This window comes from Dermacentor albipictus, chromosome 2, assembly GCF_038994185.2.
Source record: "Dermacentor albipictus isolate Rhodes 1998 colony chromosome 2, USDA_Dalb.pri_finalv2, whole genome shotgun sequence".
Classification (NCBI taxonomy): domain Eukaryota; kingdom Metazoa; phylum Arthropoda; class Arachnida; order Ixodida; family Ixodidae; genus Dermacentor; species Dermacentor albipictus.
Window position 1 is genome coordinate 207,587,345 of NC_091822.1, and position 72,089 is coordinate 207,659,433.

At 45.5% G+C, this 72,089-nt stretch overlaps 1 protein-coding gene across 2 annotated transcripts; it reads left to right on the forward strand.

Moving 5' to 3' along the window:
• The first annotated feature begins 3,481 nt into the window (after positions 1–3,481).
• aay (phosphoserine phosphatase) lies at positions 3,482–26,662 on the forward strand. 2 transcript variants are annotated; one of them, XM_065433731.1, is made up of 7 exons: positions 3,482–3,590; positions 4,100–4,182; positions 5,468–5,706; positions 7,055–7,189; positions 20,176–20,321; positions 21,229–21,377; positions 25,887–26,662. In XM_065433731.1, the coding sequence occupies exons 1-7, from the start codon at positions 3,497–3,499 to the stop codon at positions 25,995–25,997; spliced, it is 957 nt and encodes a 318-aa protein (XP_065289803.1). In that variant the 5' UTR covers positions 3,482–3,496; the 3' UTR covers positions 25,998–26,662. The 2 variants fall into 2 exon arrangements, with proteins under 2 accessions (XP_065289803.1, XP_065289804.1); XM_065433732.1 differs by lacking the exons at positions 3,482–3,590; positions 4,100–4,182 and adding an exon at positions 5,150–5,308.
• The last annotated feature ends 45,427 nt before the right edge of the window (positions 26,663–72,089 follow it).

Here is a 72,089-nt window from a genome sequence, read left to right on the forward strand (position 1 = left end):
TTTATTGTATGTATTTATTATGTATTATATTAGATATAGCTAAAGCTTATGACAGCGTTGAACATTCAATTTTACTGGATATTCTGCAGCGTCGTAATTTTCCAAATTATATTACCGCGTGGTTGGCAGAATTTTTGCGATCAAGAGAATTTTATTGCTTCAAGGACGGATGTTCATCGTCTGAATTCAGACAGACTTGCGGTGTTCCCCAAGGAGCGGTCCTATCCCCAATATTATTTAATATATTAATGAGCTCCATCCCCACTTGTCAGGATGTATGTTTACGTGTATGCAGATGACACTGCATTCTTTGCGGCCGACACTGACATTAACACTTTATACCAAAAATTACAAAGATACATGAGTATGCTAGAGGTATGGCTTCAGACAATTTGTGTCTCATTAAATGTAAGCAAAAGCGCAATTTTCGTGTTCCCGGTCATGGATCTCGCTTCAGTTTCTACAGCTTAAAGCAAGAACCCATTCCACAGGTGGAGTCTCTAAAATATTTGGGAATCACATATAATAGAACACTCAACTAGAAAGTGTAGCGGGTAAGGCACAACGTGCTTTAGGTATTCTGCGTAGAATGAGTAACCGACAATATGGACTACGTAGGCATTCACTGTTGGTGATTTATAAAATGTATATGCGCCCCATATTGGAATTTGGGTGTGGCATATTCTCAGGTGGCCCTGCTTATAAAATAAAGCCTCTGGTTCTTTTGGAGCGCGAGGCCCTAGGCCTGTGCCTGGGACTCCCCAGGTCTGTGGCTAATAATGTTATCGATCAAGAAGCGCGCCTTCCGACATTGCCCTGCAGATTTCGCATCGTAATAATTCAAGCATTTCTGAAATTTTACAGCTTGTCGCCTTTATTAATGATCCAAATTCCTTCTTCCTTTCTCATTGGCCTCGTTTTCACACTCCACAGATTATATTTGTACAAAAACAATTAGACAGCCTGAATGTGAACATTCGAGAGGTAATTCCATCAACCGAATCAAATCAGAATATTAAGATAGATTTTGATGACATTTCTCCCCCAAACTCTAAGTTTCAATCAGGCACTTTTCTAAATAACATGTTGCAAGATTACCCAGCACACGTACAAACAAATAATATAGTAGCTACAGACGCTTCAGTGAACAACGAAAAGGCGGGCGTAGGCATTTTCTCGCTTCCTCTTGGCTGGTCATTCTCCTTGAGACTGCCAGATTTCACACCCGTTTTTGAAGCCGAACTTTTAGCAGTGATTTTAGTGCTTCGGAAACTCCCTTCAAACTCTATAAGTGCGGTTATTATAACAGATTCCCTTTCGGTCTACTTCGCTTACAGCTTCATCCAATTCGGCAACTCTAAAGACGTTTCAACATTAGTTCGTCCACAGTTGAATTCTCTAAAGCTATTATGGGTACCTGGCCACTGTGGCTTACATTAAAATGAAATGGCAGACTCATTAGCGCGAGCATCCCTTAGTGGACCTATTGGCCTCGAGCTCCACCACTGGAAAAGCTGGCGCCACCGTCGGCGTGACGTGCTAGGAGGGATCACGTGGGCATAGCGGCCACGTCGTCTGCTTCGGGCGCGCCGAAGCGAGCTGAAAACGAGCTTAAATTCCCTCGTACGCTGCGGTTTTCATTTAGTGGCGAAATTTTCACGCTTCGAGTGTCTCCTCTACAACGCTTGAAAGCACTACAATAGGTAGTGGCTGCCTTTGAAGGCGCGCGACATGGTAGGCTACTGCTCGGTGCCGCAGAGCCGGACGCACGTAACGGAGGCCGGTGTCAACCTTATTCGCACGTAGCCGCAGGACAAGAAGCTGTGTGAAGCTTGGCTCGCGAAACATAAAACCGGCAAACAGACATCGGCTACAACTCGGGTATGCAGCAAGCATAGACGCAAGGAAGATTTCTGCTACGGCGCCGGGCCTGCGATGTTCTGGAAACGCGCACTGAGACGCTCGCCCGAGTCCGCTGCCCGACTAATGTCATGACGGTTTAGTCTATGAACTTGTCGATACTATAGATACTGGCAAGTTCAGTGGAGTGGAAAGGCAGCGGTAAGAAGCACATTTAAAGAAAGCATGGCATATGGTCATGTTTGTGTTATGAATTAATGCGCTGGATTACAAAAAAAGGAGCAGCGGGAAATTGCACGCTGAGAACGCCGATAAACATACAGTGCGACGCAACTAGAGAAATAGTATTGAAAGGACAAAGAATTTAGAAGAAAAAAAGATTGAATCGTCGCGACGGCACATCACAGTCCCGTAGGCGTCGAAGTCTCTACAATGAAATTATTTTTGAACAGCTCTGATAGCGCCCACGCAACAATGGTTGCTTGTATACTGTCAAATGCTCATATTCTGCGGCCTTAAGCTCATGGCACGGTGCGAAAACGCGCGCGCGCAGAAAGCGAAACAGTGCGCGGACAAGCATGCAGACGCGCAGTCGGTCGCTGCGAATTTGTGCGATCGCTGCATTGAGGCTTCATTCTATTACGCTCCATTTAGTTATACAAACACTATAAGAACATATTTCACATAGTTTGCTCTCAGCGTTTACCTACCTTTCACGCAAGAAGCCGGTTCGGGAGACTCCATCGCGGCGACCGCGCGCAGTGGCGTTCACTGTACGTATTCGGTAAAGAGATAGCGGCTGTAAACGATTGTGTGTTTTCAGTTTGCCCAAGATTATTATTTAGACAGTAAGAAACTTCTCTCGTTTCGAAAGTACTCACAGAAATGTCCGGGAGAGCTCACGCGTGGTGTTTTCAGTGAGCGCTGACAGCAAAACCTATGAGGAGCGCGCCACGTGATCCCTCATACTACGCCAGCGAGGCGCTTCCGATAGAGGGCGACTCCGTAACTCCTCGCCGCCAATAATGCCGGTTATTCCAGTAGTGGCGCACATAACAGCAATTAGATATAGAAAATATTCAATTCATAGAGATGTCAATGAATTATTAACATGGACAGAATACTAGCACCTAAAATTTCCGTGGAAAATCAAGTGGTGCCCATCAAGACGATCAGAAGTAGTGATCGCGAGATTACGCTGCCGTATCCCTCCATTAAACCTATATTTACACAGGACTGGTCTGATGCTATCGCCTCTGTGTCCATACTGCCAAGACATAGAATCATTAGATCACTACTTTTTGGTATGTCGGCGATACAAATTGTTAAGACATCTAGAACTTCCGCTTGCTAAATTAGGGTTAATGTCGTCATCAGAAATCATACTATCTTTCGGTGCGTTAATTATAGGGGTCAGCCACAGGGACGTGTTTGATGCCGTTTGCGGTTACATAAAATCAACAAAACGGATAACGTTTTTATTGTTCTCTTGTAATGTAATGTATTAGCTCTTGTAGGTTTCCTTTTCTTTCTTTCTTATTTTTTTTCATCGAATATTAAGTAACACTTCAAAAGAATAGATGGACTGTATCTTCGAAGCAAGCGCGCCCAAGTTGTTTCGCTCGCCGTCTACCAGATGGCGCAACCTGTCGGATCAGCAGCTCGGCTCCCGTTTGCAAAAGCAGCGGTCGTAGCCGAAATCAGTTTCTACTTCATTCTACAAAATGCAGGCAAGTGCCGATGTTTAAATACATCTCAAACAAGTTAGAGTACAATATCCTGCCTTGCGAGCAATGTTTGCTCTCGATTAGACGAATAGTTTGCGGACGGGAATCTTTTTAAGTCCACCGGCCAAATACGGAAGACGCTGTATATGGCTAGCAAAAGATGAGCGTTGCAACATGTGGTGGCAGCTAGCCACAATGTTTAATAGCGTTGTAGATACATCACATTGGGTGATGTTTCATACTACGCAATTACGATACCAACGAGGCCAAAAGAATAGGAAGAAGATGGGAATAATGCATGCTTCCGCTGTTTTAACACTCGACCTAAAAGAGCAGCTAAAGTTATTTCTCCCATTCAGCTAAACCCAAATCACGAGACGCCTATGGCAGCACTTCAGCGCTGACAAAATGCCCTGTGTCTGCCCCCGATTAGAGTATTCTTGTCAGATAACAAATTCAGGCACTTTCTTCGTCACCTTCAGAATACAACGCGGCGTGCTTTTTTTTTCTAGGTGTCTCAAAACGATGTCGCCCCCCGCTATCGCCCACAACGGTGGCAAAACGAATCCTTGCTGTCCTTTTGAAGGAATCTTTTGTGAGTATGACCTACAACTCCCTATCATAATTATTCTTTATTGTTTTATTTTTACGAACGCGTCTTATCTTTCGTACAACGAAAACGACTTTTGTACTACACGCCGCATTTGCAGATATTCGGCGTTCTTTCTCGCCTATATAGCTGGTAGAGAGTGAAAAAGCGCGAGGAAATTTGCACACGAGTTCTCGAAAAACATCCCAGACAAAGAACCCAAGCGCTTTCTAGAAGACTGCGTACTTTGGAGGCGGTGCGCCTACGTAATGCCAACGCAAGAGCGATAGCAGCAGCCCTGAGCAATACCAAGAGAAAAGGAGCATTGTTCACGTGCTCAGCACGTGAACCGGAAGTCAGCTGGTTGTGGAACGAAGGCGAAAATTTATGTTTAGCCGAGTCTAACTGAGCTATCAATAAAGGACATTCGAAAGTCGCCGAAGGTTAGTACACCGATGAACAATGAAAACGGCGCTACCACGTTTTGTGAGAAACAAACGAACTATTCTTGAGGGAAGGACCGGCCTCTCATGCCAGCGTGAAGCAGACGCCGGCAACAGGCCAAATCGCGCTCCACACAACGAAAGACAGCGCCGATGACGAGCCGCAGGCGATGGCTCGTTACGGGGGTGCTACGTAATGAACACCTGTTCGTCGTTCCTTTCCTCAACAAGTGCCGAATAAAGAAAACGGCTGCGTCGTGCCCTTGAACCTATAAGGACGCCGTGTTACCAAGGGCGACCAGAGAGAGCCAGGCAACGTTCTACGTACATACCCTGCCATCTGCGGCGCCGCAGACGCGCCACTGTAAGAAACAAATGACCGCAAGGACCCATGACGAGGTCAAGCACAGCAAGACGATCAAGCAGGGCGAAAACGAGTAGTGGAAAGTTCCCAGCTGGGCGGCGTACATAAACTCACAGTACGGCAGGAGCAAAAAAATATATACACACATATATATATATGTATCACCTGATGAACGCTGGTCTACGCCGCCAGGGGGAACCGAGCGCGGAGAGTGGCTAGTCTGCCGCCTCCCTGCGCACGACGGGCCCTGATTGGCCGCTCGAAGTCTATTTTACGCTACCCTGTCCTCATGCTCAATCTCTTCTCGAGATTCCTGGCCATCCGTGTGAGTACTGTCATTCCCTGTCACGCATCTGCAGTCGAAACCGTAGTGTAAACACGCTGCACCAGAGGCATTGATCAGGATCGTCTGCTCGCCAGCATCGTCTGCTAGTTTCCCTCCCACGCCGCAACAGCTGAGCCGGCTGTCCTCTCCTCTGCACAGGCGGGTCAGCTTCAACAGCGGCAGCTGCGGTCTCGAGTCGTCGTCAAGCTGAACAGTGTACCAAGTATCAGCACCATGCCCGGATCGGTGACTGAGAGTAACCTAACCGAGAGCCAAACACGTGCTATGTGGAGAGCAGCCGATTGCGTCTGCTTCGACGTCGATTCTACGGTGTGTATGGACGAAGCCATCGACGAACTTGCCCGGTTTTCAGGCAGAGAGAAGGAAGTTGCTGAATTGTAAGTGCCCTTGACGTTTGCTCAGCTTTAAATATTCATTCGCTGCCTTATCGCCCCCTTGCGCCTATCCAAAACTGTATCGTATGATGGCGCACAGTTGCGGACCTTCCCGCGCGCGCACCATCTGGCTGCATGCAGCTGGCGCTGCCTTGGGATGACGTATACGCCGCCGAACAATTCGCACAGCGGCCGGGCCGTGAGTAGGCAAAAATTTTCTGATAAGTGCCTAGCTTATCGCCCGCAGACAACACGCGTGTCGAAATATGTAGGCGCCGCCATGTTTTCGACCTAGTTCTTCAATTTGCATGACGTCCAACCTGGCAGCTCGATCATACCAGGGCATAGACAGAAATTTAATTTTTTATGGTGGGTCGGAGTTTAGTCGACATGGCAGACCGAGAATTCAAAGGTGGGATAGGGAAGCGCTCACTCGTGACCATTACTTTGTTGCACTTGAACTGACTCAGCATTGGAGCTTAGAGCTTTTGCTTAGACGGAGCTGAGGGATTGAGCAGTAGCGCAGGCTATAGTGTATTGCGGCGCTTTGAAGAGATCATTGTTGAAATAATAATGCTGCGCTGTCGTCTGTGTCCTGCTGTGGTTATGTAGCGTTAAAACTAAAAGCAATATTGCCTGCGCGGGCTAGTGCTCTCTCTAGGCCGGCGAGCAGTTGAACAACTCTAGCTTTTTATTTGCTTAAAGGCCGGCATGTACCAAATGTGAATATGTTGTTCAGATGAGCAATCTGCCTAGCTAGACCAATATGCTAACGCATTAATGCTTCATCAGCCAGCTGAATATTGCATTTTGTGAATGTGGAATATACGGTATGAATGGAATCGAGAGATTGCCACGAAAAGAGTGAATGCCCTCAGTCCTTCGGCCTCTTTAGCACCACAATTTGTTGTCAGTAATACTACATCAAGCAGCAAGGAATGTAATTGCTTAGCTGTGTTTGCATAAGTAAAATACCAGCGTAATCAGCAACAGTGCAGTGCAGAAAAACACTGAATGCATGAAAATTAGCTGACATAGTAGTGAACATGTACAGTGCAAGAAGTAAAATTTCTTTGGGTGCTGTCAACTGCACCTTCTCTAGTAGCAAGAAAGTACACAATTGTGGAAAAGTAAGTACAAGTATGCTTCCAACTCTCCTTGCGTGTGCTGTAAGCGCTGTCACATACGTGGCAGTCAAGCAGATATGTCGAAGCATATTGCACAAGTGTTGTACGGGCCACAGCAACTCGGGTGGCACATAAATCTGCACATGGAGCCAGTATGACTGTACACTGAAGGATGGTGGTCCATGCCTGACATCTATTTTCTGGATGTTTCCCTTTGTGCACAGAACAAACAAGGCTATGCGGGGGGGCATGACATTCAAGGAGGCACTGGAACTGCGCCTAGAACTCATCCAACCGACAGCACGCATGCTTCAAGAATACATCGAGCAAAACCCACCACGGCTGTCTGTTGGCATTGAGTGAGTAGCTTTGCGCACCTTGAGACGACATATGTGCACTTTCAGTATAGCCTACATTGCTGCACTTAGAGGCTCCCTAATTTTCGTCTTATTTGTATTCTGCATTCAGAATTCCGCTGTTCTTACTTGATTGAGCAGCAGCCAAAGTGTGGAAAGTATACTATCCTGCAGTGGCTATGTAGTGTTGCCAATATGGTCAGCATAACATATTCCACGCCAAGTGATCCAGCGTATTCTGGATGTTGCTGAAAAAAATTGTATATAAGCATATAACTGCTTATTTCTGTTAAATCAAAATTGCCTTCCTTTAGTGGAGCACTAAAGCAGTGCCTCCTCTATTTCTTTCAATGCCAGTCAGATGCGGCCAATCCAACCATTCACCACCCTCTTCTGTGGTCCTTTCCTACTCTCCCCCGTCGGCTAGCGTTCTCGCTTGCGGTCATGGGGGAAGTTGGAGGAAGACTGATAGGTGCGTAGCAACCTGAGGGACGGAGCGTCCACCACTTATCCCCTGGAACGGCAGCAGCGCCCGCTCGGGCGCACGCATGACGCAAGCAGTCTGGGTAGCGGTGCATTGCGGCATCTTGCTGAACTATGGTGCACCAACGGCTCCCAATGGGGAACGAGTGATTTCACTGGCATTGACAAAATAGAGGAGGCAATGGTTAAAGATATCCCCACTTCCAAGTAAATTTTTTGTTTTGCAAAACTAAATGTCACAGTTTTGATCTTTAAAGATCTTTCTAGCATCTCAAGTAGTTGATCTGACTATAAGTGTAAATTGTGTTTCAAATATTCAGCTATATTAGATTTTTCTAGCACAGAAACAATGCGTAAAATAAGCTTCAAAATGATTTTTTCCATGACAGCACATGGAAAAGATTACACGCACCAGAAACCCAATAAACAAGGTGCATTTAAAAAATAATTCCGGCCAAACATTCTTAGCCTAGCTTCCAGGAAAGACCTCTAAAAACAGTACTTTTTTTTCGAAATCCACTCTTTTTAGGGTCGGAAAAATCACTATAGCAGTCGGCCTAAAAACCCTAAATAAGTACTGGTGCATGGATTCGCACCTCCAGCTGAATGCTGGCGAAATGCTGGTGAAATTATGAAAATGTGCTACTTTCTAAACAGGATAAATATTCTTTAATTTCCCTCTAAGCAATTTCTCACCTCAAGTGAGCAAGCTAGAGGACCAGCTAGATGGTCACTGCATAGCGGGTAAGTTGAACACTTTTAGTGGCACGAGCACGAAGTGACACTTTTGTTTCTTGTGCAGCACTTCCGGTTCACCTCCCGAGATGACCGGGGAGGAAATTCAAAATAAATCGGAAAAATATAGTACGGTATAAAGTCGATGGGTTTCATTATAGATATGGTATCGGAGCACAAGTTTAGTTACAAGTTGAGTTACTGAAGTGGCTGGGATAATTAGAATTAATTCGAAATTACTGATCACCACACGCCAAAGCACTGAATCATAGACTTTAGAGACCCGCCACATGAGCACGACTTCGGCGAAATTCCTGTAAAACCTGTAAGTAGAAAGGTGGAAGTAATGACGTCGCTCACATGAAGGTGGCTAAGCAGCTAATTAATGAAAAATGGTTGCCTCCGAGTTCGATTTGTGCGTTGCGTTCACCTAAAGTTAACCTAAAGAACACCAATGCCAAGGTGCGAGTGCCACTAAGAGACACCCAAGTAAAAGATTAGGGTTGCCTACAATGTTTTTTTCAACTGTATGGTGTTTGCCTGCACTGTTCGGTGGAATGGCCTAGCAAGATCTGCGTGTTTATCTGTCCTCACTCCATAGCATGACTCTTGAAGAGGGATATTGTACAATGGCATTTAGCAGACAGTGCTGTACTGACTGCTGTATAAATAGGAGCACAAAATATACACGACTATTCTTGCTAAGCTACTTGCTTGTTTGTGCTCAAGTTTTGCACAGAGGCAGCATTCTGCAGTGAGTTTAGTATTAGTATCACTTTTGTGGGCTATAAATTTTAAGTGGGTCTTATCTGTTTTGACACCACTATGTAGTGCTTCTATGTAGTGCTATGCTATGTAGTGCTATATGTAGTGCACTATGTAGTGCTATGCTATCTGTAGTGGCAATGGTGAAAGCGCTTACTGAAGCCATGACCGATGGTTCTGCTGCGGTGGAATTGACATGTTTTGAATGGCATCGCCACAGACGACATTCACTTTGAATTTGTTGCAGATGAAACTTGCTAGTAATGCCGACAAATGTTATACTAATACTAAACTCGCTGCAGAATGCTACTTCTGTGCAAAACTTGAGCACAAACAAGCAAGTGGTTTAGCAGGAATAGTCATGTCATGTATGTATGTGCTCCAGGGGTAATTGGGTATCGCAGGGAGAGGCCTTCGTCCTGCAGTGGACATAAAATAGGCTGGTGATGATGATTTATGCAGCAGTCAGTACAGCGCTGTCTGCTGAATGCCCTTATAAAATATCTCTCTTCAAGAGTGATGCTGTGGAGGGATGATGACAATGACAAAGAAACAGACAGATCTTGTTAGGCCGTCCGCTCAAAAACGCAGGCAAATGCCATTGGGTTGTTCCAAGCCATCAAAAAGTGTTAAACTTATTCTCTATGCAAAGACCATCTAACTGATCCTCTAGCTAGCTCACTTGTGGTGAGAAATTGTTTAGAGAGACATTTAAAAAAATATTTCTCCTGTTTAAAAAAGTAAGATTTTTGTAATTTTGCCAGCATTTTATTTAGTTAGGATTTTTAAAACTTTTTTCTGTATTTTTAGGCTGATTGCTATAGCAATCTTCCCAACCCTGAAAACGGTGAATTTCGCAAATAGACTCCTTGAGATGCTAGAAGCGTCTTTAACTCCACTGCCGTAATACTTCGTTTTGCACAAACAAAGTGACTTTTTCACTTGCAAGCAGACATAAGCCATAGAGCATCAACAAAATAATTTTTTTATGGAATTAAGCAGTTGTATGCTGTTTTACCCTGCCATAAATATGAGAATTTGTTTTTTGAGCTGAATATGAAGACTTATAGATACACTGGATCACTTAGTGTGTCATAAGCCTGCTGAGCGCGACACTTTTGGGGAAAATTGTACGAGTAGAGTTTTGAAAATTATATCGTGATAAAGGCTATCTTTTTCTGTTCTCATTGATGTGGCTCAAAATTGCTAAACATCAAGCTTACTTGATCTTTTGTATTTTGTTTAGATCCGAAGGAATTGCTAAAATTGCATTTCTGAAATAACTCCAAATGCTGAGGTACATGTGCAGTGGCATCTCTGGTATTGGTGTTAAAAATAAACTGGGCAAACATTTCACTCGCTGGAAGTGCATTTCTACGTATTGAGGCAACGTTTTGCAGCTTTTGTGCAGAACAGAAGCAAAAAAAAAGCTGCTTTTGCACATGCTTTTTAAATATGTCGGCTTGTAAATTAAATACTTCTTTGATTCAACATTCGCAAACAATTCTAAATTGCATTGTTTATGGCCAGACTGTTGCATGGAAAATCCAGACCCGCAGGGACCAATTATTTATTGATTGTTCTGTGCAGGACTTGCCTTTTGCATGTTCACAATGGCTGCATTATTGTCACCCAAATTCATTGCCACCTTATGCAAGTATGTTACTGCAACATTAAGCCACGACGACTTCTTCGTGCCTTGTTCCAATGCCTTGTTCGAAGATGTTCTTGGAACAGATGGCAACTTCGCTGTCAGTGCTAAGTCAAATGAAACGCTCGGAGAGTTGTGTCCTGCTTCAAAATGTGCTCTTTTGGTCTTGGTCACATGCCCGAAAAGGCATGGTGTGGACACTTACATTCACCATTTTTCAATTCCGTTTACTGCAGTGTAGTTAGGCTACATTTCTCATTGCATGCTCTGCAAAACTAAACATCGGACCATCACTTCATTTCAGCAGCTGTTCAATTTGACAGATTACCATTTCTCAATATTCTAGCGTGCGGACACCTTAACTCTTTCATGACAGTGCCCATTCAAATGTATTACTGGTGATTGATCATTCAAAACTCCCAATTACTGCCATGTTAAAACAGCTTGGAAGGCACAAGTGAACGTAGCTGGTTTAGTGGCTATGGCATTGCACTGCTGAGATCGAGGTCGCAGGTTCAGTCCTGGCCACAGCAGAGGTTAAGGTGTCAATGTACTTTTAGGCGCACATTTATGAGCAATGGGCTTTCACAGTTTGGTTTAATTTGTTTCCAGGGTGAAATTTGTTACACAACTTTGCATAAACATTAAAGTGCGCATAATGAACGAAATAGTTGTGATGCTCTTTGCCTTGTCTGAAAAGGAAGCATGCGGATTGTAATTACAACAGATCAACATTGAATCTTTATAATCAGAGCACCAGAAAGAGGAAATTGCCTCATCTGATTCGTGATCAGGATGTCAGGTGGTTGACATGGACAAAGGCAGGCGCATGGCACACATGACCACCGCTGCACACACTACTGACAAATATGTCCCGATGAGACAGTCGGAATGTGTTGGGATGCTTGGCATTTATAAATTGGACCTGTTGATTTCATCTGTTTAGAGAAAGTGTACGTTGTACGCACTGACAGCAGCACTGCAACTTGAGAGAAAGCCATAGTTCGTAAAGATGTTGCGGGCAACACTGAAGACATTACCTACCTGAGAAGAGGCAACACTGCTACCAGTGCTGTACGCAGTGCAAGGTCAACAGCATACAAACATATTTTGCCACAAATTCAATTTACAATTGTCTTGCAACACAGAAACTTCTTCACTGCATGACTCGGATGCTGACTCGGGCACCATTTACCTTTGAAACATATATTCTGGATTCCCTTTGGCATCAGTTGCAAGTATTTTTTATATAGCACTTATTTTTTCAACTGCTGACGAAAATGTAGGTTTTCAAGTGCATTTGTAGTATTTAGCAATAATTATTTAAGCTTTCATTACTGGCTACATAATTTTCTGTTACAATTTTTTATCCTATATACTAAAGCAATATGTGCGGGGACAAAAAGAGTTACCTTAGACTTGTGGAGAAGTCATTTTCCTTGAAAATAAGTGTTCATTTTTACAATGTTTCTTTACTTCACCCAAGCATTGCTGACCAGCTATAAAGAAGCACAAATGAGGTGCTGGATAATTAAGTGTACATGGACGCTTGTTCTAAAGCAACACCTCTTGCATGGTCAACATCATCATCATCATCATTTATTATTCCCTTAAGGGCCCCATGTGGGGTATTACATAAGGGGGAGGCAAAACAATAATACAAACATCGAATGAACAGTCATGTGCACAGCAAAAATAGGCAACAACTGAAAAGACACTAAAAAGAACAGGTTTTTGCATAATTAGCTGCAAATATGGGTGGTTAATAACTTTCGAAATTTCGAAGGGTTTCGCTCTACAACAATGGATTCCGGGAGCGAGTTCCACTGTTCTATTGCAGAGGGAAGGGAGGATTTGTTAAAAGCGTTTGTAGAACCATGAAGGCGTTGGATACATAAAGAATTGAATAAACGATGTGATGAGCGAATGGGTGGAAATAAATGTGAGGAACGAAGGTCACGAAAGTTATAGTACAATTTATGGAATAAGCAGAGTTGCGAAATTATGCGTCTTGATGCTAAAAGGGGTAGACCAATGGATAACTTTAAGTTAGTAATGCTGATAGTGTTGTCATAATTCGATAAGATAAAGCGGGAGGCACGATTTTGAGTGGCTTCTAAAGTGTCAGTCAAGTACTTTCGATGTGGATTCCAAATTGAAGACGCGTATTCTAATTTGGTACGGATGAAAATTTCATATGCTAGTTTACGAATCGACGAAGGAGACAAGGATAGGGATCTTTTAATATAGTTAAGGGATCTTGAAGCATCGGCTGTTATTTGTTGGATGTGGTTCGACCAATTTAGTTTGTTAGTGATGATAACGCCAAGGTAGCGGTAGCTGTCGACCTCTGGTTAATTCACAGAGCCCAAAGAGTATAGAAATTTGGATGTAGAGCATTTACGTGATACATGCATTAACTTGCATTTGGAGACGTTTAGTTCCATCATCCAGCGTGAGCACCACTTGTCAATCGAATTTAGGTCATTTTGCAGAATGGATTGGTCAGTGTTAGTAGTGACACGACGGTAAATAACACAGTCATCGGCGAATAGACGTATTGTGGATGATATGTCTGTTGGGAGGTCGTTAATGTATTTTAGAAAAAGGAGTGGGCCGAGGACGGATCCCTGTGGTACACCGGATATTACTTTGGTAGTATCTGAACAGCGACCACCAACACAGGTGAACTGGAGGCGACCTGTCAGGAAGCAAATGATCCATGATAGGATTAGTGGGTCGAGGTGAAGGCATGAAAGTTTGGACACTAGTCGTTGATGAGGGACGCGATCGAAAGCCTTTGAAAAATCTAAGTAAATTACGTCAGTCTGAAATGAAGAATCTAAGTTTAGGTGGAGATCTGTGGTGAATTCAAAAAGTTGTTTCGCATGATAAGCCTGGACGAAAGCCATGTTGTTTGCTAAAGAAAAAAGAATTTCTGTCGAGGTGGGAAGCTATTTGGGAATAAATGACGTGTTCTAAAAGTTTACAGGCAATACATATAAGTGAGGTCGGGCGATAGTTGGATGGGTCGGAGCGCTTACCAGATTTAAAAACGGGGGTTACCTTGCTTAGTTTCCAGTCTTTGGGAATAGTACCCTCGCTTATAGACTGGGTAAAAATGATTTGTAATATCTGGCTAGAAATGACGTTAGTGCCCTTTAGTATCTTCACCGGTATGTTGTCAGGTCCGGGGAAGCTAGATATGAAGTCTAGAAGCGTACGGTGAGGGGCTAGTTGGTATGACATTATGGGAACAAAGAAAAACTGCGCAAAAGAAGGAGAAGACAGAGAAAGAACCACACGACACAGGCGCAGACTAACAACTGGTTTAATGCTCCAACGCCTCTTTCCTACCAACAACAGAACGCATGCGCACCAACCACAAAGACCAATGCCGCTATCATGTAGTCGAGCCTAGAAACGCCAACTCCTTGCGGTACAAATGTATGGAAGCCTCACTAACACATTTATCTGGCCCTAATCTCGCGATTTCTAAAGCTTCGATTACTTCACGCTCTTTCTTATCCCTTGCACGTCCGACAATATTAGTCCCGCCGAAAAGTGGGGTACAAACATTGCCGTCATGCCTGCAGGTCTTGCAATGCTTAGGAAGATGCTGTCCTCTAGAATCATCTAGGGAATTGGCATGTTCTAATAATCTAATATTAATGCAGCGGCCTGTTTGTCCAACGTACACGTTGCCACAACTCAGCGGAATCTCATAGATGACATTCGCACTACAGGGCACAAACTTGTTCCTGTGGTTAGTGCTGCACTCGATTTTCTTTTTCCTATCAGGTCTAACTAAATTGCACAGACTGGACAGCTTGCAAGGTGCCGAAAAGAGAACCTGTATGCCGAATTTACCCGCGACCCTCTTCAGGCCGTGCGAGACCCTGTGGACATAGGGCATAACTTCATACTTCCTCCTCTCCTGTGGATCCACCCCACGAGGCTTTGAACTTGGTCGGAAGGACTTCAGCAGGGACTCAGCAACAGCCCGAAGAAGGGCCAATGGAAAACCGGCTGACCGAAGGCGATCAGCTTGGGCATCAAAACTAGACTGAACCTTATGTGGGTAGGACTTCACTAATGAAGCCCTGAGGCACGTTGACGCAATCCCCCTCTTGACCAGCTTCGAATGGCTCGAGTTGAAGGGTAGAAGTGCTTTTTTCGACCTAGGCATGTACGCCCAGCAGAGGTGGTCAGGATCGTTAAAAAATAATTTTAAGTCTAGGAATTGCAAGCAAGAATTTTCAGGAAGTTCAATAGTAAAATTAAAAGTGGCAAAAGCAGACTTAAAGGATGCTAAAACCTCCGATGCCACCTGTGTCAAGTTATCATTGTGGTCTAAATTTAAAAGAATTAAAAAATCGTCAACGTATCGGAACACACGAACGATGCGGTCGTCAGAAAGTACCCGCGATAGCGAGCCCCAGAAGCTTTTTAGTGACAAGGCCATGTCCGCTGTCTTAAAGAACTTTAGGATTGTAGATCTGAAACCGTCTAAAGTGAAGGCAAAGGCGGTTGCTCTATTAAGGGATCTGAATCTCGATCGGCTAAGAAGTGAAGTGGTGAAGAACAAGGTCACTGTGCTCTCAGTGTTCTTCAGTGCCAAGAGCCACAAGATGGAATGCCCTTTCAGAGCCATCGTTACGGAAACTGGTTCCTGGCAAGCTGCGGTCAGTCAGTACCTTCTGCGCCATCTGGGAAGTCTGACACCAGACGATCCGTACAAGGTCAGCAGCTCAGACCGTGTGGCGCAAGCACTAGGGGATAACCTTTCTGCTGTTAACTCGGGCTTCTCGGTTGACATTGAAGAGCTGTTCTATTCCCTTCCCCACGAAGACCTGTTCTGCGCAGTCCGGAACTGTATTGAACGATCCGGTGCTGTGTCTTTCCAGAATGCGTGTGGTATTTCTGTGGAAGGTTTTCTAGAGTTGCTTAAGGCATATCTTTCTTCTACCATTGTGAGTTTTCAGGATAAATTTTATGTGCAAAAACGCGGCATTTGTATCGGGTCGTGTGTAGCCCCTGTTTTGTCTGAGATCCTTTTAGCCGATCTTGACCGTTCGCTATCGCGGGTACTTCCTGACGACCGCATCGTTCGTGTGTTCCGATATGTTGATGATTTTTTAATTCTTTTAAATTTAGACCACAATGATAACTTGACACAGGTGGCATCGGAGGTTTTAGCATCCTTTAAGTCTGCTTTTGCCACTTTTAATTTTACTATTGAACTTCCTGAAAATTCTTGCTTGCAATTCCTAGACTTAAAATTATTTTTTAACGATCCTGACCACCTCTGCTGGGCGTACATGCCTAGGTCGAAAAAAGCACTTCTACCCTTCAACTCGAGCCATTCGAAGCTGGTCAAGAGGGGGATTGCGTCAACGTGCCTCAGGGCTTCATTAGTGAAGTCCTACCCACATAAGGTTCAGTCTAGTTTTGATGCCCAAGCTGATCGCCTTCGGTCAGCCGGTTTTCCATTGGCCCTTCTTCGGGCTGTTGCTGAGTCCCTGCTGAAGTCCTTCCGACCAAGTTCAAAGCCTCGTGGGGTGGATCCACAGGAGAGGAGGAAGTATGAAGTTATGCCCTATGTCCACAGGGTCTCGCACGGCCTGAAGAGGGTCGCGGGTAAATTCGGCATACAGGTTCTCTTTTCGGCACCTTGCAAGCTGTCCAGTCTGTGCAATTTAGTTAGACCTGATAGGAAAAAGAAAATCGAGTGCAGCACTAACCACAGGAACAAGTTTGTGCCCTGTAGTGCGAATGTCATCTATGAGATTCCGCTGAGTTGTGGCAACGTGTACGTTGGACAAACAGGCCGCTGCATTAATATTAGATTATTAGAACATGCCAATTCCCTAGATGATTCTAGAGGACAGCATCTTCCTAAGCATTGCAAGACCTGCAGGCATGACGGCAATGTTTGTACCCCACTTTTTGGCGGGACTAATATTGTCGGACGTGCAAGGGATAAGAAAGAGCGTGAAGTAATCGAAGCTTTAGAAATCGCGAGATTAGGGCCAGATAAATGTGTTAGTGAGGCTTCCATACATTTGTACCACAAGGAGTTGGCGTTTCTAGGCTCGACTACATGATAGCGGCATTGGTCTTTGTGGTTGGTGCGCATGCGTTCTGTTGTTGGTAGGAAAGAGGCGTTGGAGCATTAAACCAGTTGTTAGTCTGCGCCTGTGTCGTGTGGTTCTTTCTCTGTCTTCTCCTTCTTTTGCGCAGTTTTTCTTTGTTCCCATAAAGCTAGATATGTTAAGTTTATTGATTAAGTTTGCGATTCCTTTAGCAGTTACATCAATGGGAGGCATTTCAGTGCCGCAAAATCTTGGTAAAACAGGAATGTTGGTGGAAGATTCACAAGTGAAGACGGAAGCGAAGTATGAATTGAAAACGTCGAAACGCTTTTCAACTGGAACATGGGACCCATTAGGATTAGTTATGGTAATGTTATGCGACTGATTTCTACTTGGTGCGAGTATTTTCCAAAATTTTTTTGGGTTTACACGGATGATATTGAGAAGATCCTGGTGATAAAATTTTTTCTTAGAAAGCTTCAGAAGGCTGTTGTACTTGCGCAGGCAGGTGAAATACTTCTTCCATTTAGGGGCGGAACCACATTTTTTTGCCCCTCTGAAAAGGCGCTTTTATTTATTTATTCATACTGCAGGCCAACATACTGGCCCATGCAGGAGGGGTAATACAGTTTACAAGGTAATAACAATGCAACAAAGATAATAAAAAATGTATATATAACCAGTGCATGAAAATGATGCATCCCATAGCCACGTTACAAAGATCATAATGCTTCCCTTAGCACAGTAACTACAACAAAATAATCGCACATTTGAATTTATTTGTGGATCAAAACGCTGTGCCAACAACAATCGGACACTAAACATAACTAAATACTGGAAATTTCACATATGAAAACGAGAAAAATAGTGAAAAAATTTGTGTTTATGGTTGTGTTATTTTCTGTGAAAAATTTTCTGTGCTAGTTTTTTTAGTTGGTTAGTGCACCAAGGCTTTCCCATGACACCACGAATACACACAAGGGGTACGTGCTTATTGATTAAGCTGAGTAGCTTATGCTTGTACAACAGCCAGTTTGTATCAACAGACCTTCTGAAGGCAGTTTCTTTGAGGTATTCAAAAAAAATATTCAGTTCACTGTTAATTATGGAAAAGTCAGCTTTTTTGTAGTCCCGAATTAGTTTTATTGAACGCTGTTTGACTGGAACTGGGATTTCCAAATTGAAAAGGACAATACTGTGATCACTCAGCCCATTGACACATGCTATAGACTGAATGTATTCGGGTTGGGAAGTGAGGACCAGGTCAAGGGTTTTTCGTGTTTGAGCCACGTGTAGGTAAATTTACTGTTTATGGAAGGTTGAAGTTTAAGGCTTAATCAAGGAAATCTTTTGACTGGCGGGATGATGCTGTTAGTGTCCCAGTTAATATCCGGAAAGTTAAAATCACCACAAATAATATAGTTAGCACGCGGGAATTGAGAGGTTGCATCTAAAATGACAGTGTTAAGTTCGTCGATAAAGGAAGGGTCACAATCGGGTGGGCGATAACATGATATGGGAATGCACGTGCATGTAGGCATGGATATGTGCACACAAAGAATTTCGTGAGTACAACTGTTAGGAAGCTGGTACGTAACAAGGAATGCTGTTTTTCGTGAAGACAAGAACGCCACCACCCCTTCGTTCCCTCCTATCGCGTCTGTAAAGAGTGTAGGGAGAATCTGCATGTAATAGCTCAGTGCTATCTATGTCAGGGGTTAACCAAGACTCAGTGAAAATGGCCATGTCTGTGTTATTATCCTCGAGAAGGGCTTCAATGGTATCTTTTTTTGACATGTAACTGCGAACATTAGCCAGTATAACAGAAAGTATGTGATTGCGTGATGTTTCAAGAGGGTTTAGTAGCGGCTGGGAGGGAAAGGAGAGTGCTAGGCAAGCCTGAAGTGATGGCTAGGATTTAGCTTGTAAAACTGAGTCCGATTGCACATCATATAAAAACTGTCTATCATTCATCTGAAGTTTATCGAAGCGTATCTTGAAAGTGGAGGCGTTGTTTTGTTTCGCATAGGCGTACAACTTTTTCCTTGCAAGCCGTACGCGCGATGAAAAATCTTCCCGGATAGAAATTGCCGTACCTTTAAGCTTTGGCCCGGCAGACAGAATGCTACACTTATCTTTGTACCGCGCAAGTTTTACTATAATTGGTCGGTGTTTACTGGCCTGGAAACGGCCAAGCCTGTGTGCGCGTTTTATGTCATTTTTGGTTATGGAAATTAGAAGTTTATCTGCACACAGTGAAATAACGCGAGACTCTGATTGCTCCCAAGTTTCATCATGCACATCCTCAACACCGAAAAAAAGTAGGTTGTCCCGGCGAAGGCGGTTTTCAGAGTCATTGCATTTCTGTACGAGGTCGTTTATTTGGGAAGTGAGTTTAATTATTTCAGTATTCTCACTAGATGCAGGTATCGAGTGATTTGATTTGATTTATCAACGTCTACAATTTTCTCAAGGGCGTCGACATGGGTGGATAGACGGCCGACCTGGTTTTCAATGGTGGCTTGTGTAGCACGAATTAGAGCGAGCTCAGACAGAACGGTGTTCTGAGAGGTTTCTAAACGGAATAGGACGCTAGCAATGGATTCAAGGGATACCGGAGTGGGGATGTCATTAACAGGACCGGGGTTAAGCTCAATGTCCCCAGAAAGGGCTAGTAAAAGGAAAGTGAGGTGAGCATTCACACATAATGAACATAGCAAGTGGCACAAAACTTTCCGAGTGGCATCAAATGTGTCAGAGGGGCACGACACCGCAATAAACATTCGTTCGCTAGAACGAACACATCTTGCACAAGGTAGGTAACTAACCTGCGCATACAAAGTCGGCATCATGACCATGCGCGGTGCGGTGGCGTACCCCAAGTGGTCCCAAGACGGAGGCTGCTTAAGTAGAAGTAGCGAGTCTACCACGCCGGAAGTTGCTCGCTGTGGCCAGGCGGAAAGCACGGTGTTGGTTAGAAGTGGCGGGCTTGAGGCTGAAATGGTTACTTGGTCCGAAGGCAGGGGAAGTTGGCAGGCGATGACATTCCAGTTGTGAGTAAAAGATGAAGGGCAGGTTCCACCAAGAAAGGCAGCCAAGGTGATTGACGATAGCAGCAGCGCCTGCGCATACAAAGTCGGCATCATGACCATGCTCGGTGTGGTGGCGTGCCCCCTGAATAGAAGTGTGCTGCTCTATGAAAACTGTGGTAAATGCAATTCGAGTGAGCACACAGATATGTTCTACATTTCATTTTACAGGGAGCTGGTGGCACAATTGCAATCTCGTGGAGTTGCTGTTTATCTGGTCTCTGGGGGTTTCCGATCCATCATCGAGGGAGTGGCAGATGAGATTGGCATTCCTCGCAAGAACATTTTTGCAAATCAAATAAAGTTCTACTTTAATGGTATGTGTATATAGTTTGCACTTAGTGGTTCTGCATGTCGTCTCTGCACCACGGTCGTGGCCTAGTTGTCCCCAACTGTGTTTGTCCCCAACTCGAAGGCGTGGGAATGGTCACCATGGGAGCAGCCCAAACTTCCCATTTTTTTTCAATGGGAATTTAGGGTGCAGGCTCCTTTCCTCAAGTGTATCGCCCTTGAAGAAAGCCAAACGCCAGGCTGGGGAATACTAGTGCCCAATTGAACCAGTGGGTGCCCAGTGACGTTGGGAATCGAACCCTCGACCTCCCGCAGCCAAGGCAGCTCTACAACTAGGTCACGGCCCGCATGGTGACAATTTCCCACGTGGTGCCCCAAATGCACCTATTGAGGTGGGGACCTCTTTGGGTTGGAGACAAAGACGCTTTTCCAAGCATTGAAATTCCATAATGGCCAAGCACCAGGCCGGGAGCAAGCTTGTACCTATACTACCGGCAGGTACCTTGTGGCGGCATTTCAATTCTCTCGCAAACAAAATGGTGCTCCAAAGTGGAATAGTGCTGAAAAAATATTATTGCGCTTTCTCAAGTAAATTGCAGTCTAATAAATTGCTTGGAAAGTTTTGAGTCAAGGATAAATCGGTGAACTCCACAGCTATTTGAAGAAAAAAGGATCAGTGGTGTTTTATAATACTTACAAAGTTTGTTCATGCTTTCTTTCTGTGAGCTAACAGAGCAGGTTAAACAACTTTCAATAGATTAGGATTGAGAGGCTGAAAGCTTGACATTGGCCTGATGCCTTTTATCAGAGATTTTATTTAAACTGCCATGTTCTAGTTTACGGTTATCAACATCAAGTATTGGTGCAAAAATTGTGACAGTGTTTCCATCACTGGGCTAATTACATTGTACAGGGTTGCTCACTTCATTCCAGGCGAGTATGCCGGCTACGATGAAAAGCAGCCAACAACTCATCAAGATGGCAAAGCTCGGGTGGTGTCCTTTCTAAAGCAGAAATATGGCTACCAGCGAGTTGTCATGGTCGGTGATGGGGCAACGGATCTGGCAGCTTGCCCTCCTGCGGTAGGTGCTTCCAAGAGACTGCATTCTAACTGACTTTATAGCATAGACAATGTTCGATACCCCATAAGCACCGGTCCATCAGCATATATGTGCAGAACTAGTACAGAATGCCTCGCAGTGTTTGCAGCTAATTCAAATACTGTAGAACCTGTTTGATGTTGACACATGTACTTGTTTGTCTTTTTCGGGTGACCGCTTTTCACCATCTAACAAATGTTATCGCTCAGTGCGGCACGCACCCGCACGTATCAGAAGTTTCACGAATGTTACCAATGGTTCTTTTTGCTCTCTGTTGTCACCGAACCTTATGTTATCCGATTTCATGTATGTGCGACACGAATGGTGCAGAACTTTCTGGAATACACGCGGGCACCAGCGATTACTCTGAAACCTTCGATGACTGATGTATGAAAGCCCATATACTTGACCCGCTGATCAGACTTTGCCGATCGCCGACTGTGTTCGCTGTTGCTGTTGTGCTTTAAGTGTAGCCTGTTTTCGTGGGCACAGGTTCGCCCAGTAAAAGTTAGTTTCATCCTTCACAGTATTGCTACTGTGTTCTTTATCGTCACTACCACGTGACAATATGTTCCTGCTTGTTACATTTTCCTGGCTTTTGCACTCTAAAGCAACAGTCCACTCTAGTTTCCATAGGGTCATGTGTACTAGCTTATTTTTGTGACGTTTCTCCTTCTGGTTGTTATGGCCAAAATGGCCAATACAGATGCTGTCTTGTGACCACGGACACCTTGTACAGCTGCTTTATTACTATATAGGCTAGAATCAGCAGCACCTTTAAGAGACGGCCATCTTTTGCTGAGGACTGCAAGAACTGGTGGTAATAACAGAACAAACATGATAATGCTCAGCCAGTTCTTATTGTATGTTTTTTTGGCAGTGTTCACTCGCCATTGGCTTTGTCGTTAGCTGCCCTGTCGTCGAATTCAATGACCAGCACAGGCTGTACCAACAGCTGGCAGGAAAGGTCAAGATTGAGTGCACTCCCTTTGAACGGGTGTGCAAGGGTAAGAAGAGACTGCTGTCTGTGGAAGTGAAAAGGGGCTGCAAACACCCAAAAAGAGGCTGTTTTTATTACCAAAGATGGGAAGAGTGTTTATAGTTCAATTCAACTGCCAGGCAGTAATAATGAGCTTTACAGAGTGGGTTTTCGATGGTTTGTTGGCTTTCTTTTACCATCAAATAAGGTTTTGTGTAGTGCTACAGTTCATTTTTTTCCATGTCGTACATTCTTTTTTCCGTAATCCCCTATAAAAAAAATTGTGCTGACTGAGTTCCACGGCATACTCGTGGACGAGTTTGTGTGTTAGTGAAGGGAAAGGGGTGGAGCTTCTGCACGTGTGTCACTGCAGCACTTTTTGGTTTAACACGTTCACCCAAATGTCGAAGCGAAAAAGCAGAACAATAAACCAACACTCAGTAGGGTATATTGTTTTATTTTATTGTTTTAATGGAAATGTTTGTTTTCTATTCTCCAGCTTAAAGTAACACAAATGAAAATGTGGGTCTTTTTTTTTCTGGAGTGTTCATATTTCTGCGGGCCTTCGCTCCATAACATTACCATCGTTGCCCCAGAAAGTTGTCCACGAGCATGTATCTTTCTTTTGATGGCATGCTATGATGAAATACATATATACACACATGCACACACAAATACACACATACTGTTAGATACAGCACCTCTTCCTGGCACCCTTCGAGTTCACCAGACCACATCGAATCGCCGTCGCACCTAATTAAGGTGCACAGAAGTACATCTACCATGTTCCCGAAGTGCAGCACGTCCAGGCAAGATGGCGACCCCCACCCGCCTCATGCTCTGCACATGGAGCTATTGTCCCAGTGCTTGACTCTTCCCGAAAGTGCAACGGGAGCCTGGCACAGTTCCAGGTAACCTGGGTCCTGAGCAAAGCTGCTTTGCAGCTCTTAAAGGTCACTCGAAAACAACCCGTCTCTTTCTGCTGAGCGCTTGCAAATCCTGAGGGATCGCCGGGTGTAAGTCATCGTGAAGCCCTCGGAGCCACACCATCTGCCGATTGTGACAGCAGTTGCAGACCTGGAGGCAATACCGGTGGCAAGTCATTCCTCGGACTGTGAAGCCCATGGAGCGACCCCCTGAGCCGAATGTGACTGCACTTGCACGGGCAACTACCATAGGCCGAAAATGACGTGACCCCCGAGACACCGAAGGGGTTAAAAGCCAGAGACAAGGAGCAGAGGAGAGCATACCGTCATTCATCTCTTTCAGGCTTCTTGCCATGGGCCGCAGCATCCGACTTGCTGCCGGCCATCAATGACTTTATTACTGTTAATTTCTTTGTATTTTACTATAATTAATGCAAATAAACCTCCAGTTTTCATCTCGAAATCCTCCTTAACGTCGGCCAACTCACGCACTCAACGGCAAGATCCAATAACTGATGAACGGCGGTGAGATTGTCCTCCAGATCCAATAACAGCTGGCAGCGATAGGGATGAACCTTTGTTCAATGAAGTCCTGAGGAACTGGGAACAGCGAAGAAGAAAGCCTTCAACCCAGGCAGTCCTGAGGAACTGGGAACAGCGAAGAAGAAAGAGCCTTCAACCCAGAGAGTCTTGAGGAACCGAAACAGCAGACCGATGAACTAGATGGCAGGGTGCTGCATCCATAAGTGAGCGCGTGTTTTTTTTCCTTTTGATTCGCCAGACTTCAAATGTTGCGTGTTTATTTTGACGGTTCTAGGAATCTGGAATTTGTTGCATTTTATGAGCTTGCACAAATTATTTAAGGAAAACAGTTCTAACCACCAGTCGGGGCAGCGGCCATGGATCTTAGAATGTTGACGAAGTCAGACTTGTTGTTGTGCGACGAGTTGGGAGTTGACGCGGACAAACAGATGAAAAAGCTAGCTATCATAAAGGCAATTCACGAGTGGCAAATACCGGTGGCAAGTCATCCCTCGGACAGTTAAGCCCATGGAGCAGCCCCCTGAGCCGAATGTGACTGCACTTTCACGGGCGACTATCATTGGTAGACAATGACATCTGAGCGGGCTCGATGACTGGCCGAAAATGATGTGACCCCGAGACACCGAAGGGGCTAAAAGCCAGAGACAGGGAGCAGAGGAGAGCATTCCTTCATTCATCTCTTTCGGGCTTCTTGCCACAGGCCGCAGTGTTCGACTTGCTGCCGGCTGTCAATGACTTTATTACTGTTAAATTCTTTGTATTCTTACTGTAAATAATGTAAATAAAACTCTAGTTTTCATCTCAACATCTTCCTCAACGTCGGCCAACTCCCGCACTCAATGGCAAGATCCAATAACTGGTGGACAGCAGTGGGATTGTCCTCCCTCCAGATCCAATAATACATACTGCAGCATCAATGAGGCTATTGCAAGAGCGGGATATACAACAAACATTCTTTCAATGCTAATGAATGGATGTTTCTTGGTAATGAATTCCAGGCTTCGATTGTTGATGGAAAAAAGCTGTATTTAACGGAGTCGATGTGGACGAAAAAGGTTGAAATATTTAGGGCATCGTGACACCTCATAGATGGAGGTTTGGAAAAAGTCAAATAGTTACCTAGAGAAAAGAGACTAGAAGAATGTATGTATAAACGAATTTTAGGAATTTAAAATGGTGATGCTCTAAAAGAGTAGATACTAAGTAAGGGAAGAAAATCGAACGGTGAAAAGGCCTCGTCATATCTCCTGAAAACAAAAAGCACTGCCTTTTATTTATTTATTTATTTTTTGCACGGATTCTAGTTTTTTGGTGTCGCAGTGTCTATGCGGATTTCTACACAATGCAGTCATGTTCGAGGTTGGAATGAATGAGGGTTTTATTCGTTAGAAGTTTAGTTTTTTGAGGAGCATGATGAAGCATACTACGCAAGTAACCTAGCTTTTTAAGGGCCTTGTTACTGGTGACATCAATGTGTTTTCACCATGACAAATTGTGTGTTATTAGGATACCTAAATATTTGAATCTGAACACTATTTAAACTAATAATATTAAAGGCATAGGCAAAGAAGGAAGGGCATGAACATCATGTAAAGGACATAGAGACGGTCTTGGAAAAGTTTATATTAATTTGCCATGCTTTGGAACAGTTACAGAATCGGCAAAAGAATTGAAAAAGATGTTAATTATCGGCAAAAAGGCATATTTTAACTGAGGTGTGTAGGGGGAGATCATTAATACAAAGCAGAAATTAAAGAGGACCCAGTACTGCATACTTGTACTGCACGGTACCCAGTATTATAGATGCGAAACCTCACCTAGACTTGTTTTTTAATTAAGCAGCTTGTAAATACAACACTCTGCTATGGTGCACAAATCTTGGTGGGGCTGTCCTCATGGACAACACCTTGGCATGCGGGCATGTCACATGACCTAGGCAGAGGCAGTTTTATATTCGGCATTCATTTGTCGTCTCGTGCTATGTAGGTTGCATGCACTGGTTGGGTCGTTCACGCTTTCTGTGCTCTCCATTTCTGTTTACAGGATGCCTTCATTGGATACGGTGGAAACCAAGTGCGTGAAAAAGTCAAAAAGGCAGCTTCATGGTTTGTCTACAGCTTCGATGAACTAGTGCAAGAGCTGAACAGGAACTGACATGACACCACTTTTCTTTGTTGTGCCGCATATTTATTTTTGTACAGTATTTTATTGTCCTTGAAGCCTGTTCTTATTGAAACAAGGGGGGAGACATGAAGGATGAGCTTCATTTTGCGGCTGCCTTGATATTGTTGGTCAAGGACACCTGCTTGCTACCAGACATGATTCATTCTAAAAATGATTGGGTGTGGGAACTGGAAGTTGCAAAGGTGTTGCAAAGATATCCATTCATGTGCTTCAAAGGAGTGACAACGGTAGTCCACAAAGCTGAGTGCTCAAAAAGTATGATCATATTGATCAAACGAATTTCACACTCACTGTGAAGAAATGCAGCTTAGCCAAAAAAAATTTTCTATTGCATTTCTTAAAATCGCTTACTGTGACGGCAAGGAGAGATCTGTTTTAACACAAGCGTGCGCACCTTTTATTTTTTTACACATGTTTTAAAAATACGGCAAATGAATTTCGTTGCAAGGCTTCAATGGGCCTGTTTTATATTAATTTATGGAAAGTCAAAAGGTACCTGAAGTAGAAAGTTGCTTGTCAGTTTGTTCTGGACGTGCAGTTTAAACCTCGAAACCATGTCCCGATTTTGTCGTGCCATCTTAGTCAAATAACTTGAGCTGTCGGCCCTTTATGCTAAATAAAATTCGCACTCCCTATGGCTTGCAATTCTTTCTTCGGAATGGTGGTTCAAGCAGTTCACAGCAACAATTCTTGAATTGGTCAAATAAACAGTCTTTGTCCAGGCTCGCTGCAGACTATGACAAATGGTCACAAATATATATTTAAGACCTGCAGGACACAGAACATCTAACAAAGAAAATTCATCCTGGTGGCTGCCCACCAGAATCAATTCCGCTGGCATTGCCATAATCTGGGCTTGACTGTTGTGAGCACTTTGGCACGCTAACATGACAGCAGCCTGAGTTCCTTGCATCTTCTTGCAAAGAGCATGTGATTTGATGGTGCAGTACCGGAGGCGATTGTTGAAAAAACTCTGGTGCCATGTTTGTGATACACTGTGCTGGATGAACGGCACAGGATAGCATTGTTGGTGGTGGTCATACCTAAATGAAGATGCAGTCTTGCTTGTTGCTTGGCTGGATGCTAGATTTTCGTCTCGGCACAGCTGTGCGCACGGCAGAGTGGCCCAGTAGGTGCAGGTGATGATGGAGAAGCTTTTCCTGTGCATATAATTAATATTGTGAAGTAGAATATGAGGTACTTGTGGTGGCTAAATCAAAGTTCACTTATTGCCACTGCCAGGAATACAGCAGAATGAGCTGCATCAACTCCTAAGGATATGTAACGAGTGACGAGCTCACATTTAATTGATGGTGGTCATTACAGAAGTCACTTTGGTAATTATTTACGAGCTTCAGATACTTATTGCACACTCCTTAGGGCACATGCCAAAGTGGACTCGGTTGTTGGCACATTTCACCTCAACACATTCTCGTCTGCCTGTGGTGATTGCTTGAAAATCGCCCAACACGAGCACAGTGGTGAACCTGGACAGAACAAACATGGATGAGCTGCTAGACCTGACATGTTTTTGCTCAAAGTGTTCTGATGTGTTAAGATAACCTCAAGCTTTAGTCTGGCTATAAGTACTTCAAGGGACCCTGGAACGATTTTGGCGATTTTCTACAAACGTACTGAGTCGTTAGAGTAGGTCCTTCTGATCATTAGTTGACACATCTAAGTGCTCTGCGTAAAGCGTGTAATTTATTATAAGGTTTTAAAAATGCACATCGCTGTCGATCGCAGCGCACTGCTCGGCGGAATTTTAAGCCGCCCCTACCCATATGATGCAAATAACCCGTATGACGTCACATGGGCGGGCTATCTGATTGGCTGACCAGGGCGCGTGGTCGATAATTTTTCCAACTTTATGGTGAACAAATGATGCTCGTAATAGTTGGAATGTTAGTTACTTTGTTTTTGTAAAAAGAAAATAACTTAAAGAGAATACACAAGAATAGTTTTTTAGTACACTTGAGCGCTTCCGGCACACAGCAAGTGTCGTCTACTTGTGTTACAACGTGCGCAGTCTTTGACGAGAGCTCCGCCGTCAGTGTCGATCAGTCTTTTCGTGAGCACGATGAATCGCCCTTGTAGCGTTGTGGGCTGCAGACGTAGCGACTGGAAAGATGTGAAGTTGCGAAATCGTGTCCCTCTGCAAGGCAGCATACGAGCGAACTGGCTGCTGCGCATCGGACTGCGGCTATCCGATAGGCGCCAGGATTTGCGCGTTTGTGGCCGTCACTTTACAGCGGAAGATTACCAACGCAATAACGTTTCGCAAGTCCGGTATTAGGGCAAACACAAGCGCATGGGGACAGGGTCTGGCCGCTTGACTGTGCCGGGATGAGCCATGAGATGAGCAGAAAAGTAAATGTGAATGGTCTGCACGGTGCAGCCACCTGGTGGCACAGAGCTCAACCATACACAGTAGCAGCAACGAAGTGCATTCTTCTTTGCTGCTGGTGTGTATTTTTCGCAGGAGTCTAATCATCAACACGTTGTTCTTATAAATGTTTAAAATGTTTTACACTTGGTTAGAGCAATATTAGCGCTTCGTTTGACTGGTTAAGCGCTGCGCCAACAAGTGTCTGGACCGTGCAGACCGATCAGGCTGCTCACGTACGTCTACTCTGAAGTTCCTTCATCAGCTTGAGTTTATGCCTCCAGTCATTTGCCGAAATGACCAGCTTGCCTGTGGTTACCGGAATACCGGCCACCTTCGGCGCTACGACAGAATGCTCGCAACGCACGCTGCTTCGATGGCTCTCGGTCGATGGCCAAGCGGCCAGCGGAGAGGTCTCGCGCGGGAGGAGGCGTGCTCCAACAACCGGAAGTGGACGATGTGACGTCGCATCGTGACGCAGGACCAGTGAAGGCGGAGCTTAGCGCCGCTCGCTCGTCAAGCGAGTTGAGGAGGAAAGGCATGGCTAGGGAGGAGGGTAACTTCTAATCGCTTGTAACTCCATTAATACGTAACGCTTCACTTAAATTGTGGTGCGAATGTTCTACTTAAGCTGTTCCCTATGCGCCTACAAAATTTGTCCGAACCGTTTCAGGGGCCCTTTCAAAACTATAAGAGGAAAGATACACTTTCAGTGGGGGGGGGAGTCGAGCGTGAACTTTTGATGCTCGCTTGAATGGCAAGCTCAAGCAGGATACTTCACACAACCTTTAAGGAAGCAGACATGTGCATTGCATTTACGAGTACTCTTGAGTGTTCTTAAAAGAATATATAGTCGTACTATAGTATTTGCAGCCCACATTGCCACTAAGTTCAGCATCCTATTATAAACATTGTGCATTTAACCACTGTTCTTGTATGCATGTCCCTTCTTGCACATAGCAGCACGGAAACACTCCAATGAATTTATGCGGCTAAGAAGCACTGCATGCAATTTCTGTCATAATTCATCTTGCAAGTCCAGCTTTCACTCAGTCAAAAGAAGTGTGTTTAAACTTCGTATTCTTGCCTGAACTGCAGCTGTAAAGCCGTACAACCTAACCACAAGCTTCTTTCTTTAACACCCTGCTGTGGTTGCTTAGTGGTTTTGTTGTTGTGCTGCTAAGCACAAGGTATCATCTCTTGGTACTGCCGCAGCCACTGGTACTCGTCTCCACGTCCTGACGTCGCTTTTGATCGCAGCTCAGCATATAACCCATGCGGCCAAATGATGATGTCCTCGCTCTGTCGCCTAATCCCAGCCATTCGACCTTACCTCAAGCTCAACAGTCCCGCCTACCGATGCGTCGCCATTCATCGTCTCTGTCGTACCACCGTCGCAACTCAGAATACTAAATAATGCATTGCCCGGAGGTGACGCTGCACTGATGATCCGGACTGAAAATTCTCTCTTGACCTCTGCTCCTCGACGCAACCATAATGAAGTTCTCATTGATGGTCTGTCCGTAACCGCTCTAATAGACACAGATGCCTAGATATCCGTAATGAACTCTGCCCTCCGCTGACGTCTTAAGAAAGTGCTCACACCTGCCGCCTCCCCATGCTGTTCAAGTTGCCAATGGCAGCACAACTGCCGTTCTCGGCCTATATACTACATGTATTAACATTGCTGGTCGTGTTATGTCTGTCGTCTTTGCTGTCAACGACCACTGCCCTCATGATGCGGTTCTAGATAATTACTTTTTCGACACTCCACTCTGTGCTTATCGACTGCTCTTTCGGCGTTCTACGCTTAGATCTACCCCAATCAATGTACTTCCAACAGCACATTCGTTCAGAATGTACTGTTGTACATACTGTTACAGTATCTTACAGTATGTTGTAACATACTGTAACAGTATGTTACAGAATTCTGCTGTACATGTACAACAGAATTCGTTCTTCTGCCGCCCCATGCCACAACATCCTTTTGAGTGGCGCCCTTTCCTGCACTCCCTGACGGAGTCTACATGGCATATCCTGTTCTCCTGTTCTGGATGTTCTCTTAACCCACCGTGTTATGTTACCCAACACCATTGTTTCAGTTTGGAATAATCAAGTGTGCCTTCCCGTTCTGAACTTCATTCATCGATACAAGTTCTTCCACCAAATATTTCCCTAGCAACACTGCATTCCTTGCAGCACTGTACTGTTTCGGCACTTGCTACTGATCCTCAGCTTGACTTGACTGCTGTAGAGTCAACTTCCACTTCCACGCTGAGGACCCATTACACCGAACGATTTCCCCTGACTTGTGACCAGATTACGCTGATGCTCTCTGCTCCCTCGTAGTTTCACACTAAGATATTTTCAATTTTGGTGGTCGTCCGTTGGGTCAGACCACGCTAGTTTCCTATAGCATAAACACAGGTGATGCCCTTCCCATTCACCGGAGACCTCACTGTGTTTCAGCACCTGAACGCACCATCGTATAAAACTAGGAACTGTATTCTGTAACGGTTCGCTTTGGAACCAGTTCGGTCTGGCTGTTATGTCAAGGTGACGTCACTTGGAGAAAGAGTGGAATGTCACGGCACGAGGGAGACCAATGAACGAGCAGTATTCTGTCGCAAGGTCACGTCATCATTTTTGTTTTTACTTTGGGGATGATAGAGTAATTGAAGGATGTTGCTAGTTCGGTAAAAAATATTGGTTTGTATACAACACTTGCACACTTAATTTTCAGTAATAACTGAGCTTCCGATGCAGACAGCTAGTGGTTTAATCTTATCTGCGTTGCTTTATTTACTTTTTTGTCGCTAGGTGGTGCGCCATACATTAAGCAATCAAAGCGGTTCTCTGTGCGTAGGTCGCGGCTCTAATGGGATTTTGTTTAGCTGTGGCTGAACTTCTTAAGGTGGACAATTGCGATGAGAGTTCTGTCCACACATCCCACAACTTCCGAGAATCTTGCCACAGTCAAGGAAGCGTTCTTGACTTTTTCTTTTCCCTCAACCATAATGACCCTAGCGACGGCGGTCATGATGCGACTAACGGTTGCGACACCCCAATAGCTTCTACATTCCAGACGCACTGCTGAAAACAACTTGTAGCAAAAAAAAAAAGTTTGCACAGCACTTAAATCACAGTGTCAACGATAATAAATCTTGTCTGTTATATTCTGGCTCGTTGCAAATCCATCACATTCTGCTTTTGGGGCGCCTGAAATGCCTTCGGAACTTGCCTTCGCTCATGTCGTATGCATTGTACCGTTGCCTCTCGTCACGTCATTGTCTTTGGCCAATGCCCACCAGCAACAGAACCAAAGAAGCCACCATCGGCATCCCTCTCGTTGCGCCTGCCAGCGTGAGACTAGCAGACAGCCACGGTTGCCCTAGCAACCCTCAAGATTGTACTCGCCATTGTGCATGACCCTCGAGCGAACCACTTCTCTGCGGTTCCTCTTGTAGCAGACGGCAAGTTCCTTTCCACATGCTTGATAACCTGTGTGATGACAACGAAGCATCGACCAATGGCATTCGTGAGAGCGAACCAGTTCCAAAGTGAACTGTTACAGAATACGGCCCCAGGTCGACAAAATGATTGAGAAGAACATTACAGAGCCTTCTTCCAGTCCTTGGGCCTCCCGAGTCATACTGGTGAAGAAAAAGGCCAACACTTGGAGGTTTTGAGGGGATTATCGCCATCTGAACAAGGTCACCAAGAAAGACGTGTACCCTCCTTCCACGGATTGATGATGTGTTAGACTGTTTGCATGGCACCAGGTACTTCTCCTCCATTGATCTCCTCTCTGGGTATTGACAAATTGCTGTTGATGAACACAATCAATAGAAAACAGCCTTCGTTACACCTGATGGCCTCTACCAACTTAAGGTCATACTGTTTGGGCTCTGCAATGCCCCTGTCACCTTCGAACTCATGAGAGTTTCTCTTCTTCGAGGTCTTAAGTGGTCCATATGCTTTTGCTACCTTGATGATGTTCTTGTTTATTCGTCCAACTTCGAAAGCCATCTCCATCGTCTCTCAGCCGTTTTTGCCGTTTTCTGAAAAGCCGATCTACAGCTCAACTCTGCTAAAGGCCATTTTGGGTGCTGTCACATCAAAGTCCTTGGCCACCTCATCGACGATGCTGGCATACAGCCTGATCTTGATAAGATCCAGGCTGTAAAAAAATTCCCCCTTCTGTGCTCTTCGAATGATGTTCTTACCTTTATAGGACTACGTTCCTACTTTTGATGCTTCATCAGGAACTTCATGGACATCACCCGCACTTTGACTGGTCTTCTCAAGAAGGACATTTCTTTTTTATGGGGACCTGATCAGGCCACCGCGTTTTTCAGACTTACTACTAGACTCGCGAATCAGCCCATTTTGGCTCATTTTCACCCAGCCGCCGAAACCAAAGTCCATACAGATGCGAGTGGTCATGGCATCGGTGCTATTCTTGCCCAAAGACAGAATGGTGTGCCCTGCATTATTGCCTATGCCAGCTAACTCCCTGTTCTGAGCAGAATTACTCCATAACCGAATGTGAATGCCTTGCTCTCATGTGGGCCATCGCTAAGTTTCACTCCTACCTTTACGGGTGACACTTTTCTCTGTTGTTACGGATCACCATGCTTTCTATTGGCTATCTTTGCTGAAAGACTCTGCAGGATGCCTCGGCCGTTGGACATTACAGTTACAGGAATACACCTTTTATGCGACATATAAATCAGGGCGACCCGATTGATACGTGGTGTTACCATTCCTGAGCATGCGCAGATGATTTTTGTGTCTTCTTTCATTTTTCGCCTCGGTGCTCCCTTCAGTTGATAGTCGGCGTTCGTGTTGTCCACTTCTCTACTCTTGTGTCCTGTCTGCACGCCTCACTTCTATTTTGCATATTGAATCCTTACCAACTAGCTCAGCTTTCTGTCGTTCCCAGCAACCCCTTTTATGTATTGTGATTACTCTGACTTTCTTTATTTCTTGGTATGCTCCTGCCCCGATACGAGTTTGATGGTACATGAAAAAATGGATATGAGGTAGGAAATGATCGTTTAGTATCTAGAAACTTGAATGCGATTTTCTATAGGCAATTTCTAAGCAAATTGTAAATCTACACCTTTTTCACAGAATTTTTTAGTCACACAAGCATTAAATTGCCTTGCCAAATTTATTAGAATATAAAAAACCAAGTAACTGCATGTTGAAACAGCTTTCTGAGGACATGGTGACCCATGGTTCAGATCTGAAAAATTTCAGATAATGTCGCAGAGAAGGGGAACTCGTGCAGACAATCTGCCATGCTATGGTCACACAGCATCATCATCATATGTAGTGGTTGCAGTTGGCAGAGAGCAGCTGGCACAATGGCAAGCATTATCCAACCCCTTTTTTTTGGGGCGGAAGCGGACAGAAGGGGGAATAGGGGTATAACATCTTTAGTGCCAGCAGACGAGGACAGAAGGGAGATGTTGACAACACGATGCGCTAACTTCAACAATTTATTCACAGAAAAAAAGAAACTTTATACACCGTGCACAGTAGTGCCACACTTGATCAATACATCAAACTGAACTTTCCAAAAAAATACCTATCTAACAGGTTGATAGATGGGGTGATGCCACAGCTTTGACCACTTCGATTGATAGCCTGTGCTGCAATAATTTCATGCACATCTCCATCTCTGTGCCTGCCCAGAACCACACAATCACTGAACAATGGAGCGCAGCTGCATTCATGACAGTGAACATTGAGATAACCATCACAGTAATTTCTCACATTTAATCTATGCTCTCTTAAGCGATAATCAAGGCACCATCCTGTCTGTCCTTTGTACTTGCCACAGGACAGCAGCAACTCGTACACAACATGCCTGTTCACAATCCACAAAAGGATTTTGATGTCTCTTTGAACAGTTTCGATGTCCCTTTTGTGGATTGCAAAGAGGCAGTGGTGTATGCAGTTGCCACTGTCCTGCTTGTTCTACTGTCTGTGGTAGCAAGCTTCAAGAAGAAACCAGTGCCTATCATGGCAGCATCTGTGATAGCTTTGACAAGTTGCAGCATTGGCGCAGACTAGGGGGGGGGGGGGGCACCTGGCAATGCCAAAGCACCCCCCCTCCCCCCCCCCCCAAAGTGTCATTACCAGAGTTCTCTTTCACACATCATCTGAGATTTTTTTTTTTAGTTGCCTCAACCTTTTCACGGAAGCATGGCCTTTAATTCATATTTGCGCTTTATCTGCAAATTCTGACAATAGGAGGACAACCACATTAAAGCACCAGCGGCTACCTCATCTGTATTTTTTTCACTTCAGCATTCTTTCTTTTTTATTTCCACTGTGAACAACATGCACAGTGAGAGTACATGTATATGTAAATATATACACAGGACAAAGTTTATTATACTTTTTAAAGAGAAGGAGCTAGCCTAACTAATAATTCTTTCTAATGGTATGTGTAGCCTATGCCTACAGGATGAATATGTGGCTGTATGTTCACCTCGCTTAAAATTGCTTTGTGTGCTTTATTTACCCTGAAAAAATACCTGCAGACTTCAGTGACCCTTCTGGCAGAGTCTTCTATCAACAGCGTGTGAAAATGCATGTGAATGATGTGTGTCTCAGTATTGCTTCTGTTTCCAGTAGGCAATGCTAACGATTAAGAAAAGAAAACTCTTCTAATAATTTACAACTTTTATTAGGGAGGGAACAACACATTTACAACTGTTTACATGGGGAAAATTAGTGGTAATCGCGCACGCTGGTACAAAGGTCAGAGCTCCAGGAGACGGCCTACGACTTCCTCTTCGTCTCCCTCTTGCGCGCACGGTCCTGTCTCAATGCACCGTAACATTACCCGTGGCCTAGACAAGGAGGATACATAATTTTTATGTATCCTCCTTGGGCCTAGAGCAGCGTCCCGGTGCTTCTTAGAATGACAGTGAACTATAGCTGAACAGTACGGTTTTAAACACCACACGTGGACGACGCCATTTCGCAGCTGGGACAAGGACGGCGTGTCTTCAACAAGGGTGATGTCGTAATTTAATTGACCTAATCGTCGCAATACCCGGTAGAGCTTGGTATTAGCCCCGAGAACGAACTACAGGGGCGCTGCGAGCACCGCTCGCGTGACGTCAGGGCAAAGACTCGCGCCTGTCGTCTGCTACAGTTCGGGCTGTGTCCGGGCGCTTTCTGCGGTGTTTTCGTTTGCTCGCCCTCGTTCTCTCTGCTTGTATACTTATGGCGATCGTCTCAAATATATTTTTGCGACGTCTTCATTTGCGAAAATTTATTCAAAGAGCCTATTTCTTAGACGACAATGCAGCTCTCGAAGGCAACGCTACAGTGCCAGCCGAAGGAGCGCAGACGAGCCCATTGCGTGTTTTTCAATCGACAACCGCAAAAATATACAAAATAAGAATCAAGTTATGATACCATACCTGCCGCGGTGCAACAAGTATGTCACAGACGCTGGCTATATATGACTTCTGCAACAGTTACAATCCGCTAAAACTGGTTTGCTCACGACGGGTAATATCAGTTTTTGCGTTTCTTCACAGAAGCGCTCGGCAGTAACACGAGGACTTAACTAATACTGCAGTTAGGTTCTACAAGCACAACTTGCTTTTTTGACTGCTTCTTATGATTAGGCGGTTCTTCACGGGTTTATGTTAAGCGGCGGTATTTTGAAGTAAACCTAATTAAGACTTACGTCTATTTCCAGAATACAAAATGAAATGTACCAATTCCCTTTTCTGTGCTACACGTTCAACTCACTTGAGAATTTACTAGTCCTTGTAGCTTGGGAATATACATGACGAATTTGTTTGGCGAACTGACACAGGCTACTCGGCCTAAATTTTTTTTGTAAAATATGCCTGTTGGACCGCGCGCTGCAGCCAGAAAGAAGTCGCAGCGTCAATAATTAGTAGTATGGGACATATTGAAGATATAATTCCCTGTGGAGGGTCAAAAATCAAGTGAATATATATGTAAGTCTTGTGGTGTTTTCTTTATGAATGTTTGCGATTGGATTGGAGCAAACTTTATTTTGCCTGCAGTTGGGCGAGGTCCTCTTTTATGTACCGACCAAGCGAATAGTTCTCCGTTTGCATAATTAAACAACGGTGGATCGAGACATGGTGAGACAAAGTGCTTGAATTTTCCTTTTCTAGGCAATCTAAGCTGCGCTGTAGTAGCTCGAGAATATTTTAGCCATTGCAATTGGAGCTGTAAAAAATGCTTTATGGTTTCAATTCGAAATTGTAGTGAAGTGATGGGTTTCACGAACAAAGCGTGCCTCGCCATGGGGCTCTTGCATTGCCCAGGGGGCGCTGCGAAAATGGTGCTAATAAGCGCCCTCTTTCCTCAACTGGGTAGTACTACAGAGGCTAGAAGGTTTTCCTCACGGAGGAAGGAGAGGCCCTACCCCCTCCGCGCGCTAGGAGAAAAGTGTGGCGGAAATGACGTATAGGTTCTCATTTTTCTTGCTGCTTTTTTATTTTTTTGCTGCATGGCCACGCCTTTTGGGCCACAATGGCGGCGTTGTTCTGATTTTTTGAGCGCTCACACGTGTTGCTCTGGTAGGTTTCGTGCCGTGGCAAAGGCGCTGTGTGGGCGGGTTTGCGTTAGTCACCGTGTCTTGTTGCGCTGTGTTACCTGCACCGTGCTCTGCCGGATGTTGCGCGAGCGCGCGCGCTCCGTGCGCGAAACCACGCGCAGCGCGGCGTGGTTTCGCGAAAGATGTAAACAAGAGAGGAGGGTGGCACAAAAGGCGGAGCATCGCCATGAGCAACGCCAACTTCCGGCTTCACTTTTGCTTCACAAAGAGTGACGTCAGGGCCTCTCCTTAGTTTCCTTTATAGTGTACTAGAATAATATACATTATTCTAGTACACTATAGTTTCCTTCCTCCGTGGTTTTCCTAGTGTCGTGAACGGCCGCCATTTTAGGGGGCCCCTGTGAAACCAGTTTGGATGCACTGCGTAGGTGGCGCTGCAGCTACCAGGCGAGTTTTGGCCGCGCTGTTCTAGGCGCGCCGTTCGCCCAGCCAGTTGGCAAGTGCGCGCGGGCTGTGATTTGTGCGTGATTTGTTTGTGCCTCTAGATGCACGTGTAATAATGCCGACAAAAAAAGGTCGCGCGTCTTTCGTGCCGCTCTGCAAAGGTGGCTACAAGTCGTCGAAAGAAAAAAGTGTCGTTCCGTGCACCGTCCGACCCTCATCGATCGCAATTAAGAATGGGCTCGAAACCTAACGCGAGATGACAAGGCTCTCGACGAAACCTGTGTCGTGTGCTCAAGGCATTTCAACGAACGCTACGTTCAAAGCACGAGATAAATTGCTACTTTGTCCCGGCTGTTAGATTGAGCCTCTCTCACCTGGCCAACATACACAGTTTGGAAAAGCGTACTTCTCGAAACCCTGCACTGTGACGACGTCCGATATGCAATACTTGCCTACGATGCAAATACTCAAGAAAGCTTATCTTGAACCAGTTCAGCTGGCAGCATAAGAAACGACTTTGAAACAAATAAATGCAAGGAAGCGAAAATCCCTTGACTTATTCCCCCCCCCCCCCCAAAAAAAAAAGAAACTTTCAGCAAGCTAGACCGTCAAAGACCTCCGGGCACTCACGCAGTCAATCCCAACTATTGTGCTGGAGGAGAAAATCGGAGGCCTTCCTCCAAAGCAGCGCCTTGGTGTGAAGGCATGTTTCGAGGCAGCTTCCAGAAAGTCAACCCGGGGCATGCGGTTCAATCAGCTGTGGGTGTTGGAATGTATCCTCATGCGGATGAGGAGCCCACAGCTCCTGATCCGCATTTCCAAAGGGACAACGTCTGAAAAAAATTATGGAGTTTTACGTGCCAAAACCACTTTCTGATTATGAGGCACGCCGTAGTGGAGGACTCCGGAAATTTCGACCACCTGGGGTTCTTTAACGTGCATCTAAATCTAAGTACACGGGTGTTTTCGCATTTCGCCCCCATCGAAATGCGGCCGCCGTGGCCGGGATTCGATCCCGCGACCTCGTGCTCAGCAGCCCAACACCATAGCCACTCAGCTGCCGCGGTGGGTGACGTCTGAAACATCGACACGGCAGAACGGTTTGTAAAACTAATTGAAAGACTCATTTTTATAATGTCGTCTAGAATCCCATCAAAAGGCCTTCGTGCTGATTCAAGAAGTGCACAGTTCTTGAATGAGTTTATTGTTTTTCTCAATGAACGGGAAGAACATGCTGCACAGCATGGCGGCGGCTTTTTAAGTGCAGGAACTGCCCTTGGGCTGCGTGTAACGCTGCAAAGCACACTGCCGCTTGTAAAATACCTGACCACGTCCCTGCAATACAAGTACTTGTTGACCGCAAACCTAAGCCAAGACAGGATGGAGAATGTATTTGGTATTGCGTGCCAGTGCTTCGGTTGCAATGATCATCAAATAGTGGGGCAGTTTTTGATAATTATCAACAACCTGGCTTTCTACAGCCTCGCAAAGCCTCCAAAAGGAGCAAAAGTACCTGCAGAAGTAGTGACTGCCCTCTTGCAACCATCTCATGTCCCCAAAGAAAAAAATGCGCGAATAACTGAACTTGTCGATAATTTACTGGATGGCGGAAACTTGGCTTCTGCTGCATGCAGAGCTGATCGAGGAGCACAGCAGCCTGAGCGATCCTCAGGGCTGTGTTGACAAAAAAAAAAAAAAAAGTGACAGCAGACTAATTTTTTTATGTAGCTGGGTATGTTGTAAGAAAAATCCTTAAAAGATTTCCTTGCCCTCAATGTGCAACTTGTTTCAGCACTTTGTCTTTGCAAGTCGAGTCAAACAACAATGCCTCGCTTACTCGAAATTTTGACCATGGAGGCTTAGTTTATCCATCAAGGCCAATTGAACAGCTCATAGCAAAGCTTGAGGACGCATTTACGGTGTTTTTCAGTCGCAATAAGCTACACGCAGATAGCATGGTCAGCTTTCTGCATTTTCTTCAGGGACGTGAGCTTCAAGGTGAGAGCTGCGAGGAGCATGGACGTCGAATTACGACAGAAGTGGTGAAGCTTTACGCCTTGACTAGGATGCATTTTCTTGTAAAGTCAGTAAACAAAGACCGCAGCGATAAAAGAAAAAGCTGCTGAAAATGAGGCGCTGTCGGTAGCCTCGCACAGTGCACTTCCCACAAGGAAAGGCATTAGTATATTGTTGCCATGGAACCTTGTGTAATAAAGACATTTCGCCATGCGATTTGTCCCGCTTCATTTTTTTATGCGAAGCATATTACGAGAGCTCAACCCAGCTCCTCAGGCGCGGCGGTGTCGCCTTCAATGACCTTTGACCCCATGTCATGCCACGTGACACCGTGACGTCACGACAAAGGAGAAACGGGGCTCCAACTCGCGCCGTCGCTCGCGGCGTCGCGGCGGTATTGGCCTCGAGCTCCACCACTGGAAAAGCTGGCGCCACCGTCGGCGTGACGTGCTAGGAGGGATCACGTGGACATAGCGGCCGCGTCGGCTGCTTCGGGCGCGCCGAAGCGAGCTGAAAACGAGTTTAAATTCCCTCGTACGCTGCGGTTTTCATTTAGTGGCGAAATTTTCCCGCTTCGAGTGTCTCCTTTACAACGCTTGAAAGCACTACAATAGGTAGTGGCTGCCTTTGAAGGCGCGCAACATGGTGCTACTGCTCGGTGCCGCAGGGCCGGACGCACGTGACGGAGTCCGGTGTCGGCCTTATTCACACGTAGCCGCAGGACAAGAAGCTGTGTGAAGCTTGGCTCGCGAAACATAAAACCGGCAGTCATCGGCTACAACTCGGGTATGCAGCAAGCACAGACGCGAGGAAGATTTCTGCTACGGCGCCCGGTCTGCGATGTTCTCAAAACGCGCACTGAGACGCTCGCCTGAGTCCGCTGCCCGACTAATGTCATGACTGTTTGGTCTATGAACTTGTCGATACTATAGAGACTGTAAAGTTCAGTGGAGTGGAAAGGCAGCAGTGAGAAGCACATTTAAAGAATGCATAGCATATAGTCATGTTTGTGTTATGAATTAATGCACTGGATTACAAAAAAGGAGCAGCGGGAAATTGCTAGGCACTCCTTCAAACCGTTGGCGGCGAGGCTACGTACTCGGCCAGCAAAGTGCGTTCCGTGAACGTACTCCGACTTGAGTGCACTCATCTGAGAGTACACTCCGCTGCGACGTTAAGATTTGGGAAAGTGCACTTAAAAACCGAGTGCACTCGCCGTAAGTGCACTTAACTTGCCCGCTTGACAGAGGTAGGCGTGCGTCGCTTGCTCAGGCACACATTTCCTTGCCGCGCCGAACGCTGCGTTGCTCGACGCTCATCGCGTCCAATGCGGGGCGCGTAGTCGCTGCGCCGTAGCCCATTGTCTTACACCCCTTGGCGGGTCGACGGGAACGCTGTCGCGTTCCACTCTTGAAGGCGAAGCAGAGTAACGCATGAGTTGTTTCTTCGTCTAGCCAAACCAAATATAGCCAAGCAACAGCAGTTCACCAGCCTAAACAGTGGTTCAACAACTAAAATAAAGGCTAGTATGCTTCGCATCCTGGGCTTAAGAGGAAGTTTTAGCTCGGGTGCTCCTATCTAAATACATGTAAAAGGAGAATTCGTTTTTCTAGGCAACCACTGCACCAAATTTGACGGGGTTTGCTGCATTTAAAAGAAAAGCTTAAAGTCTAGTGACTGTTGGTTTCGAATTTTCGATTTAGGTCGTCAAATTTTTATAAAAACCTGGCAAAAATCGCAAATTTTTAGAAAACGAAACTATCGAGTTTACAACTCCGTAACTCAGCAAGAAAAAATGATATCGCAATTCTGTGAATTGTACCTGATAGCACGTCTAAAGCGGACAAAATTAATATGTTACACATGAACCTCAAAAAATGTAGCAATGTGTAATTACAACTTTTGCAGAACCCTCGTAAACAACGTAACAAATTCACGTAAGATGTAAAATGACATATCAAATTTGTCCGCTTTGAATGGGCTAATGGATGCTGTTTACAGCATTGCGATATCTGTTTTTGATGTAGAGCTATTAGCTTGTAAACTTCGTGCGTCTATTTTTTTCAAACGTCTGAATTTTTGAAAATCCTTTCAACAAAATTCAAGCCCTAAATCAAAATTCCGCTTCCAACAGTCACTAGAATTTAACTTTCTCTCTCAAATGCAACAAATTTCATTAAAATCGGTCCAGGGGTTATCTCAGAAAAACGTTTTTGCGTTTTTACATGTATTTGAATAGGCCGCGTCGGAGTTGGGCCCGAGCTAAAGCTTCCTCTTAACCTTAGCTAAGCCACAGCCATTTTTTTTTTTTTTTGTTTCGGGATCATGTACAAGATGTGTTCTTACGCTTCTTTACGGGGTAACTCTGAGCTTAGTGTCACACATTCCTTCCCCCCTCTTCTTTGGCTTCTGGATTGGATTGGCGCGGCTCGATCGCTACGTGCTTGCGCACGCTTTTTCAAGCGCAGATTGGTGTGCGCCTGGTTTCTGCACTAGGCTGTTATGCGATCGCTTTTTCGAGCGCACATTGATGTGAGCCTGGTTTCTGCACTAGGCTTTTGCACGATCGCCTGCTTTTTGCACTGGGCTTTCAAATTAAGGCGAAGTACTGCGGAAGTGCTGCGCCATATAGGCACGTGGCTCATGAAGGAGACGACCGGCGACTTGCTTAATCTGTCGGACCATGTCATCGCCGACTGGAGGAACTACGCTCGTGAGGGACGAGCTGCTGGCGCGACCCCCACTCGGTGGCCCCGGGAGGATTGTGCAAATTGATGAATGCCTCCTTCGCGGCAAGCGAAAATACAATCGAGGCCGTCTGAAGACGGGCGACAACGTTCCGCCGAGCCGCCAAAATTACGGCGGCATTGCAGATCGTGGACCATGGGTATTCGGCATGATCTGCGTGACCACCGACCGGGGAGCTCCGACTATTCAAGGTCGACCGACGAGACGCGGCGACGCTGAACCGGGAACCACCATCCACAGTGATGAATCGGCCGCATACAACTGCATCCCGAACTTAGTGGGGGCTAACGGAGCAAGACTGAATTTGCAATGGGAGGCTGTTAACCACAGCATGAACTATGTAGACCCAATCACGGGCACTCACACCCAAAAAATCGAAAGCTACTGGCAGAAGGTGAAGCGCCACCTCGTCTCCGCCGGCTACAGGGTGACTCCACAGCTTCTCGAGTCGCACCTGATATGGCTATGGTAGGCATCGATTAATGGGCACCTGCGCTGCAAGGACTCGTTTCTGCGTTTATTAGAAGCGATCGCACGGTGCTACCCAGTGTGACAAAGTAATGGAAAATAAAGCGCACTTTTCTGACCCTTTGCTTTTGTATGAATGTTTCCCGGCAGTGCTGCGCGCTTCCATACACAGTACGCCCGCGGTGCACCGTGCAGCACTTCCGCAGTAAGCAACGCTCACTTCGCCTTTCGAAAGGAAAGTGTCTGCGTTCACCCGGTGAACGCAGCGCAAGCGTTAGGTTCACCCAAACGTCACGTCCGGGACGCCACATCCGGTCTTTGTTTTTTTACGTCCGTGATGTCACATCCGGCCATTTTGGCGGCATAATATGGCCAATGCCTCCTTTACTAGATGCCTGCCGCGTGACCCGAGAAGCTGGTTCCTGCCCCTCTCCTCTTTACTCTTCCCGACCCGGGTTGACCCGGGTCGGCTGCGCGCGCTAGCTGCGGTGGCCGCTGGAAACCTAAATCACGTAGCCCAGCCTCCGAGATTTTAGCGGCGTCTGTTGCGATCCCGGAGGCAGGACCCACGATCTCTCGTCAAGCGATTGGTCGAGCGCGCGCCAGCCTAGTAATCGTCATTTCCTCCGCAACAGGAAGTGGGTCGGCTGCGAGCGCCGTCTCTCTGCGACTACCCTGAACTACGGGAACCTCCGCTCCAATGGGAAGACTAGCGACGCGGCAGGCATCTAGTAAAGGAGGCATTGATATGGCATATGGCAGGCTCGGAGTGCACGAAGCGGTGGGTCGCTTATTTTTCGGGCTTTTGCTTCTCGTAAGTATACTTCGTCTTTGCGTTTGATGTGCATCTACTACGCGTAGCTAATCTTTCGACTGCATGATGCCATATATAGCTGTTCTGTGATGATACTTTATAGCTAGGTTCCTCACGAGCTTTTGTGATGCATTGCAGGGACCGCCACACCGGCCAGCCAGTGCTACAGTGTCCTAATGCAGAGAACGTATATTACACGGAACTGCGCTCCTTCAGAGTTATTTAGAGTCTTTGTCAGAAGCACGTAACAGTAACATTACTTGGTTACGGTGCTGCTACATGGCAGAATATTTGAATGGCAGATGTCCCGAGTGCGGCATGTAAGTACGTACATACGCGCGCTTGTTTAGCCTAAATAAGAGTTTCTATTGTTCCCCAATGGAAATGCACATTCCTGATGCACGGTTCAGATCTGCCGGCTAAGGGCCGATTTACGCTCGAGCCGCCCATCGCCGCAAGCCGCACCGCGCGAGAAATTGCACGTATTCAGCACTTGTGCACAAATTACCATTTACACTGTGTGCACAGGGTGTACCTTACACATTGTAAACCTAAATTTGTGCACGAGTGTTTGATACGTGCAATCTTTCGCGCGACCGCACGCGTGCGGTGCGGCTTGCGGTGATGGGCGGCTCGAGCGTAAATCGGCCCTAAGGGCGGTAGTGAATAAAGTCACCAAATTGTGGCCTCGTTGCGGTCTCGCATTGCGGCCTCATTGCACGGTCGGGAAAAATTCCTTTAGAACCAAAATTTCGCTGCGCTGTCAGTAGCCATTCACTGATAAGCTTTCTCCGCAGCGTAATGCTCAGTGCAGGTGTGATGGGGGTTGTGTGTGCGGTCGGTATGTGACCGATATTCCTGAACGCAGTGTCATTCAGCGATGTGCACAGCTGTGGCTGATTGTAGAATGTGGGCTGTGACAGGAGTGGTGGGGACCATGCTCCTGCCTCGGCCAAGGTTGCAGCGATTTCAGAGCTGCAGGGATCGCCCAGGCAGAACCTAATCTCGGCCCTATGCTGCAGCTCCAGCTTCTTGAGACGGGCATGTGGTAGTGCCACGAGTGGGAGGACGTACCGCAGGCGTGAGGTGGCTACTGCATGGTACAGCCGCAGAGCCCACCTAGTGGTGCAGCTCTGTCCTCGGGCAACAAGCTGGGAGACTGCCTTGTGGACCCGGAGGACCTGGACATGCAGGGTCTTGACAGCAGGCAGCCAGGTCAGCCGGTGATGAACGTGTAGCCCCGGGTACGTCACTGCCGGGCTTCAAGGTCGCCTTCCACTTGCAGCTGTGCAGCGGGCGGTTGCTCTTGGGTGGAGCAGCATGGCCTCCGTCTTCCTTGCCGAGATGGCAAGGCCAATGCTGCTCAGGTAAGCAGCGGCGGTGTCGAGGGCTCTTTGCAGAGCCGAGCGCGCACTGCTGTGGCTGTGTGGTGGATTTCGCACACATAGGGCGATGTGGTCCGCGTTGATGGAGGTATTCACGTGGTTGTAGGGGTCAGTCTGCAGGACAGCAGGCAGTCGGGCCAGGTTGAACAGGAAAGGGCTCACCACTGATCCTTGTGGGACGCCCTCTACCAAATAGGTCCAGGGCCTGCTGAACGACTGCATAGGGCAGGCCGTCAAAGGCCCCCTTCATGCCGATAAGCACCAGGAGCACGGCGTCACCGCAGGCCTTGGCCTCTTCCAGCGTGGAGACCACGTCCACGATGGAGTCCGCACTGCATCAGCTCCGCCGGAAGCCTATCTGCTCATCGGCCAGAAAGCAATGGCCTCCATCAGCTTGCAAGCAGCAGAGGTGAGTGAGACTGGCCGATAGGAGCTCACGTTTTTCAGCTGGCCTTCAGGATGGGGGCCACGTAGGCTGTGCGCCATGACTCCGGCACCTGCCCTGACTGCCAGATGTTTAAGCAGTCAAGCAGGTGCAGCTGCTCGCTGGCGGCCAGGTTGCGAAGCATTTGGGTTCCTGGTGCACTGGGCTCCTGGTGCACTGCGATGCTTGGAGCTCGTGCAGCGTCAGCGGGTCCTGGTAGATAGCCATAACCTAGCTCGATGGCCACCCTGGGTGGTGAGAGAGAAGGGAAGACGGAAAGGCAGGGAGGTTAACCAGGCTGAGTCCAGTTTGCTACCCTACACGTGGGGAGGGGAATGGGGAGTGAAAGAGGAAGAGAGAGAACTTAAGTGTAGGATGTCTATAGTCGGGCACTCAAGTCTGTTGCCCTCAGGTAGCGAAAAAGCGCTCGGACTGCTTTCTGGGCCAATGAACTGTGAGGCCAGGCTCCCAAGACTGGATGACAGGCCATTTACAGAAGCGAAGACCCTGTGTGGTGGTTGTGCAGGCAGCTAGGCAGGCTGACGGAAGGCTGCCCTACCTTCAGGATGGCTGCAGTGCATGGTACAGCCAGCGCAAACTGGTTGGCGAGGAGCTCCGCAAGGGCCTCTTCGCTGATGCTCAGCGTGATGGCCACGGCGAGGACAGGTTGTAGGCTTCCTCTCCTGCTGGTGAGGGATTTGAGCAGTCTCCAAGCCAGGGGTCCCCTGGACCTGCCCTCGATGGCAGAGCAGAGGCTCCTCCTGCGCCGGGCTTGGCGTCTGCAGCGGGCATCTGCACGTCTGTACTCGGTCCAATGCTCTGCCTTGCCCGTCCGGATTGCTCCACGCTCCATACGGCGCCTGGAGGCACGAATGTTGAGCAGGTGGAGGTCCGGAGCGGGGGTATCTGGTTGGGTAGAGCACTGAACGGTGGCAGCCTGAGCACAATCCACGATGGCGCTCAGGAAGTCACGGCCATTGTCCAACTTGCTGCAGTGCTTCCGGAACAGGGACCAGTCTGTGACGTAAGTTCTTGACCTAGGCCTTCTCCCAGACCTGGGGCTGATCACAATAGGGAAGTGGTCAGACCCCCATTTGTCCGAAGTTGTGGCCCAGGAGTAGGAGCACTGCTCAGTGTTGAGGGAGAGGTCAATGGCCGTGCGAGCTCTGCGGTAGACGTAGGTGGGCTCCCTGGTGTTCCAAGGTCAGCAGGCCAGCTCAGCTGATGGCATCTGTGAGGCCTTTGCCTCAGCGGGTGCAGCTGCGGCTTCCCCAATCCGTGTGGTGTGCGTTGAAGTCACTGCACAGGACTGCATGCCCACCAAGGCGAACAGCCAGCTGGATGAGGCTGGAGGGATCCCACGGCTTTCCTGGACGGATGCAGATGCTCGCCACAGCCGTGTCCTGGCTGCCAAGGCGTACCACAACGGCGCATGACTCCAAGGGGCCACCGGCGATGTCAGCAACAGGTAGAACAGCACGCGCCAGGGTGCTGCGGACATAGATTGCCGTGCGTGGCTTTCCTGGCTTATGGACTCCATCTAGGCAGGGTGCCGCAGTGCAACTGCGTGTGGCACAGGTGGTGGCACCCGAGCAGTCGGGAAGCCGTAGGTTCTCGGCCATGGCATGTCTCCAGCAGTCCGAGTACCGTATAGTGCGGAATATAGGTTGAGGTTTTTTTCCCAAAAATATTACTAAAAGTTCACCCCTTGACTTACATACCGGCCCTTGGCACAGCATGAATAGTCGTCTGGCAGCATGTAGGAGCGCAGACCTTTCGGCATCCACATTGTTATCGCCCCCTTGGTGACCGACGCGGCCCAACTCGCGGGCGCTGCGCGGTTCTTTATTCTGACGAAGTTCTTTATTCTATGGCGCAGTGCACCCGGAGCTCAAAGACAGGGTGGCGGATTTTGTCCGCGAGCATCGTGCCAGATCTTTGCCAGTCACAGCAGAACTCATCTGCATCAAAGCTATTGAGATCGCCCGAGAATCCGGACTGCCCAAGGAACAATTCAAGGGCTCCATTTATTGGGTTCGTCGCTTCATGCAACGCAAGGGATTCGCACTTCGACAGCGCAAATCAATCTGGCAGAAGCAGCCAGAGGCATACGAGGACAAGTTGGTCGAATTCCAGCGCTATGTTATCCGTCTCTGGCAGCAGCATGGCTACATGTTGGTACAGATCGGCAACGCTGATGAAATGCCGGTGTGGTTCGACATGCCGTCGCTCACCACAGTGTGCGAACGCGGCACAAAAGAAGTCGAGCTTCTTTCTACGGGGAACGAGCATTCACGGTGATGCTCGCGTGTACTGCAGATGGCAGAAAGCTGCCCCCATACATAATATTCAAGAGGAAGACGCTGCCGAAAGAGGCTTTCCCACGGGATGTCGTTCGCGTGAATGAAAAGGGCTATATGGACGAGGCCCTCATGCTCAATTGGATTAAGACCGTCTGGAATCGGCAACCAGGGGCACTCTTGCGGTGTCCGAGCATGCTCGTCTTGGATGCCTTTCGCGGGCACTTGACCGCAGGATTGAAGCTGGCACTCCGCGACGGGAGGACGGAACTCGCCGTCATTACGGGAGGCATGACGTCAACACTTCAGCCACTGGACGTCGTGCTCAACAAGCCTGTTAAAGACCGTGTCCGTGAACAATATAATCAGTGGATGGCCGGCGACAACCTGATGACCCCAACCGGCCAGCTGCGCAGGCCGCCTCTCGTCACTGTGACCACATGGGTGTCGCAGGTTGTGCTCGCTGCCCGACGATATGGTGGTGTGGGCATTCAAGAAGTGTTGCATAAGCAAGAAGTGTTGCAAAATTTTTTGCATAAGCCAGGAACGCACACAGGAGTCCAAAGAACTTTGTCACCAGGAGAAAAAGTTACAGCACAGTGGGTCGAGTCGTAACGAAACTTGCGAGCGTCCTGGGAGACGTCGGTGTTAAGCGGGGCGAGGCGTCTGCACTCTGCGAGGCGAGACACAAACTGTTCCAAGAAAGGAACTGATGGGGTTACAGGAGTCGAAAGGAATGATACATCAAGAATGAAACTTGAACAGCCATAGATGAAGAAAAAATGTTAAAATCCAGTAGTACATTGCATAGCCATGTTATAGGCGAATGTCATGAACGACAGGATTGCATCCCCGTTCGTGTGGCCAGGGTAGATGTACAGTCGCATGCAATATGACTTGCAACACTCTTGTTCGTTGTTGAAGGGGCTCCACGGCTGCGCAGCAGCTCTGACATTCGAAATAGCAGTTTAATAGACACCACTAATTGAAGCTGTGTTTCGGTCTGGAACTTACCATGTGTCTGCACAGCCGTACAGCCTTGGAACCCCTTCGACCACGGGCACTGGTGTTGAAATTCATATTGCACGTGACTGTACATCGCAATCAAGCTGTTGGTCTGCGGATGGTAACTGGAAGTCGTCTTGCGAATTGTGTTAGAGGCGCACAGAACTTCGGTAAGGATAGAAGAGAGGAAGACTGCTGCGGTCACTGAGGAGAACGTGCGGAGCGCTGCGGTGTAAGATAATGTTGTGTAGAAAGAAATCGGCGACTTCAGCAGCAGTCCAGGATGGTAGAGATGCTGTCTCCGCATAGCGTGTTGGATGGTCTATGGCCGTTGCAATCCAACGATTTCCATGTGAGGTCATGGGAAGAGGACCGTACAAGTCTATTCCAACTACTTCAAAAGGCGAAGCGGGACAAGGCAGAGGTTGTAAAGAGCCAGAAGGAGCTGTTGGGTTTGCTTTGACAATGAACGCAGGGTGCAACATACTTCGCAACGGCTGAAGATGGGCCAGGCCAGGAGCAGCAACTTCATATTCTGTTGTAAGTCTTGTGGTAGCCTAGAGGACCAGTCGTCGCATGATCGTGAAAGGCTTCAAGCACCTCACATTGCAGAGAACATGGTATGACCGGGACCCATTTGTTGCCATCGATGTGATAAATGTTGCGATGTAAAACGCCATTGTGCAGCTTGAATTGATTAAGTTGTCGACGAAGTCAGGCGTTTAGAGGTGACGAAGAATCTTCCATGCGTTGGAGAATAGTTCAGCAGTATGGGTCGATGCGTTAGTGGGACACAAGGACAGATGGGCTGTTGTGTCTTAGCCATTCGAGGGCTACAATGGGTAAAGCCGATGAAGAGGACTCAGGACGTACACAATCACGGAGAGGTTATGGTGAATCGTCATGATTCGGCAGAGGGTAGCAAGAGAGAGCATTGGTGTCTTGATGCTTCTTTGCAGCCCTGTAGGTGACATTGAAATCGTACTCCTGTAGGTGAAGCACACAGCAACCCAGGTGACCTGATAAATTCTTTAGCGATGAAAGCCAGCACAGTGTGTTATGGACGGTAAGGACTGTGAAATGGCGGCCATGAAGACATGGGTGAAATTTTTGCACGGCCCAACAGCAAAGCACTCCTGCTTGGTTATGGTGTAGTAATTTTCTGCACTGGTTAGTGCACGACTAGCCTAAGCAATTACTCGTTCGCGGAATGTGTTGTCGCATTGTAGTAGAATGGCACCGAGACTGACTGCTAGCGTCAGTGTGAAAGATGGTGAGCGCGGTTGGATCAAAGTGGCGCAGTACTGGGTCTGACGTCAGGGCATGTTGCAAAAGCAGGAAAGCATGTTCACATTCGTCGGACGAAACAAAGGGTGCATTACTGGGGAGGAGTTGATGGAGCGGGGACGTAAGTGTAGCGAAGTTGCATATGAAGTGCCGGAAGAAGCAAGTCCAAGAAAACTGTGCATGTCTTTTTGACGCAGTGGACACAAAATTCGAGGATGGCAGTAAGCTTCTCGGGGTCCGGACGAATACCTTCTTTGCAGACTATGTGCCCCAGAACTTTGATGGCCTTGCTGGCCAAACTGCATTGTGTGTGTGTGTGTGTGTGTGTGTGTGTGTGTGTGTGTGTGTGTGTGTGTGTGTGTGTGTGTGTGTGTGTGTGTGTGTGTGTGCGTGCGCGTGCGCACACGCGCGCGTGTGCGTGTGTTGAGCTGCAAACCAGCATTTGCAAGACAGGCAAGGACTTCATCAAGATGTTGCAAATGTTGTGAGAACATGGTTGAAAACACAATGTCGTCGAGATAGCACAGACAGGTTTTCCATTTCAAGCCACACAAGACTTATCGATCATTCGTTCGAATGTGGCAGGCACATTTCAGAGTCCAAAAGGCATCGCACTGAACTCGTAGAGCCCATCAGGGGTAGCAAATGTCGTTTTTGCTTTGTTGGATTTGGACATCGGTATTTGCCAGTAGCCTGGTCTAAAGTCAAGGCTAGAAAAATACTCAGCACCGTGGAGTGAATCTAGTGCATCATCCATCCGTGACACGGGGTGAACATCTTTGCGCACGATTTTGTTCAGCGCACGGTAACAGACGCAAGAACACACTGAGCTGTCTTCGTGACAATTGCAACGACATGAGTGTCAACAGCTCAAGTGACAGTTGATCCACGAGGCAACAGTTGGGGTTCGATTTGGTTTATTGCAGTAAGCAATGCAGACCCCTCAGAGAAGCGAATAAGGCCAGGGGTAATCAGAATTGCTCGAGATAGGGTATGGTCATAGGGTAGAATGAATACGCCGCCATCCACAATGTTACAGGAGTTGACACCTATAATCTTTTCTCTAGGTGGCCAAAGAACGTAATCGGAAGAGGTGACGAGACGAATGCATTCTTCGTGGTTAGGAAGAGAATTGCCAGTGGCATCATCCAGTTGTGTGAGGCGCTGACGACAAGAGATAGAAGCAAACGCCAAAGATAAGAAGTCCCACCCCAAGATGAGTTCATGGGTCACTCACGAAATACCGCAAAAACAATGTGGTGAAGAATTTAGTCTATGGACACACGAACAGGACACGGTGCGATTGGACGAATAATAACCTTGGCCGGTGCACAAAGAGAAAGGCCGGAGTAAGGCAATTCTTGTGTTTTATAGAGTCCCAAACAGTCACATGGCAATAATTGCCAAGCGTCTTGTAACATGGAGCCACCTCAGAATTGCGCCAAACAAAGATGATGGATGCAGCCAGTCTTGCCAGATAACTACATTTTGACTATTCTGTATTGTTTGCATTTTTTGTGTAAAAGGAATTGTCGCAGAGAGTTTTATCTTCAGTGGCCTTCAGTTGACGTCATCTGCTACAACTAGCACATAAGTTAACTCCATAGCACCACTAGGATGGAGACATTGTGTCGTGGGGTGCTTCCTTAAAAGTGGACAAGAAGATTCTAAAGGAAAAGTGTGAGATGGTCACAGTAATAACCAAGGCATTTGGCATGGGAATGACCCAGCTATGAAAGTATTATCAGATGTGGACAAGCATATAATACTAAATGGCGCCTTGCACGAGTCCCAAGTGTCAAATGTAATGAGTATTGTGCATTGAAAGGGCCAAAAATGTTTTGTACATGCAAGGGAACACTATGGGCATTTGATAACAGTTGCTTAGATGTACTACATTAACAGGAACCAAACGAACTCCCTTAGACATAAGCATGCAGCAAATTCAAGGACTAGATGAAGCTTCAAAGAAGTAACTGCATTTCATGTAGGATAGGTGTGAATGACTTTTGTGCATGAGATCAGTGACAAAAACACTAAATGAATGCAGTACAGTGTCTGTATCATATCTTGTGCAGACCAAACTAGCCTGGAGTTTCAGTGTTCCTTGTCAGTTCATTTAAATAGGCACTGCATTGTTCAAAGTGCAATATTGTTCTACAAAACATAATATGCAAGATGTAGCATGCTAACCCTCGTGGCTCAACAACTACTGAACCGAAACCTCAATGAGCAGTGAAGCTTCCTTGTAATTTTCATCGTAACCATACTTTCGCTCTTGAAAGTGAACCTCTTTAGTGAATTTGCTTGTGTATTAATTTTTCTTTAGGCAAGTATTTTTTATACATGTTAATGTCTCAATCCTGCTTTTTCTTTCCGGGGCTAAAACAAAATGCCTCTTATTTCACTTTGATCTTTTGACCTAGGAAGCCATCATCTGGTGCTGTGTACAGCAAGCACATGCTTCGGGCAAGGAGGGAGCCAGCACCATATCTACATCAGCAAGAACCTCGGTGCTCAAAATAAACATTTTCTGTGCAAATACCTGTCTTTTTATACTTCCAGCATGAATTAATAAGTTTCTTTTGCCTTCACATGCAGGAAGGTTTATAGGAATAAATAGTGACTGTTGAATTCCCAGGAAAAGCCTTGAAGCCATTCTACTTGTACAGTGATAAAGTACATGTGTACTTGAACTTGATAGTACAGAAACGAAAGGCAAAGTAACAGGCAAAATGCTCGGGGCAGCAGTCGTATAAATGGTAGATGAACACAGATAATTGTGCTGTCCAGTTTCATTCAGTTGGACCAAATGTTGCAAGAATTGCCTTCAATATGAATCATTCGGTTTAGCCAGCTAAAGTCGAACTCGTACAAACTTTGGAATGTCTGCTGGGAATTTTAGCATAAATGGTATGTGTGCATCCTTCAGCAGCACCACAAGCCCAGTAAGGTTTTTGCGTTACTGTCCCCCCTCCCTTGGGGCTATTGCAGTGTCTACTTCAAGTGCTTGAGGGTATAATGGAAAATGACTCCATTCTCCAATGAGAAGGCTATATAAATATGCAGGACAAGAGCTTGTAGGCCTGGTTATAAGCATGAATTAGATATGTATAGACCAAAGGCAATATGAATACAATATGTTAAATTGCATCCATATGTGGGAACTGCCCACATCAAAGGAAAGAAAGTGCAATACTTGCAACCTACCAACATAAACATCAGTCTAGGGAAGGATTCTGTAAGGATCCACTAAGTGGACTGTTTCAGCACACACTGATTAGGTAGAGCTATAAGCTGGTAGAGCAAGTGGCAATCATCACCATGGGCTCTCGTGCTCTATTCATTCAGCGTGTACTGGAATGGACAGTCCACTTAGTCAACACTTACAGACTAGCCCCCTAGGGCTGTGGAAGCACGCAGTATATTAAGCTTAAGTCTGGAGTGCTACCTTCTGCTTATGTGGCAAGTCCTCCTGTTTACCTGTTCCTTTCAACTGAGAGCTGAGCACTGCCTAGGTTAAGTCAGAAAAAGCAACCAGCGTCCATAGAATTCAAACTATTACTATTTGCCCTATATAAGGGGACAGTGAAGCCTAAAATGACACTTGACTTGGGCCATATTTTTCGCGATATGCCCGAGAATATTGGGATTTCCCATCAATTTTACCCTTCCTACATCACATAGTGAACAACCTGAAAACTTAACACTGTTGCGCAGAGCGAGAAAACAACACATGACACCTGAGCGCAAACTATGAACTGGTTTATTTTTCTGCAAGTGAGAGAGAGAGAGAAAGCAAGGACAGGAAAGGTAGGGAGGTCAACCAGAAGAGTATCCGGTTTGCTACCCTACACTGGGGGTGGGGGAAAGGGGAATAGAAAGAAGAAGAAAGGGGGAGAGTAAGCACAGAGTACGTGTGGGAGGGACACTATGCACAGGGACACTATAAACGGTCTCTTAAACCGGTGTACCTCAAGTATTGCAGTAATGCACGATTTGCTTTTCGTGCCAGTGATGGGTGTGGCCATGGTCCGAGTATCTTTGACTCGGTGAAAGGTCGTAAGTCTAGTCGGTGTAAAGTTTCCTGCAGAGAGAGGCGTTGTACATCGTAGTGGGGGCAAGTACACATCTGCAAGTGAAACGTTTCTGCAAGTGAAGCGTACATAAAGCCTACACGCATGCACAGGAGTCCTCTTCCCGGTCTACCTACACCTCTATTGTCAGTGATTATGCTAATCTCTTTATTGCTGAGTGAAATAGACGGCGGGCTGACACGAGCCCTGTGGGTCCACCTTGAAGTTGTATGCTTCCACGACTTGTCTTTTCCTTTGGTTCCTACTTTTCAGCAGAATCATTGCCTTGTGATAATCACCAGTTGATAGTTTGTGCTCAGGTGTCTATTGTTTTCTCGCTCAAGTCCTGTCCCTTCGTCACTCCGCACAACAGTGTTAAGTATGTTGAACCAACTAGCACACTGCACAATTTTCCTGATCTTGAAAACAATTGTAAACTAAAGTCCGTGAGAAACAAAGTGTTCTGTCATGACATACAGATTTATGCATGATCACTTTGCTATATAAAAATACAATTTTAGCCAATGTTAACGAAGAGCTTCACTTCTGGAGTTCACTTAAATAATTTCTGTGATGCATTGTGACAGTACGAGGTCCTGGAGATCCTACTGTGGAGATATGTCAACATTGAGCCTATTCCTGTTTAATGTATAGATAGATGCCTTCACGAAGAGTTGGAGAAACTGCACAATACAATGTTTTATATCACATGTAATAATTATGCTGTGATAAAGTGTACACGCTGAGCTTAATGTTTTAGAAAAGCTCAAGAAAAGGCTCCAGCAGAATAGGTATGATGGATAGGCAACCTTTTATTTGGCTCTCTTCATAGTGAAGTCTAGACGCATCACCTCAGCCACACTTGGTAAAATCTGTGGGCTCGTACTGCCCATGCCTTTACTGCACAAGTTGCCTTGGTGCTCCCAGTCTTGACAGGTAACACTTAAGCACACTCTCATGCACGTGTTTGTTCCAAAGCTACAGCTGCTAACTAAAGTAACTCCCACATGCGATTCTGTAACTCTAGACCTAACTGCAAAAACGCATGCAGTACTACGAGTTTGGCATGGAGTCCACATGACATGTGCATAACTTCAAATTTCGTATAGGCAACAGATAACTGGTAACCTGTTAGAGTAACAAAATGGATGCCAAGGAAAATTCACCCAAAGCCTTAGGCAGGAAAATGAGGTGTCGTGATGAGATAAATAGCAATCACATTTGATCGACTGACTAAAAGCTGGCAGGGGTATTGCATTTGACATGATTGAAATGAGCTGCAGCATGGCATGGTAACTGTGGCAGCCTTTACAATGCCGCGCTCTCTGAATTACACTTATGTGCATCCATATGCTGCAGCAACCAACTGTTTTTATTCAAGAAAGCCAGGTTTGTGGTTCAGCATACATCATACGCTGGCAAACTCACTGATGAGTCAACTCCCTGAGATCATCCCATGAGTCTGAGTGAGCCCAGCTGAGCAGTATTTTGGCGAGTTTGAGCCCGAGTGAGCTCGGCTGAGTAGTATATTCTTATGAGTTCAAGTGAGCAGCTAATTATAATTTTGGCGAGTCTAAATAGTGAGTTCCGATTATTTTGCCAACACATATATGGTCCGTGTACTTTCGAAATTCAGCTACGACACTTGCGCATAGGTTGGAAATTAAGCTTCTCGCCAAGTGACTACTGCATAAATGATCATAGAGCTAGCGAAGAACGATACGCCTTAATGATGCAGCGTGCCAGTGGATGGGTGCGTGTTTGGGAAATTAGGGGGTTTCGACCCATCCACAGATAATTTAATTACATATAATACCTTTCTCCATAGTGTATTATTAAACCAAACATCAGGGCGATGGCAAAAATTCGCTTAGGGTGTCCAAAAATTGCTATCGCAATAATACGTACACTATGGAGAAAGGTATTATGTAAATTATCTGTGGATGGGTCGAAACCCCCTAATTTCCCAAACACGCACCCATCCACTGGCACGCTGCACACATGGATTCCGCGCGGCACGCTGCATCATTAAGGCGTATCGTTCTTCGCTAGCTCTATGATCATTTATGCAGTAGTCACTTGGCGAGAAGCTTAATTTCCAACCTATGCGCAAGTGTCGTAGCTGAATTTCGAAAGTACACGGACCATATGTGCTCCGTTGCATCCCACATGCTGGGGTTAATTGCGAATGAAAGGGTGCGATTGCGAGCCGAGAAGGATGGCAGCTTTATGCGCGCTGTCCACGTCCAAGTGCGCGCTAGGGTAAGAGAGCGCGCGACGTCTCTTGCCTGGCCGTGCCCGTGCATATGGCTGTCCGCGCGCAGCAGAGTGCATATACACGGCCCGCGCGTGCCACATTTTTTAAAAGTAATTTGCGGCCGGTGTAAAGGCGGCAAGCCGACGTGGCTGCTGGTTTCACGAGTGTCAATTGGAAGTAGCGATATCTAAGTTTCGGGCGAAACTTAGAGAACAGTGACTTCCTTGAGGGGCCAAAATTTTGGGGCGCATGAGCGGCACCTATAGTAGAATGCAATGTTCCATTGTAAAAAAAAAAAATTGATGTAACAAAATAGAGTGCTGAGTGTTACGTCTTTGTTACATCAAGGTTCAACAAAAATTAAGCGCTGGAAATCAGCGCTGGACGCACATGCAACTCCTTACTCCACACAGAAAACATTTGAGAAAACATTTTTTTTAAATACTTTGTACATTTGTATAAATCCCTACCTGCGGATATTCCTCTGGTTTAGCCTAATTATGTGCTGCCTACTTAACTTACTGACGCAGCATACGTATCATTGCGAAATTTATAATTTTTTGCTTTTAGAAAAAGCATCGAGTTATTGAATTTTGCGAACAGAAAAAAAATTGCAACTTCCAATATAGCGCGCTTCCTAGGCTAAGCTACAATGTTCAAGGAACGTACTGTTTCCATGAGTGGTTTACTCATGCAGTAAGATGTACTGCTCCTACACCTTGTAATAAAAAGCATATGCATCGACACATAGCAGCTGATATTCTTGCTTATTTTCTCATCACAGGGGTAGATGGGGCACATGAACCAATATGCTCACACAAATCAACGTGACCAACTACTGCGGAGACATGGCAACGAATTCTTCGTTTACCTTGTACACCACAAGTTCGAGGTTTGCGCATTAATTTGACTTCATGAAACCCTATTTATACTACAGGCTTTACGGCAATGCTTTCATGCAGTGCGGTGAAGCGCTCGACGAAACTGCACATATTATATGATTTGTTTGATATTAACTCGAGATGAAAACGTTTGTGCAGGCAGGCAAGCAATGTTTCCATTCACGCAGCGCACCAAAATAGCGAGGTATATGCATTGATCTGGTTTCATGACATCGTACTTTTGCCACTAGCTTTACGGCAGTGCTTGTGTATAGTGCTGCGAAGCACGACGGAACTGCACGTTATTATACGGTGTGCTTGAAATCCACTCGAGATGCAAACGTTTGTGCAGGCAGGAAACGAATGATTTAATTCACGTAGCACAACACGAGAGCGCGCTCTATGCAGTCCTTTGATTGAATAAAACTCTATTTCTGCCACAGGCTTCACAGCAATGCTTGTGTAGAGGGCTGTGAAGCTCGACGCAGCTGTAACAACATCCCACAGTACACCCGATTTTTACCGAGTTTGTTTTAAAGGGCCCCTCACAGGCTACAAAACAAATTTTGGTTATACACTGAAAGTTGTTACGTGCCCTCTAAGAAGTGTTCTACCGCAAGCATTTTTCAAATTGGTTCATTAACAGCAGATAGAGAATGATTGAAGTGCCGCGAACGCATGATTTCAGGAGGCGAGCGTCGCCACCTATATAAACACTCTCTCGACATTCCCCGTTTCGCCTGTGTAAGCAAATTTCCTTCACTGCGTTCTCCCATACCGGAGCCGAGGGGTCGCGGCGGGTATACCCTGCCGTCTTCTTTTTTTCACCGTCACCGGCACACTTCCGGTGACGGTGTCGCGCGAGCTGTTGCGCTTGTCTCGTTTCCTGTAGCGGACGATAATGCGCGCCCTACACGAGAACACGTGATTATCGGTATAAGTCAGTGCCCCAGCACTGAGGCATACGCGAGAGGATAAAAGAGCATTCATGATCGCAATGCTGGAACACATGTAGACAATGACGTATAGTTTCGTTCTCTGCGCGCGTGCAAACGTCGGGAAAAGGAGACGAAACGGAAATTCATCTCTCTTGCTACAGTGCGAAGTAAAACAAAAGCACCCAGACATTCGGGTTGTATTTTTCATCATTTCTCTAAACTTTAATTAGTTCACTGCAGCAACAGATTCAACAAATAACTGATGCTGCCTTGAATCTAAGTCACGTGTCACTCTGAGTGCCATCACAGCACAGCCTGTGCTCCTATGCAGCAGCAAAGTTACGGGCATTCATCTGCTTGCTGCTGCAATAACATTATGACACTTTAACTCAGAGGTACGATTTTTGTTGTGTGAGATTATAGATAGCCAGTAGACTACTTGTCTGATGTTAAATGCTATGACCCACTGGCAATCCACGATGCACTCAACGAAAACGTTTTTATGCTGTGTGTGGCGTGACTCACCAGTGACCCACACGCAAGAATTCTCGCTCTTGTGTTGCCATCTGAGGTTTGAAATTGCAACTAATATATATTTTTATTGCATTGGACATGGGGTGGCATGTTTGTTTCGGAGAGTGGAGTGGTGGCGCATTTCTCAGTTGGGTTTCTTGCAAACTTTCGCAGCAGTCTTTGAAATACGTGCCATTGGAATAAGTACCTGCATTTTTCTTGCTACTCCCAAACTTTTCAGCATATCTAATAGATAGATCCTCATGCCCCTTACGGATGAAAAAAAAAAGCACAATGCAGAGGAAACAAATAAACTTAGTTTTGGGCCAGAAGAATGCACCAGCAACTTCGCGATCACCAGCAGATGAGTCAAGTGCTTCAGTGTCAGATGTTCAGCAGTGGACAGTGAAATCAGTGACAAAGATAGTGTTTACGAACCATCACAGACCTCAGCCAGCATGACGAATGGAGAGTCAGACCTGACTGATGATTCTGAGGTGAATGATTCAAGATACAATGCTCTCATTTCTCTCAGCCCATCTCTAGAGAAATGGACACCGGCAACAACCACTTCGCCTAGTGTGACACCACACGTACTCTAGGCCGCCCACTATCATTCAGTTGCCATCTAGCCGTTATGCCCCATCTTTATGTTCACTGTTTATTACGGATGACATTTGGCAAATGATGGTCAATGAAACAAACAGGTTCACACACGTGTTGAAGTCAACTACTCCTAAATCTAAATCACGCTTGAAAAATTGGACGGAAACCAATGCCAAAGAAATTAAAGCATTTATTCGAATACTGATTTGTATTGGTCTCCTCCGTCTTCCTACTCCCAAATCTAAATCAAAGTTGAAAAATTAGATGGAAACCAATCTCCAACAAATGAAAGCATTTGTTGGAATACCAATTTGTATTAATCTCGTCCATCTTCCTATCCGAGTCACTACTGGGCAAAAAGTAACCTGTATGGTGTTGAACTCATTCATCAAAATATGAGCCGTGACCGCCTTCTCCCTACTTTTGAGGTTCCGGCATTTTGTGGACAATTAACTGGTTGCAGAGTTGCAGGATCATGTCTTTAAGATCCATCCTCTGGTAGAGAAATTGAACCAAAATTTTTGCCACTGTGCTTGAGCCAGGAAAGGAGGTTGTGATAGATGAAACAATAGTGCCATGGTGTGGCAGACTTTCGTTCTTACAGAGTCAGGCTGTTCAAGGCATGTACCAAAGACGGTTACAGGCTAAAGGTTGATGTATATGCCGGAAAGTGTGACTGAACAATTGGCATCGGACATGCCGAAGATGTATGCTTGAAACTCCTGCAAAATTACAAGGAAGTTGTGTGCCCGCTGTCCGTAGACAACTTCTACATGAGCTTGCTGCTCACTTTTCGCCTTCTAAAGGAAGACACTTTCATTCGTGGCACAGTTCGCTCAGTGAGGAAAGGGCTGCCAAAAGATCTCAGTGAAGTAAAGGTTGCAAATGGCAGTGTTACCGAACTTCAGTCCAAAAATGGAGTGAAGGCACTGAAGTGGATGGACAAGAGGCCTGTTCTGATACTCACATCTGTCGCCAAATATGAAGCAACTTTGGTGGACAGTGGGAAGAAAACAAGGGACGGTGCACCAATCATGAAACATCAGGCCGGTCTTGATTACAATGCAGCAAAAAGGGCGTCGACTATAGTGACCAAATGACGTTAAACCACAACTGCCTTAGAAAAGGACTCAAGTGGTACAGAAAGGTAGCTGTTGAGTTGCTTGTTGGATGTGTCATCATAAATGCGTGGAACATTCGTGGCATGCTTGAAGGAAACTCTACGCCAATTATAAAATTTCAAGATGAACTGGCTCATTCACTGTTCGGCCCTCGTCAAGACAACATTGAAGAAACTCGTGGGAGAAGTGTCCACATGCTAAGAAAAACTGGCACATCGGCACACGACACTCAGTGGCTCTGCACTGGCTGCTATGCGGCCAACAGTACCAGCAGTAGCCGAAACTCTATGGAGAGAGTGAGAAAAGTGACCACTTTCTGTGAATAACGCCCCGGCAAGCCATTCATCTGTTTGTTGTGCTTTAATTCTAAGCACAAGTAACCTGAGAAGCAAGCTAGCTTCAACTGTAAAATGAGTAGGATGAAAACTTCAAGACATGGCTAATGTTCATACTAAATTTTAGCCTTTCTCTAACTAATAAATACTTCTAACACAGGAACTGACTTCTTGTCTTTTTTAATGACAAGCACTTTGTAGTTCAACATAGGTTTCTAGCATCCTGAATCCATTGAGGGGCTACAGAATGTATTAAAGAAAGCTAAAAATGCATAATGTTGTGATGAATGTGATCAAGACACATGTACAAGAAACTATAGTCATTAGTTCGATGAGGACAGTAATGTGCTTTAGCAAGTTAGAACTTTGTTACCAACTTGCCCACATTCACATCTTAACAGATTTAACAATGTTTCCACTACGTGGAGAACCTTGATCTACAGTGCTTTTATCATACTGAAGAAGGTTGGTGTTCCTATTATAACATGTGTACTTAAGAAGCTCAATCTCTCAGGATTTCATGTTGTTTTACTTGACATAAGCTTACGAGGCTTACAGATTACGTGCTCGTATCTCAACGTAAACACTTACTTCCTTTTCAATGATTTTCATTTCTGTAAAAGCACAGTAAATTTCGTCAGACGAGAAGTGCAAATGTGTTTTTTATTCTTTCATACTTGGTGCTTGCTATTATACAACTTACTTATATCAACTTGCTTGTTTAGAAAACTCATAAAAAACACTCCCCCCACCTTCTTATTTCTTCTTTTACTTTCCATTGACTCTGACTTTCATTATGCTAATAAACTTCAGAAGAGCTTGCTCTCAGGCTAGTTTGTACACACTGCTAAGAATGAAAAAATGGAGAGAAAACGGGACAAGAAAGAAAGGCCTACAGAATGCTGATTTGCGCGCGGCAATCTATATCAAGGACGAGGTGCTGGACCAGGGAAGCTAAGAAGCCGCCACAACAAACTATGGGAGCTAGGTGAATGGCTTCGATGTCCACACAGAAACATAAATATAGGAATGTTATAGAATGCTGTGTCATTCAACAACCCCGTGAATGTTGAAAAGTGGGACAGTGATTAGCTGAAAAGAGTTTCAGAGAGCTCCAGGGAGTGGGGAGGATGATACAGTAAGGGGGCTAGGGTGGTGACACGCATTAAGGGCATCAAGAATGAAGTGAAAAATTATGGAACATAGGGGGATTGTCTCATCACTGCTCGATCGCTCAACACCAGATAGCTGTGGCCAGTTGCCTTAGCTGAGATTCACCTACCCTGTCATAGCATGTGCTGTGCTTGCTGCTTTGCAGTCTTTAGAATAGGCAGGTGTCAGGGAAGCATGCCCATAATGCCTGCAATTAAGTAATAGGCGACTTGCAAAATAGTGCCCGCTCTCTTCCATACACAGCCATGGCTGAACCACTCACTAGCAAATCTGGTAAGAAAATAATGCTGACCTTCACTGTTACTTGGGCTGCAACAAGTCTGGGCTGCAAACAAGAAGACACAAGACAGAGAGCTGTCATGTTTTTAGCACAGTTCACTTTCCTAAGTAATGTAACAACAAGGTCATAATATACATTATATAAATACATCAATTTGTAAACAAAATGTTATTTTTAATATAGTCATTTTTAAAAACAGCACAAGGATGATAGCATAATTTTAGGCGTAGTCTTAGCAATGAAAAACTTTTGTCAGAAGTTAAGCAAAGTTTTGGCAACGTAAGAATGTGCATCCTCATTGCTAAAGCATTCCTGTCCGGGGAGTGCTAGGGGTTTGTCTTGGTGTGATGTAAAACCCTCCACACATTTATGTAGTGCTAGAGAGATAGGTGATGGGGGAGTGGTAGTGACCAGTGGAGAATCCTTCCCTGAAATGAATTTCTGGCTACGTCACTGAATGTCTGCAATGCCTTGTAATAGCAATAGGTCTTGGATGGAAACACTATAGACGATACCAGTGAACCTATTGAGCCTATTCCTGTTTAGTGAGGTGATGTATGTTTTCCCAAAGAATTATAGAAACTGTACAATGGAATGTTTTGTACCACCTGTAATAACCATGCTGTAAGAAAACAGAAAGGCTGAGCTTAGATGTTGTAGGAAATCTCTTAAGAGGCTCAAGGATCGGTAAAGGTGACTAACTTCTGTATTCTCCACTCAACCCTCCACCTGGATTCAAATGCACAGCAGCCCCACTCCTTGACACAGGCGGTTGCTTAGCTTTAATTAAACTTCATGTCAATTACTGTGAAACACAGCGTCGTCTTCAGTCAAGGGGTGGCACTGCGCTCATCTCAGTGGAATGAAGCTTCCAGTCATAGATGGTTTCAGAATACAGGGTGTATGACCTCACATTTTACTCTCTTCGTCGTGAAATCTAGACACCAAAGCATCGGTTTGAACAAGTAATGCTTTAAGCGCTCTCTCATGCATATGTTTGCTTTAAGGCAGAGTCAGCTTACTATTTCCTGCTTCTGCCACATGCAAATGACACAAAAATATCTCAATAAAATGATTGTGATTTAAGTGGTACACACTCTCTGCAATGTGATTAAATGTTTGTAATAAAAGAAGCACTACTCATGTGCTGGTCAGCATCTGCAGCATTATGTTCACCAAGATAGCTTTTTAGTCTCAATATATTCAATATTGTTGCAAATTTAAGAGGTTTTGCAGCTAACATGTAGCTGTCAACTTGTGTCTCGAGAACATACAGCTTTAGTTGAGAGGACCGCTATATTGCATGAGACAAAGGAGCATTTTTAGACTGCTTGTTTTATTTATGTGTGAAAAACAATTGCGAAGGTTTTAATAGCAAAGTAATACAGTAGGTGTTGGCAACGCGAACAAGCCATGCAAAGTGTATGCATTAGAAATGAACTATCCAGATGAGGACCCCCCACCCCACTGATATATGTCAATGCTATAATATCAAATGCTGTGACATTTAACACATATGGTGACTAAAAAAAAAGGATAACTAAAGCAAGAGCAGCATTAATAAAACAACAATATCAACTGCAAAATTTATACAATTTTTCTCAAAACTTTTATCTTCGCATAAACTGTGGCCTCACACACTGTGGGCACTTTTGCTAACAACCTTCACATTTCACTAGTGCTAATTCTAGCTTTCCTTTAGCTTCTAGCTTGATTCTAGCTTCCAGCTCAACTGCAATGTTTTGAACGTCAGGGCATGTGCAAGTGAAAATTAGTTTGTGATGGCCATGTGGATCTGTTTCTCTGCCTGAATAATAGGGAGAGGAGGGCAATATAATTGCCTTGAGAACTATTAAGCAGAAGCAGCATGGTGGATGAGGAGCAGTGGCCGGAATTAAAACATTTCAGGAGTTCAATGTAGTAAGGATACAGGAGTCATATGATTAACTTCGCAAGAATATGAGGCCATTATAACACTAAGGGAAACAGACTGGCCCATCACACTGAATTTTCAAATATCCTAACTGGTCTAGAACACCTTGCACAGCTGCTGTAATTAGGAAAAAAAAATGTAGCATTGTCTTAAAAAGACAGCTTTTTTGTTTGTTTACTCTGCTATGCCACTGTACACATTATTACTATTACTTTTTTTTCTTTTGGAACAGAAAGTCACCATATGCCTGGAGGTTTTAGATCACCTTCTTGGTGTGCTCCCGATATATGAACAGTTCGAAAACATTTAACATTGTTGCTTGGTTTATTGCCCAAGTAGAGCGGCACGTAACAACTGACTACGGAACCAGGCGTGTGAATATGCACACCCTGTATCCAATCAACCCCTATATCAATCAATTTTGTACAATTAGACCTCCATATATTGAACTTTAATGTAACAAACCGTTTTACTTTGCAGAACTTATTTGGTGTGCATATAGAAATCTTCAATTTATTGAATTCTGTTTATCTGCAATTTCAATTTACGGAAACTATAAATTCTTCTAAAATTTAAATGAGGATATGTGTTGCATTTGAACTGTAAATTCTATGGACGTACAAGCGCTTTCCGGGAGTAAAGCTTCACGATTTCCTTCCAAAGTTTATTCGACTTAAGGACGAAATTCTGCAGCAAAGTTATAAACGACCACAGGTGACAAGCAGCTGAATGCGAGGTATCTGGTACAGACCCACGGGGGAAAACTTAAAAACCACAATAGCACACATTCAGGCGAGTATGTAAACAGGCGAACTAAGCTGGGAACAAAAACAACACAGCACTGCTTTCATAGGTCCCGAATGATCAGAGTTTCGTCAGAGTTGGTGCAAGCACGCATCCGCAGATAAAACGGGCTCCCACCGTGCATTGACCAATACTTCGAGAGCTGACGCCTACACAATAACCGGGGTAGGTTACAGCACTTGTTTCTGCTCTGATCGTATAGTGTTCGAATGATGTCGCGACAACGCAAGTACTTGCAATAGGGGCGACGGTAGTTCTGAACTTAGTGTCACACATTACTCCCCCCCTCTTTTTTGGCTTCTGGATTGGATTGGCGCGGCTCGCTACGTGCTTGCGCGCGCTTTTCCGAGCGCAGATTGGTGTGCGCCTGGTTTCTGCACTAGGCTGTTATGCGATCGCTTTTTCGAGCGCAGATTGCGGAAGTGCAGCGCCGCGGGCCTACCGTGTATGGAAGCGCACAGCAATGCCGGGAAACATTCATACAAAAGCAAAGGGTCAGAAAAGTGCGCTTTATTTTCCATTACTATGTCACACTGGGTAGCGCCGTGCGATCGCTTCTAATAAACGCAGAAACGAGTCCTTGCAGCGCATGTGCCCATTAATCGATGCCCACCATAGCCATATCAGGTGCGACTCGAGAGGAGAGTCACCCTGTAGCCGGCGGAGTCGAGGTAGCGCTTCACCTTCTGCCAGTAGCTTTCGATTTTCTGGGTGTGAGCGCCCGTGATTGGGTCTACAAAGTTCATGCTGTGGTTAACAGCCTCCCATTGCAAATTCAGTCTTGCTCCGTTAGCCCCCACCAAGTTCGGGATGAAGTTGTATGGGGCCCATTCATCACTGTGGATGGTGGTTCCCGGTTCAACGTTGGCTGCAATAATGGGGCCTAGCGTCGCCGCGTCTCGTCGGTCGACCTTGAATAGTCGGAGCTCCCCGGTGGTCACGCAGATCATGCCGAATACCCATGGTCCACGATCTGCAATGCCGCCGTAATTTTGGCGGCTCGGCGGAACGTTGTCGCCCGTCATCAGGCGGCCTCGATTGTATTTTCGCTTGCCGCGAAGGAGGCATTCATCAATTTGCACAATCCTCCCGGGGCCACCGAGTGGGGGTCGCGCCAGCAGCTCGTCCCGCACGACCTCACGAGCGTAGTTCCTCCAGTCGGCGATGACATGGTCCGACAGATGAAGCAAGTCGCCGGTCATCTCCTTCATGAGCCACGTGCCTATGTTTTTGCTCACGCAGTACGTGAGTCAAATCACTTGCCGCCTGCAGTAAGCGACGCTCACTTCGCCTTTTGAAAGCCCAGTGCAAAAAGCAGGCGATCGTGCAAAAGCCTAGTGCAGAAACCAGGCTCACATCAATCTGCGGTCGAAAAAGCGATCGCATAACAGCCTAGTGCAGAAACCAGGCGCACACCAATCTGCGCTCGGAAAAGCGCGCGCAAGCACGTAGCGAGCCGCGCCAATCCAATCCAGAAGCCAAAAAAGAGGGGGGAAGTAATGTGTGACACTAAGTTCAGAACTACCGGGGCGACGACCTTCCACAACTCCAGAACATCACAAAAGACCGTTTGCACATGTACTAACCAGCCAAACAAACTAACCACGGCAGCGAAGACCACTTAAATCGAACATACAACGCAGAAACATCTCGTAAAGTTTTCACCATAGAGAAAGGTTACACCTTGTTGCACAGACGCTCACAAGAAATTCAAGAAATGTCTAAAGCGCACTACCGCCGCCTTTTAAAAATCCAACGGGAGCCAAGCCAAATCAGTAATAAGTTGGCTATTTGGGTGAACGCAACGTACCCGTTAGAACCACCGGGTACGCTCAACGCCGGCCCCTGTGTCTACGAGAACGATGCCAATCCGAAGTCACAACATACCGGCATTCCCATGCATACCACAGCGCAGCAGCGCCAGATTTCCCTCTAGGTAATGTAGTGAGAAACTCTATGCCTAGGGACAGCATTGTTTAGAGATTTTTGAGAAGGCGCGATCGTATGACTCTGCCTAGGTACGCCGGAGGCTTCTTAGCGCGTTGGTACAGTCCATAGAGTTACTATACTGACTCTAGAGGACAAGCTACCCATAGGGCCCATGCATTAAAATCGGGCAGTGTCTGCTGTGCCCGGGGCACAGCAAACGAAAGGTGCCCGAAATGTCTACGTTCACCAATGACGTCACGTCCGCTATAACCCATGATGTCACATCCGCTCATTTCCATGGCGTCTGTCTTACGGAGCCGGCTGCGCTGCGAAGCGGTTCGTATTCCGTGCCCACTTAGAGCGTGAGTATTTCATCTTTCCACGCTATATGCGTGTAATAAAGGATTTGGGCTGTGAGCTGTTTGATGCGTTACCATTAAGTACCTTGTGCGCATATTTTGCCTCATGGCCGCGTCAAATTGCCGCCGGCATGTGAAAGGGCCGTGGCATCTTATATGGAGCTGCTCATGTGAGTGGTATTGCCTCCATCAGGATCGTCAGTGCGTGCACAGAACCATTCAGTAGTCTGATTCAGGGGACGGTGCGCGTAAGAACGAGGACGTAAGAAAACACTGGCATGACGAGCTGTTCCGTCAGATCGCGTTACATCGCGCTTTTTTTCTAAGACCATCTCGCTCGAGCGAGAGGATCTTAGAACAGCATTACTATGCTTTTTTACAGCTTTGCTGCGGCTCATTTAATCATCACCTGCATTCTTTTAATAATACAAATGGCATCGCTGCGCGGAAGAGCGTCTCTTGAAGTTTCCAAACAAGAGCCAATGCCGCCGTGCCTGCTGCATACACGCTTACCTTTCCTAACGCAGCTACGACGCTGCACTAGCTCTGCTACTGCGTGATACAGAGTCACTGTGATAATAAAATTAAAAAGAACAAACGAAATTAATGCAGAATATGTCAAACGCTGACAAGCGTAATAAACGGACCTGCCTCGCTAGATGAGTTGAAGAAATCGGCGTCCTGAAGTCACCTTCGCCGCAGTAGACTGGTGTTACGCGGTGAAGCATGTCAGAACTGAAGAGTGACCGCTTTCACTGACATATATGTGTTCCTTAATGGTGTACGCGTGCACCTGCCGTCTCCTATTACATTACGCGCGCCGAGGCGCCTTAGTGTACAGGCCGGCTGTCAGCGCTATTTCGGACGTGGCTGTGATGCTTTGAACCGTTGGTTTGTCGACCTCATAAGCCAGTTAATGTTTACACGGCCATTTTTTTCTGAACTGTTGATTTCTTCCATCTTTGTTATGTGTGAAAAGGTGACAGATACAAAATATGGGGAGAACGCATGCACTTTCATATTTTTCATATTTTCTCGCGCTCAAAAAAAGCCGGAGGAATAAGGTTTCTTCACTGTGCCATAGAAACTATATGTTTGCTCTCAAAGGTAATTCTGATTCATTGGATATGTTCCTGTGCTGTGTTTATTTTCTTGAGTGTGGTTTAGTTGTTGCACGTTAATGTTTCAAACTCGTTTTTATTTTCACAGACTGAACATCCCACGTCTTGGTTTGACTTCCTGGTACAGGATACTTGCACTTAGCATGGAGTGATGAAGCAGAGCAGTGTACTTTTATTAAATGTGCAGATTTCAGCAGTATAACAGCCGTTCAATAAAAAAAAAACATGTGTGCTGAAAATAAAGTGTTCTTACCCACATACCTCGTTGTCTATTTATTTATTTATTGATACTGTCAACCCTCATAGAGGGGCATAACAGAGAGGACAATACAATTACATAAATCAAATATGGACAGTGTCAATGTACGTAAAGTTGCTTAACACTTGTCAATTCACAGTGAATAAGATGTTCACTTGAATGCTGTTCAGCACACTTCTGACATTTATCAAAATACGTACAATGAATATCAAGTTGCACATATCACTTGGCACTTCAAAACTAAATCGAAAACTCCCATAAATATGCCTCAGCAGCATTTTCAAAGTCGGTGACATCCTTTAGGCTAACAATAGCGTTTGGCAATTGGTTCCACATTTCTATCGCATCCAGGAAAAATGAGTATCGATATGTATCACTGTTGGTATGGTCCGGCTTTATGACGTAGTCGTGGTTAGTTCGCGGGTATCTTTTGCCTGGTGCATGTAGGCTATATTTGAGCTTATCAATCTTAAGTTGATCCTGCATTATTTGATAAAGCACCTTCAGCCTATATTTTTTCCTACGTACCTCAAGAAGATAGAAGTTGCAACGCTGTAACGTAAGCGTGACCGATTCCTTCCTTCGGTATGTCGAACAAATAAAACGTGCCGCCAGACTCTGTATCCTTTCCAACTTCCTCTTAAGCGTCGCTTGATGGGGACTCCAAACAACGGCTGAATATTCTAGTATCGTCCTAATGAAGGCGGTGTATGCAATAAGTTTTACATTACGTGATGCATGTTCCAGTTTTTTTTTCTCAGAACATATAACTTTTGACAGGCAGTCATGCAGACGTTATCTATATGTTGGTTCCATGTCAATTTTGCTCGTATTCCTGTATTCTCATCAGCAAAACTACTTATATGGGGAACTGATCATGATAAGTGCTCATGAGCATTTTAAAGAACAGCCTTGAACCCTACTCATGTACTGGTAAAATGTATAGATGCAGTGAAATTGAAACAGAATGCAAAATAGCAAACATGATGCAGTATTTGTCAGACAATTATGTCAGCACTCTTTGCATAAAACAATTTACTTAGAGCATACTAGCACTACAAAGTCCCCATCTTTCTTGTTAGGCATACATTACCACAAGCTCTTTAAATGTGGTCACAAGAGAGATGCTGGCTTTAATGAGGAACTATAAAGGTTAAAGGCAGCCATGAAAATGTATTAAGAAATAATGCAATGCATTTACTCAGTTCAGAGAGCTTCCAAAGTTGCCATAAGGCCTTGATAGCTGTGGATGAGGGAACAGTTGTATTTTGTATTCCAATTGGAGTACGAGAAATGAACATTAAGATCGAAACAAGTAACAACTTGTAATGCAATTAAAAAATCTTGCTATACCTTTAAAAAGACAGTGAAATGAAATTAGTTTGACATTCCTTTTCCTTTTACTTCATTTAGGTTCAACATACTTATTTTAGTAACACAAAAAAGCAGAGGCGTGAAGCACATAAGAAAGATGCTAGTCTCTTTTTATATTCTGCCTTCTCTAAATTCAAAGTTCAGTAAAGTTAACTTAGAAAGCTACAGTGAAGCTATTGCATCTGCCTGTATGGTGTATAACAGCAGCAATCGCCAGCCTAACTGCTTGGGTTTACAGTGCCTTATTTGTATTGTATACCTTTTAAGTGCTGAGCTATTGGAAGATTGATTAAGGTGGCCAACATGCTGAACCAGTAGTTTACTGAGTAAAATACACGGAGAAGGGTGGAAAGATAGGACAGAGCACAGGGGATGTATTCCGTGTCTACCTAGTGGAAATGTCCATTTCATCCGCTGCTGAAGTTCTGATTGGCTGGGCTGGGGTATGCACGAGAAGGAGACATGCTCCCCCAGCTAATTCAGCAGAAGAGGATATGGAAATGTCCACAAGATGAATGCTTACAAAGCTATTTAATAAAGTACTTCTGCAACCAACATGCCTGCTATGCCATCCTTGCTTTCAATGTCTGTCTTAGTAAAAGTGTGAAAGAACCAGGTTTGTGCATGAAAAGTTTTCCTGAGGGTGTGTGCCTTGAAGCCCATAGTGGTAATCACAGGAAACGGGGGTGGGTCCAGAGTAGCACCAAAGGGCAAGCCTTCATCGAAACAAATATGGAGGGAAGTGACTGCATGCTCAAACTTGTCAGCTCACAAGTTTGCCAAGACCAAGTGATGTCAGAAGCTGATGAAGCCTACATGGTTAATGTATAACCGTTTAGGCCAAAATTATTTAGATACTTTTTATGAGGACTACGTATTTACTGGAAATCTCAAAATAATTATGTTAGCGCAGAATACCTTCCACTAGATGTGACGTCCTTGAAAGAATGAAAATGTTTGAGTTGTACTTGTGTGGTGCATGAAGTTACTTTAAAAAAAAAACTCAGCAATAGAAACAAAATGCAAAGAGTAGTATTCGAAATAAATTGCCACCTCTTTAGTGCTAGATGAATTCAAATAATAATAATAATAATAATAAGCAAATGAAGATCGGGCATACAAGATAGATGCTTCGGCTCCCACTTGAAAGCCTTGTTCGCAAAGATTGTGAACAAAGCTCCTGTTGAACCAGTTCTTATTTTTCATTTTTATGGTTAGCATCTAATTTTAAACTACTTACCGTGCCTCTTTTGACCAAACCAGGCAGGCTGCCATCAAACTCTTCACTACTTCAATGCAAATAATTGGAGGTTGGCAGATACATTTTTCTAATAGGAATAGTAGGTAAGGAATAGTCAAACACTGATGCATACAGTTACAGCAGGCATATTTATCTTGGAATTAAACACCATGCTTATATTGTCTAGAAAAAAAAGGACAGCTATCAAGGAAGATTAGGATTATTTTTAAGCAAAAGCAATTATACTTCATATACTTGAAGCAGATGTAGTGCTTCTCAAGAATCACGTCCAAACTGCACACACTAAAACATTAAGCTGGGATATTCAAAAAGACAAGTACATGTTTTGCTCGCCAAGCGACTTTTAATGTGCTCAATTATGTAAAGTGTGCTATTATATGATTAATGTAATTTGCTAATTTAAAGAAAGAACAAGCCAAGATCTCTTGCTTCATATATATGCGCTGAATCAAGAAAGTAATTAAGGAAGAAGAACACCAGAAATAAACACAAATATTTGTGTGCTTTCTGGCATAAAATAATTCTCATGTGCGCCACATAACATGCTTTCCAAAGCATCCCCTACCTTAACTTACAGCTGCATCACATGAAGGCACTTTCTAAGAACACGCATGCTTCATGATCATTCACTGTGTTAGTGACTCCCACTGAAGTAGACTGAGAACATATCTGGGCATTACATTCAATAGCTGATGTAAAGTGAAAAGACTGCTGCTTGTAGGTATGAATGAACCAAGTGAATAAGAAATATAAGTTCTCAAACTTCTAGTAGTAAGTGTGGCAGCACTTAAGAAGAACATATTGCAACTAAAAATTGCAACACATGATGAAATAACTGAAATAGCTAGGGAGAGTTTAATAGACCAATAAACAGGAAACTGCAAATTCCCAACATTTCTGAATACTTTTCTTCACATGTACTCACCATATAAGTATGACTTCCCTTAATGCTCGAACCTCTGCCTTAATTTCATTATTCCCCATTCTCGCTGCTTC

Bases quoted from the DNA above. Each gene is read 5' to 3' on its own strand.
- aay (XM_065433731.1), top strand. From the start codon at position 3,497: ATGGCGCAACCTGTCGGATCAGCAGCTCGGCTCCCGTTTGCAAAAGCA. The intron at 3,591-4,099 runs GCAAGTGCCGAT...TTTTTTTTCTAG, and splicing joins CTTCATTCTACAAAATGCAG to GTGTCTCAAAACGATGTCGC. The intron at 4,183-5,467 runs GTGAGTATGACC...TCCTCTGCACAG, and splicing joins TCCTTTTGAAGGAATCTTTT to GCGGGTCAGCTTCAACAGCG.